This window comes from Pinus tabuliformis, chromosome 6 (assembly GCF_031772625.1).
Source record: "Pinus tabuliformis cultivar Carrire ecotype Pingquan chromosome 6, CPIR1, whole genome shotgun sequence".
Classification (NCBI taxonomy): domain Eukaryota; kingdom Viridiplantae; phylum Streptophyta; class Pinopsida; order Pinales; family Pinaceae; genus Pinus; species Pinus tabuliformis.
Window position 1 is genome coordinate 293,732,775 of NC_142292.1, and position 72,089 is coordinate 293,804,863.

At 34.7% G+C, this 72,089-nt stretch overlaps 1 protein-coding gene across 1 annotated transcript; it reads left to right on the forward strand.

Moving 5' to 3' along the window:
- The first annotated feature begins 35,186 nt into the window (after nucleotides 1-35,186).
- Nucleotides 35,187-36,437, forward strand: LOC149258486 (uncharacterized). The gene has a single exon (XM_089419446.1). It carries the CDS (start codon nucleotides 35,187-35,189, stop codon nucleotides 36,435-36,437), a length of 1,251 nt encoding a protein of 416 aa, XP_089275572.1.
- The last annotated feature ends 35,652 nt before the right edge of the window (nucleotides 36,438-72,089 follow it).

A 72,089-nucleotide genomic window follows, 5' to 3' on the forward strand; every position in this document is an offset into this window, starting at 1 on the left:
GTAAAGGAGGTTGCCCCTTCGAAGAGGATAAATTCTAAGGTGTTGATCTATATTTTCTATCTTTTTGTGAGCTGGTTTCATAACATTTGGTATTAGAGCTTTGGATTCTAGGGTTTCGCTGCTCCAAATAGGTCATCATGGCATTTTTGCTATAACCTTTTTTTCTGCGATGTTGTAGAAGCTAAGAAAAACCCCATTTGAGACGATATCGCACTAAACCTTAGGTCCAAATTTCAAAGCTTTTCGTGCTATATTTGCGGAGATATGATCTGAGGAAGTTGGTCTTTTTGCAGACTCCTGAATTACATTCCAAACAGGTGACCTGGGGAAAATCGTCATAACTTTCTCTCTGAGCATCAGATTCAAATTTCATAAGAAGGTACAAAAAGAGGACGGATAGTAGTTTCTTGTATATATTTTTCAGAGCCAAAGGTCGAAATAGTGACTTGTGGCACATCGTTCAAGTTTGCTTTACTGAAATAGTCTATAATCAAGACACTGTGGGAGATTTGGCATAACTCTTCCCCGGAGAATCCAATTTGGATCAGACTAGTGGCATTGGAAAGAGGACACAGAGGGCTACTGCAAGTCACAATTTCAGAACTGGATGATCCGAAATTACAGAGATACATCAGATTCAATATCTAGCTCCTACAAAGTGAAAAAAGGTGTGTAGTTTTTTTAAATTTTTGCATAAGCTTGCTTTGGAAAATTAGTTTGAAGGAATTCAGAGGGCATAGTAAAGAATTATTATCGGTAATTGATGCCCCGAGAAAAGAAAATGCAAACACCTAGTAAGCAACTTGAATGCTCTAGCATGACTCATGAAGAAGAGGAAGAAATGCAACATGATATATCAAAATTACGAGACCAAGTGCAACAAGTGTCACTTGCACAAAAAGTAACAGAATCTAAGATGGATGGTTTAAAGAAAGATGTAGAAGCTAAGATGGATGGTTTAAAGAAAGGCGTAGAAGTTAAGATGGATTGTTTAAAGAAAGGCGTAGAAGCTAAGATGAATGACGTGGAAGCTAAGATGGACGATTTGAAGACAGGCATGGAAGATTTGAAGATAGATTTGAAGACAAATTTGACAAAGTTTCTACAAGAAATGCTTACTAATGGTGAAAGGGTAGTAAAGGAAACTCATGATGAGAACAAAAGAAATGTTAATCATTATTTCATAGACTCTAATGTTGGACCGAAGACCCACCATATTCCAAAAATTGATATGAGGAAGTTTGATGGCAAGGATCCCGCGACATGGATATTACAATGGAGAAATTTTTTGATCTCAATAATGTGCAAAACACACAAAAGGTACGTATTGCAACTTTATATTTGGAACCAAATCATTTTGTATGGTATCAATGGCTTTGCTCTCGTAAATAAATTATCACTTGGGTAATTTTTATGGAAGAATTGACAACACATTATGAGGATACAAAAAGCAACACTTTTTTTAGCCAATTGATAAGTCTCAAACAAAAGGGTTCAATAATGGATCACATTGAGGAGTTCCAAAAATTGAACATAAGGGTAAAAAATATTCCAGAGGAGCATAGTATTGATGTGTTCATGGGGACTTTAAAGGATAATATCCAACATGATGTTCGCCTTTGGGAACCTGATTCATTAGAGAAGGCATTCAGGTTAGCAAGAAAAATGGAAAGAAAAATTATGGCAACCAGGAAGCATACCACTCACAACTATAAAGATGGAAGTGTTGTTGCCCCTAGTCTTCCACAACCTATAAGGTTGACACCACAACAATTGGAAAAAAAAAGAGCAAAAGGGCTTTGTTACGGTTGTGATAGCAAATACACTAAAGGTCATAAGTGTGCTGAGAAGAAATTATTCTACATAGATTATGAAGAGGAAGAATAAAAGGAGCAAGAAAGGTCAAAAGAAGAGGATATACTCCAGGAACAAAGCCTAGATAAAGAAGAAATGAATCTGACCATATCTTGAAATGCATTGGCTGGAATTACCACTCTTCAAACCATCAAGATAGAAGGACAAATCAAGAAGAAAAAGGTAATAGTGTTGATTGATTCAAGAAGTACCAACAATTTTATTCATTATAAGATAACAAGAGAATTGAATTGCTTCCTATATCTAGCACCAAAGTGTCAAATGATGGTTGCAAATGGAGGAACGATAAATTGCTCTGGAAAGTGCCATAATATCAAGCTATCCATGGGAGAATATGTATTGACTATCCCAATGCTTTCCATTCCAATGGGAGGTGTTGATGTTGTACTAGGAGTCCAATGGCAACAATCCTTCGGTACAATAGATTTTAATTTTCAAGAACTTTTCATGAATTTTTTGGCAGAACGAAAGGAATTTGAATTAAGGGGTATTGCAGGGAAACCGGGAAAGATAATCAACTCTAACGGTATGAAAGAGCTTCTAAAAAAGGAACAAAGAGGTGTAATTGCACAATTATGTTCGCTAGATGTTTCCACATCGGAATCATCTATTTCTCCAGATCTCCAAAAATTCTTGGACAATCATTCCAAGGTATTTGAGACTCCCAAAGTTCTCCCACCTATTCGTGATCATGATCATGCTATTCATCTGATTCCAGGAAGTGTTCCTCCAAACATCTGGCCATACAGATATCCCTATGCCCAAAAGAGTGAAATTGAACGTATGGTTGCAAAAATGATAGAGGCTAGTATAATTCAACCTAGTCAAAGTTCTTTCTCTGCTTAAGTAGTATTGGTGCACAAGAAGGATGGATCATGGCGCATGTTTCCGGATTATAGGGAGCTCAACAAGCTCACTATTAAAGATAAGTTTCCCATTCGGGTCATTGATGAATTACTGGATGAATTGCATGGATCAATTTACTTCACCAAGTTGGATCTTCATTCAAGATATCATTAAATCATAATGAAGACTGAAGACATTTCGAAAAAAACATTTAGAACTCATGAGGGTCATTATGAATTTTTGGTCATGCCTTTTGGCCTTACCAATGCACCTTCTACATTTCAAGGTTTGATGAGTTCCATTTTCAAACCCTTCCTTAGAAAATTTGTGTTAGTATTTTTTGATGATATGCTAATCTACAGCAAGTCTTGGAAGGATCATGTTGAACATGTCGACAGGGTGCTACAACTACTGGAGGAGAAACAATGATATCCAAAAAGATCCAAATGTTTCTTTAGAGTACAAGAGGTATAATATCTGGGTCATATTGTTTCTCATGAAGGAGTTAAGGTAGACCCTAGCAAAATTAAAGCCATTAAGGAATGGAAAATCCCCACGTCCATAAAGCATCTGTGAGGATTTCTCAGGTTGACAAGGTATTATCGCAAATTTGTTAAGCATTATGGGAGAATAGTAGCACCTCTAACAACATTATTAAAGAAAGATGCATTTTCATGGACTCTAGAAGCAACAAAGGCCTTCAAACATCTTAAAGAGGCAATGTGCCATGCATCGGTCTTAGCTACACCGGACTTCACAAAAACCTTTATTGTGGAATGTGATGCTTCAGGAAATGGAATTGGTTCTGTTTTAATGCAAGATGAAAGACCCATTGCTTTTGAAAGTTGTCCAATCAAGGGAAAGTTTTTACACAAAGCTACTTATGAGAAGGAAATGTTGGCAATACTACATGCACTTAAGAAATGGCGACCCTACCTAATGGGAAGACACTTCAAGGTAAAAACAGATCATGATAGCCTTAAATACTTTTTAGAAAAAATATTATCCTCTAAAGAGCAACAAAAGTGGGTCATATTGTTTCTCATGAAGGAGTTAAGGTAGACCATAGCAAAATTAAAGCCATTAAGGAATGGAAAATCCCCACATCCATAAAGCATCTGCGAGGATTTCTCAGGTTGACAAGGTATTATCGCAAGTTTTTTAAGCATTATGGGAGAATAGCAGCACCTCTAACAACATTATTAAAGAAAGATGCATTTTCATGGACTCTAGAAGCAACAAAGACCTTCAAACATCTTAAAGAGGCAATGTGCCAAGCACCGGTCTTAGCTACACTGGACTTCACAAAAACCTTTATTGTGGAATGTGATGCTTCAAGAAATGGAATTGGTGCTGTTTTAATGCAAGATGAAAGACGCATTGCTTTTGAAAGTCATCCAATCAAGGGAAAGTTTTTACACAAAGCTATTTATGAGAAGGAAATGTTGGCAATACTACATGCACTTAAGAAATGGCGACCCAAACTAATGGGAAGACACTTCAAGGTAAAAATGGATCATGATAGCCTTAAATACTTTTTATAAAAAATATTATCCTCTAAAGAGCAACAAAAGTGGGTCAGAAATATGTTGGGTTATGACTTTGAAATCATCTACAAAAAAGGGAAGCAAAATGTGGTGGCAGATGCATTCTCAAGAAAGGATGAGGATGTGTAAGAAATGTTGTGTGCCATTTCTATTATCCAACCAGATTGGATAAATGAAGCAAGGGAGGAATGGAAGAATGATGAAGAAGTGTGGGCACTTATTCAAAAGTTACAACAAGATTCCAGTACATCTGATACATTTAGCTGGCAAAATGATTCATTATGGTACAAAGATTGCTCATACCTTTGTAAGAATTCCCAACTCAAACAAAAGATTCTTATGGAATTGCACACTTCTCCCTTAGGAGGGCACTCAGGATATTTAAAAACTTACCACAGGGTTAAGAAGGAATTTTTTTGGGATGGCCTTAAATTAGATATTCAAAAGTTCGTGGCGGAATGTTTGGTTTGCCAACAAAATAAAGTTGAAACAGTTAAGACCCCGAGTCTGTTACAACTTTTATCCATTCCAAGTCAAGATTGGGAGGAGGTTTCAATGGATTTTATCACAGGTTTACCCAAGTCTGAGGGAAAGAGTGTCATCATGGTGGTAGTTGATAGGCTTACCAAGTATGCACACTTTTGTGCATTATCACATCCATTTAAATCTAGTACAGTTTCTACTGCATTTATGGAAACAATTCAAAAGCTACATGGAAACCCAAAGATTATTGTAAGTGATAGAGATCCCATTTTCACTGGAAATTTTTGGACAGAATTGTTTTCTTGTCTTAGTACTCAGTTAGCTCATAGCTCATCTTATCATCCACAATCTGATGGGAAAACTGAGATAGTAAAAAAAATGTTTGGAAGGATACCTTTGTTGCTTTGTATCTGATAAACATACACAATGGGTCAAATTGTTGCCTTTGGTTGAATGGTGGTATAACACTTCCTTCCATACAACAACAAAAATGACCCCATTTATGGCACTTTATGGATATCAGCCACCATCCATCACATCATATTTAAGAGAAAATTCTAAGGTTCAAGCAGTGGAACATCACATCAAACATCGACAACAAGTCCTCCAACTCTTAAAGGATAACCTCGTGTTGGCACATAATAGAATGAAACAACAGGCAGATCAACATCACAGTGAAAGAAGTTTTGATGTAGGTGATTGGGTATTCCTACGGCTACAACCATATAAACAAATGTCCCTCAAGCAAGCTAAGAAGGATAATAAATTATCACCAAAGTATTATGGTACATATAAGGTGTTGTAAAATATTGGTACTATGGCATACAAATTGGAGCTTCCTGCAGCTTCTCGAGTGCACCCAATTTTCGATGTTTCATGTTTAAAGAAGGTTATAGGCGACAAGATCCCAGTTCAAACAATATCGCCAGAACTTGACGAGGAAGGAAAAATTATATTGAAACCGGAAGCAGTCACAGAAACAAGAACTCAACAACTACGAAATCGATCAATTTAAGAGTATCTCATCAAGTGGAAGAACTTATCCGCCGAATATTCCACATGGAGGATGAGAATTTTATACAGAAGCATCTAGAACTACTCAAGCGTTGAGGACAACACTTTTTTGAAGGAGATGGGCATGTTAGGTCCCTATAATACTGGTGATTACCCCATTACTATTGTAGTTGGATCCCTTATTAATATTGTTGTGCCCCTATTGTCCCCATATTGTTATTACTATGCCCCATAGAATCCCTCTATTGTTATTTTTGTGGCTTTATATTATTATTGTTAGGTCGGCTAGGTTATATTTTGACTCCTTAGACTCCTATATATAGAAAGGAGGTTTTGTCATGTGAATCATCCAAGAATTGTTCATTTATGTAATGTAAAGGAGGTTGCCCCCTCGAAGAGGCTGAATTCTAAGGCGTTGATCTATCTTTTCTATCTTTTTGTGAGTTGGTTTCATAACAGACATCATTTGGTTACTATTCAATGATGTAATTCGTTAACAGATGCAAACATATGCAAACACACATAGAATTATTGTTGTAAAATGAACCTCTTGACTAAAAAATATAATAATATGCCTTAAAAATATTATATTTTAATTTTTAATATTTTTAATTTTTATAATATAAGAAAATGGATATATAATTTATAATTTTTTCAAAACTATATTTTGAAAATAACTCACAAAAAAAAACTCAACAAATAGTACTCGCACAACTACATTTAATTAGTCTTTAGTGCAACTTTTTGGAGTTTTCGGCCAAAAATTTGTAGTGAAATCTTTGGTGAAATCTTGATTTGTGTTATTTACACTAGTTTTTTTTACTATATATATGAATTCAACACGCTGAAAAACCCTTAGGGCACTTCTATTGTGTAGGGGTTACCCATCAAACTTGTGATTTCAATGAATTCCTGCCAGATTTTAGAGAAATTAGAAGAAAAATCCATCAGAAAAGCATCCAAAAAATCGCACTAAAGACAACTTTTTTAATTAATTAAATGTGGTTGATATATGATGATAAGCGTATATCATATTAAAAATTAATATTTATACTATTAAACAATAAAAATTAATATTAATATCATTAAAAATAATAATATAAATAATAATTATAAAAATTATAAAAATGTTCAATATTAATATAATAATTATAATGATGATGATGATTAACGTACACTAAGACCAATGTGGTCTATGGGACCTCAAGAAAAGAAAAATAATCTAATTGTGGTTCTTTAAAATCTTGTTTTTGTGATAAAAAAGAAGAGAAAGAAATGCTCCAATATCGCTATAGTTAGGATGGCTTAATAAGTCAATAAGATTAGAAGTGTGGTAGATGTTATAATTAGTAATATTATAAATATTTATATTCACTGAGTATTAATATAAATATTAAAATAATAATAATTATTATAATTATAAATACTTCTTAATATTATAATTGGTTATTATTATTTTTATAGTAAAAATTAATGTCACATTAAACAATATTATAGTACAAATGATTATATTATTAATAATAAATTCTTTCATATTAATAGAAATTAAAGATATTATGTTAGGATATTCCGGCACATAGGAAATAGTTAAGTATAACTTGGTCTAGTGTGGAGTTAGGTAAAGTGTGCTTCTTTATTATGTACTTTTGTAACTTACAATCTGATGGTCACGATATGTTCTAGACATGAAGTGATCCGAAGGTTCATTCTCTCCTCGATATTACTGACACTTGATACATTGATTAACACCTGATTGGTCCATGATCTCTATTTAAAGAGCATGGAGGGTAATTTGTAGGGTGACTTTTCATGAGAGAATCTTATGTAAATTTCATTTCTTTTATTAATAAATTGTGTGAAGTAGTTGCGTTGGCTCAGGCTGTGGATTGTTTCCCTCCTTAAGGGTTTTAACCACATCAAGGATACTAGTGTATTGATCTGTGATCTATTTGTGAGCGGTGTCCTTTGGTGTCATATCTGATGAAATTACACTGTAAATTCTTACATGGTATCAGAGCTCTTTGAGGGCCGTATTCGTTGGTGATCCAAATCTGAAGCCAATACAACTGCATCTGATTGTTGTTTCCTAGATTTACTTTTTTTGACTGCTTTTGGGCCAAGAGGACTGCTCTATTATGTTAGGAGCACATGTTCCAATGAGGAAACCCTTTCGTTTCACGCGAAAAGGTTTCCAGTAGCCCTAGCTACGTCATGTTTAAGAATTGGAGGTATAAAGTCTTTATTTGCAGTTTTAGTTATTCATCTCTGTGTTTATTTCGGTTTATTTAGCTCTTTATTTTTTATTACCGGATCTATAAAGTTCATTTCTATGTATGCTCTTTTCTCCACGACTCTGTGTGATCTGGGCAAATCAGAAACAAAAAGGAAGAATTTTTCTCATGCATATGCTCTTTTCCACCGTGCCTTAGTGTGATCTCGGAAAATCAAAAATCAAAAACATTGAGAAAAATAAGTAGTTTACGGCAAAAGCTAACTTCAAACCATAAGGTTTGGTTTCTTTTGCATGTCCTCTTTTCCAAAAATCACTAACCTTTTAAACTAGCTCACTTGGTTCAAAGTTACTTTATGAGAATAGAGGTCTTGGGTCCAAGTCTTTATTTTCATTGAGTTACTTTTTCAAAAATCACATGTAACTTATGTTTTAAAGTTACTTTATGTAAAAGGGTTCTCACCCATTATAAAAAGTGAGTCACTAATAATTATAAAGTCTCTTTATCTTTTATTTAAGTTACAATTTAGTCAGTAGCTCATAAAGTACCATTGTAAAAGTGACTTTCACTTATTTATAAAATTGGGTCACATAAAATATTTTTTTAAAGTAAGCTAATTAGATTAAGTTTGGAGGGGGGGGGGATTTTTTTTAAATATAACATTATCATTCACTTCTACACGTTCACGCACTTCATTGGCATCTACAAGAACTTTTCTTCAAAAAGCCATAACTTCTTCATCCAAAAGCCATTTTCAGAGCTGTTTTTTTTAATCAACCTAATTATTTGATATCTTTCCGTTGGAACACTTAGTTTCAACATCTACATCTTTAGTTTCTGTTAAAATGGAAAGTCCATTCTAGGTTATTCTTGATAGCACCAACTACTTCCAATGGTGGTCCTACATTGTGGATTTACTTAGAAGTAAAGTTCTTTACAGAATAATCTCAGGCCAAGAAACTAAACCTAAAGATGAAGATAAGGTAGCCAAATGGGAAAATGGGCAAGATCAAGCACATGTGTTGATAGGGATTTCTACTTCTCTAGACCTTAGATTCCATATCACAGAACTTGATACCCCTAATGAAGCAATGAAACAACTCACTAAAGTTTTTGGAATTAAAAATGAAATTAGAGCCCATCAACTCGAAAATGAGTTTCTTACGTTGGACCCCAATATTTTTTCTTCCATTGAAGATTTTTTGTCCAAGTTCAAGACCCTTAGACTTCTCTTGGAAGGTGTTAAGGTAAAGAAAGAATATGGTAGCCTTATCTATTCCATACTTACTAAGTTGGGACTAGCCTACTCTGTGCTTGTTTCCGCCTTCCATTCTACTAGAAAAGCATTTATTTCTCAAGGAAAAGACTACAAGTCCCCCTCTTTTGATGCCTTTTGTGATTCTTTAATAAGAGAACAAGAAAAGATCTTACGTCTTGGTCTTCTTAATCTTGGAAAATCTTCTAAGAAAGCCTTAGTCACCCAACAACAACCAAATTCAAAGAATCCTAAGGAGAATTATCCTAAAAGGAATGGTCCTAAACCAAACATGGGTCCTAAGAAATTTTAGTCTCAAAATGAAAAATCAATTCAACATAATGATAAGGCAAACAAAAACAAAGGGAAGAAGACTGATAGACATTGCAACTTTTGTAATCGATATGACCACTTAGAATCTAAATGATTTAAGAAGATGGAAGCCTTGGAAGCAACAATTAAGAAGCATAACATCCGTTTGGAGCACCCTTCAACTTCAACTTCATATTCAGGAATAACACTTTCTGCATGTGGTTATCAAGCATATCGGTCCTTTTACACACTAAATGTATCTTCTTCTTCTCATTATCATGAGTGGCTCATTGATTCTAGAGCTTCTTATCACATGGCAAACAACAAAGCCATGTTTTCTTCTTTAAATGATTATAGCACCAAAAATATATATGTTGGTGATGATAGATCTCTTAGTGTTGTAGGGATTGGAACTGTTCATCTAGAGAATGGTCAATTTAATGATGTATTATGTGTTCCAACCTTATCCTGCAACCTTCTATCTATAAATTAGATAAATCATTCAAGTGAAGTTTAAATCATTGAATTTTCACCTCACGATGTTGTAATTAAGGACCTAAGAGGTCCTAGACAAATTTTAGCTACTGGCATTGTTGATGGTTTTACAAGGTTGTATAAGTATAACAAATTTGGGTCATCAACTCTTCCCTTGCTATTTGTTGCTCATAATGATGAAGTGAGCAAGCTTTGGCATGAGCGATTTGGTCACTTAAACTATCTCTCCCTTCAAAATCTATGTAAAGAAAATATGGTGACAAGTCTTCCTATGTTATCTTGCAGAGATGGTGTTTTTTCCAGATGTGTACTCAGAAAACATCATTGGGATAGTTTTGAAAAATGTGCCTCTTGGCATGCCTCAGCCCCTTTAAAGCTTGTGCATAGTGATTTATGTGGTCCACTTCTAGTTGTTTCATTCTCTGGCTACAAGTATTTCTTAACTCTCATTAATGATTTCTCCAGTCAAACTTGGGTATACTTCTTAAAACTCAAGAGTGAAGTATTTAACATGTTCTGGGCCTTTAAGGTCTTTATTGAGAAACAATCTGGACATCAAATTCTTAAGCTAAGATCTGATAATGGTGGAGAATATGTTAACAACAAATTCATCAAAATTTTCACTGAGCATGGTATTCAAATGCAACATACTGTTCCATATACTCCACAACAAAGTGGTGTAAGCGAAAGGAAGAATCACACCTTAAAGGAAATGGCTAATTGTATGCTTCAATCTAAAGGATGTAGTCTTAATTTTGGGAGAAGCAATTAACTGTGCAAATTACATAGTAAATCATACCCTTACTAAGGTTTTAAATAATATCACTCCATAAGAAGCATGGTGCTCAATTAAACTAGATGTAAGTCACATTCGTGTTTTTAGAAGTGAAGCATGGGCCCATATTCCAGATGTGAAACATAAAGCTTTAGAACCTAAGAGTGAAAAATGTATTTTTGTTGGATATTTTGAAGATGTCAAAGGATATAGACTCATTCCAGTTAAGTCCAAAAATGTTATCATTAGAAGAGATGTAAAGTTTTCTCAAAATATATCGGCCTACGAGCCTAGTTCGGCGGATGTGCCACCTCTCTATCCCTTCTACTTCTGGAAATATTTCTTCTTTAGATGATGACAACAAGGATGACAATCCTCCTCCACCTTCTCAAGATCCTGCTTCAGCTGCTTAGCTTCCAAAATGGGTTCATGCTACTGGGGATGCAGCAGGTTCTCTTGCAGGTGATCCTATAGATCAACGACATACAAGTTCTCAGTTTGATATAGCCTCTTCTTTACTGGTTCAAGCTTCAGCAAATTATGATGCTGACACCTTTGCAGAAGCTTCAGGCCATCCAGATTTAGATGCAGCTATGAATGAAGAATGTCATTCATTATTGGTAAATGATACATGGGATCTTGTTCCTCTTCCAAAGGGACGAAAACTTGTTAGATGCAAATGGGTTTATAGAACCAAGTATGGACCAGATGGGAAAGTTGATAAACATAAATCTTGTCTTGTTGCTAAGGGTTTTTCACAAGTTGAAGGCATTGACTATACTAAAACCTTCTCCCCTATTGCCAAAATGAATTCTATCCACCTTGTTCTTTCCCTTGCTACCTCTTTCAAATGGGAAGTCCATCAGATGGATGTTAAATCTGCCTTTTTGCATGGGGACTTGCATGAAGAAATCTATATCTAACAACCTCCTGGCTTTATACAAACAGACTCCAACCTTGTATGTCAACTTAAGAAATCCCTTTATGGTCTCAACCAAGCCCCTCGGGCTTGGTATGCCAAAATGGATAGCTTACTTTTAGATACTGGCTTTTCTAGGTGTCATTCTGACAATACTATCTACACCAAGAAAGTGGGTAAGTATCTTATCATTCTTGTTCTTTTTGTTGATGATCTTGTCCTTACTAGTAGTGATCCCACCTTATAAACCATGTGAAGTACAGCCTTAAAAAGAAGTTTGAAATGACAGACTTAGGACACTTGCATTATTTTCTTGGTCTTCAAGTCTTGCAAACCAAGGAAGGTATTTCCCTTTCCTAGTCCAGGTATGCTTGTGATATTCTACGCCATTTTCAAATGCAAGACTGTAAGTCAACCCCTTCTCCCTTTCAGCATGGAGTCAAAATTTCCCTCACTTGTACTTCCCCTGAAGTTGATTCTACCTTATACCGTCATCTTGTAGGAAAACTTTTGTATCTGACCCATACTTGTCGTGACCTTTCCTTTGTTGTTCGCCTTATTGCTCGGTTTATGTAAAACCCACATGAAATTCATTGGAAATTAGCTAAAAGAATACTTCATTATATTCGAGGTACAGTTCAGTTTGGGATTCATTATAGTGGAGAAGCATCTCCTCTATTGGTTGGTTTCACTTATTTCGATTGGGCTGGTGACCCTGATGATCGGAAGTCTACTGCAAGTTATGTCTTCACTCTTGGTTCTGGACCTATTACATGGGCTTACAAGAAACAAAGTGCTATTTCTCTTTCTTCAGTAGAAGCAGAGTATCTTGGCACTGTAGAAGCTAGTAAGGAAGCCCTATGGCTTCGTCAGATCCTGTTAGAGTTTGGCTTTCAGCAGTAGCATCTGACTACACTTTGGTGTGATAATCAAAGTGCCATTCAACTTGCAAAGATCCAGTCCAACATCAATGCAACAAACACATTGAAATACACATGCACTTCATCATAAAGCTCATTCATGACCATGTTCTTGAAGTGTAATATTGTTCAACCGATGATCAAGTTGCAGACATCTTTACAAAGGCTCTCACAGAGGCGAAGCTTGCCAAACTTTGATTAGGGTTGGAGTTCAGGAAGTTGTCACTAAGGGGGGATAGGCTCTAATGCCTCCTTCCTTCTCCTATTGTGTCATATTTATACATCCTTCAATCCTATCCCAAGTTGTTCTTAAGGGGGGATATTAGGATATTCCGACACATAGAAAATAGTTAAATATAACTTGGTCTAGTGTAGAGTTTGGTAAAGTGTGTTTCTTTACTATGTTCTTTTGTATCTTACAATCTGACGGTCATGATATGTTCTAGACATGAAGTGATCTGACAGTTCATTCTTCCCTCGGTATTATCGACACTTGATATGTGGCTTAACAACCGATTGGTCCATGATCTCTATTTAAATAGCATGGAAGGTCATTTTTAGGGTGACCGTTCATGAGAGAAGCTTTTGTAAATTTTCTTTCTTTTATTAATAAATTGCGTGAAGTGGCCGCGTTGGCTTAGGCCATGGATTGTTTCCCTCTTTGAGGGTTTTAACCACATCAAGAATACTAGTAGATTGATCTGTGATCTGTTTGTGAGAGGTGTCCTTTGGTGTTCTATCTGAGGAACTCACCCTATGAATTCCTACATATTAAAAATAATATTAATAGTAATCAATAATTACGCTTGATTTTAGACTATAAAAAATATTAATTAATTTATATAATAAACAATATAAATGAAAAATATATTTATATTAATACTAAATAGTCTATTCATATAATTACAATTATATAATTATATTAGTAAACGTGAAGGCATATAATTATGATTATTAAAATTAATAATAATTATTATTATTATTATTAGTTAATTAATATTATTATTAATAATATTATTGTAAATTAAATTTAATAACATTATTAATTAATAAATATTAATAATAAAAAACTAATTTTTACTATTATATATTTTTATTATTATATACTAATATATTTTTTTATTAATATAAATATTGTTAAATATCAATGTTGTTCATAAAAAATAATAATAATTAACCAATTATTATTGAGACAATATTTGTGACAATGTGACATTGGACCATGGTTGTCACAATGTGAAGTTGGACCAAGAGACAATCTTTAGGATTATTTCTAAAACCCCAAGGTATTATTAACCCAAGATAATAATATTAAACCCAAGGGAATAATATTAAACCCAATGGATTAATATTATAAACGCAAAATATATAAACCCTAAAATAAATATTATAAACCCAAGGGAATAATATTAAACCCAAGGGATAAATATTATAAACCCAGGTATATAAGCCCTAAGATAAATATAATAAACCCTAAAATAAACATGGTTTACCATGGTTGACCATGACTAATTTTTATATTGACATAATCTTTGTCACAATTCATTGTTGGACTATGGTTGATCATGATTTATTCTCATATTGAGATAACACTTGTCACCATGTGACATTAGACAATCGTTGGCCATGGTTGATTTTCATATTGAGACAATCTTTGCACAATGCGACACTAGACCATGGTTGACCATGGTTGTCACAATGTGACATTGGATCAAGAGACAATCTTTGGGATTCATTCTAAAAACCCCAAAGTATTATAAACCCAAGGGAATAAAATTAAACCCAAGATATTAATATTATAAACCCAAGGTATATAAACCCTAAGATAAGTATTATAAACCCAAGGAAATAATATTGAACCCAAGGGATAAATATTATAAACCCAAGTTATATAATACCTACGATAAATATTATAAACCATAAAATAAACATCATTGACCATAACTGATATTTGTATTGACACAATCTTTATCACAATGTGTGTTGAGCCTTAGTTTTGGTCTTATTTTTGCTCAAAGAAACTTACTTATCCATCTATTTTCCATCCATTTTCCCTTCATTTATCCCATTTTGATGTATATTTGATATCCATTCAGGTATTTAATTTTAATTTTTCAATTTCTAAAGTTTTTATGAAAATTTGGTTTTTAGTGCAAAATTGGCAGATTCAGAAATTCTCGTAATAGCTCTATGGTTGATATGGTTGCAGGATACTTGGGCACGAATGGAATGCATGGATGGACAGCTTGGGAACTAGGACTAAGCCAACAATGCTTAGTTCGAACTGAACAAGCTTTATTAGGCCCATTTGGTGCTAGTCAACCATGACTAGTCATGCAGGAATCCCATAGAAATAGTGCTGTTTTGAGATTTCATAGGAATGGTCATCTTTCTTGGGATGGGGATAATGAATTCGACTTGGATAGATGGATGAGAGTAGACGGGTTTGTTTGAGTGAATATAGATCAGTTTGTTCATGAGACTTCTTATTTAAAGCCAAAACTTTGATGGCTTATGTATTGATTTTGTGATATACTTTTATGCTGTGACATCTTTGGATTGAGAAGTTAATTTCAAGACTTGTGTTATTATTATTTTCCTGTGCAATGCTATGTATGTGTGACTGATCTAAGCTTCTGATATCACCTCTCAAAGTGTGCAAGGCAAGGGTGGAGGGCCCCCACTCCAAGCTAAGTACACTTCCTTGTTAAATTAGTTTTATTTCCTTGTAATTTGGTTGATTGTAGCACTAGTTTTTCAAAGCTTTATTTCAGTTTGCTTTATGGTTTATGCATAGTGATTGATTTAATTTTTTAATAGCTTGTTCATCACTTTATTGAGTTGGAAAAACAGGTGTTTAAGTTGGGCATCCCTTCTGCTAAAATGATGAATCAAAACTAGTTTCTTTTGTTTACATGCAAGCAGTTTTATTTCCATTTAGATTTAGATATTGAGATGAATGAATTATGATGGAATATCTTATGTGTCTCTTAAGTTAAGAGCTTCTTTCATTTATAATTTATCCATCTTGAGCTTTTGGTTTCAATCTCTGATTCATTAAGTTATAATTGAGGTGAAGGTGAACTTCTTGAGGTCATGAACCCTTTCAATATTTCTCTCTTTTTAAGCTGATTGAATTAGAGTTATAGATATATTATTTTTAGCTTTTGAATAACTTATCTTTCAAGGTTTGGTTATATCTGATCTTCACATATAGTGAACTTGCCTCAAAGCATAAACAACCCGAATTGATAAGAAATAATTGTGTTAATTTAGGACCATAAATTAGTTCAACATTTTGGCGCTATTGCCGAGGAGGCAGATATCGGCATAGTCAATAGAAAGATAAAATTCAAAAAACCACAAAAACATTAGTTACATTCCATTTTTAAGTTATGTTTCTTTATGCCTAGATATAGAGATCCTCAAGGTAGATTTATCAAAAACCCCCCACAAGTAGAAATAGGATCATCACACACTCCAGTTACTGGTAATCCAATAATTGAGGAGTTGGTAGAAAAACAAAGAACTGGCCAAAGATTAACTTTAATTGAAAGGCAAACTTTGTTAGCTTGGGAAGCAAAACAAAAACAATTCTCCACTTCCGTAAAACAATAAGAAAAAGGAAAACAACCTGTCTTTCCATCCATAAATCCTCCTATCTTTTAACAACTTGAAATTCCACTTGAAATTGAAATAAATCAAACAATGTCAGAAGAGGGACATGGATCTGTTCATCTTAATCCTGAACAACAAAGAGCTGAATATGAAAGACAACAAAGAGAATGGAGAAGAAAGAGAGAGGAAGAGGCAAAACAAGAAAATGATAGGAAGCTAGAAAACGACCGGAAAAGACAAGAAGATGGAATTGATCAAGAAACTACTTTTGGTTTTCCAATAGTAAATGCAAGTGCAATATTAGGAGAAGAAGTAAAAATGAAAAATATTCCACCTTCTGCATTGCCAAACTTTTATGGAATGTCTATAGCAGATCCTGATGCATTTATGTTTGAATTTGATATCCTATGTAGAACATACGGATATACTGATGACATTCATAAACTTCGTCTTTTCCCTGCAACATTAAAAGCAGAAGCTTTAAAATGGTTTATGGGTTTAGGAGAACAAACAATAGCCTCTTGGGATGATATGCGAACTGTCTTCCTTAATAAATATCAAGCTTATTGTAGATCTAGAGATTCAAAGGAAGATGTTTTTAGAATGACACAACAAGAAGATGAAAGCTTAGAAGAATATTTGGAAAGATTTGCATATAATCTTCAGAAATATAAACAACATTCTCTAAATCAAGAAACTATTCCCACAATCTTCCTCAAAGGTGTAAGGGATGAATACCGTGAAATTTTGAATGTGATGGGTAAAGGAGATATTTCAAACCTTCCATTCGATGAAATTGTCAAGTTATGTCAGAAATATTCTAGAGGAAGATCAAAAATGGGAAGAAGGGAAGTGAGTTTCAAAGCAGCAAAGTCAGCTGCAGGAGGGATAACAAGAGCTGAAATAGGAAGTCTATTGGAAAATTTCAAAACAGATCTTTTGAGTACATTAGGAACACAAGTGGATGTGCTAAAGGCAAACAAGAAGAAAGAAGAACAAGAACAAGCTTTAGCAATATTTTGTTCAAAATGTAAAAAGAAACATCCTTTGAGAGACTGTCCTTTGGATAGTATTCAGGTTTGTGGTCTTTGTACAGGCAATCATTCCATAGAGAATTGTGTAACATTGAAATAATTACAAATGAACTCAATGGAAGAAGTGCCAGGGACAGAAGGTTTCTATTATGTTGCACCACGAAGACCATGGCAACCTAGGATGCCTCAACCAAATCAGCCACAATTCCCTCAACAAAATTATGCTTATCCACCTTATAATCCTTGGACCCCTCCAATGCCATGGCAAGCTTGGCCTCCACAACAATATTCACAACAACCTGCACAAGGTTGGAGAGGATATGGTTATGGCAACCAGCAGCCTCAACAGTATCAACAACAATACCAGCAACAATACCAACAACCATTTGCATATCCACAATATCCGCAATCCATACCCTTTCAACAACAACATTCTGTATATCCGCCATCCATCCCATTTCCACAACAGAATCCACCATCGTTGTTGACCCAACCACAACAATTACAGTTACCTACAAATCAACCCAGACCAACTCAACTACCAGCCCAACCGATGGCCAATCCAAATAATAAGATGGACAAATCTGCATACACTGTGGAGGAAGCAGCGTGCTTTCCTACATATTTGATCCTTGCTCTTGATGATGTCCATCTAAGGTCTGGAAAAGTGCTTAAAAATGATTCTCCTCGAATTATAGAAGAACCAACTGAACAAGGAGAATCATCTGAAACATCACAAACTGAGATACAAAATCAGAAAGGAACAAATGTTACAACACAAACACCACCTTATCCTGAAAGATTAGTGGAACAACAAAACAAAATAATCCTTCCTGAATTTGATATCTTAGATGAGTTAAAAAATGCTTATGTAAAAATTCCTTTATTGAAGGCAATTAAGGAAATACCAATATATGCTAAAACAATAAAGGAATTGTGCATTCGGAAATCAGAGAAAAAGAAAAAGGATCCTACAACAATCCAAGTCATTGGTAAATTAGCAAGACTCATGTCTACACAAACCATAGTAGAAAAATATATTGATCCTGGTATCCCAATGGTTACCATATCAATAAATAATTTCTCAGTACCAAATACATTAATAGACTTGGGAGCAGCTATAAACGTAATGACAATGGTGACAATGAAAAATTTGCAATTAAACAACATTAGATCAACTTCTACAATCTTGGAACTAGCAGATAGATCTAAAGTTGTTCCTGAAGGAATATTAGAAGATATCATAGTATCCTTGGATTCATGGGAGTATCCTGTTGACTTCCTGATCTTGCAACCAAAGACAAACTTGGGAGGACATCCTTTAATCTTAGGTAGACCATGGTTAGCTACTGCTGATGCCTTCATAGGATGCAGATCTGGAAGCATGATTATTTCACATGGAGATGAAAGGAAACATATCACTCTTTATTCACCTGCACAATCCACTTCTTTAGAATCAATACTTGAAACTCAAGAAAAGCAACAAACAAAATCAATTTTAAGTATAAATCAATTCTTTGATTTTAGAGAAGAAGAAGGGAATGAGGACTTAATGGATCTTTTCATTTCAGAACCAAGTATTCCAGAGCAGCTTAGGAAAGCTCAATATGAAGCTGCAAATGAACTTCTGAATCAATGTTTTTAGGAAACTTGTACTGTTCAAAATTTGCAGAATTCTTTTATAGACATCTTTCCTGTAAACACAGTCTCCAAGCCAACAATCAAAACAATTGAGGTTCATCCTGGAAAATATCTAAACATTGGAAATGAATTGCAACCAGCACAAGAGCAAGAAGTAATTGCACTATTACAGAAATATTCAAAATATTTTGCCTGGGATTATACTGATATGCAAGGAATTCATCCAAGCACATGTCTCCACCACATCTATACAGATGATCAACTTAAACCTGTAAGACAACCTCAAAGACGAATGAATCCTATGATGAAGGAAATAGTGAAAGAAGAAATGCAAAAATTGTTAGAAGTTGGATTCATTTATCCTATTTCAGATAGTCAATGGGTTTCTCCACTAGTTATTGTGCCAAAGAAAAATGGAAAGTGGAGGGTATGTGTGGACTACAGGGAATTAAACAAAGCTACACTCAAAGATCATTTTCCTCTACCTTTCATTGACCAAGTATTAGACTCATTAGCTGGAAAGAAATTTTTCTCCTTCTTAGATGGGTTTAGTGGATACAACCAGATCAGAATAGCAGAAGAAGACCAAGACAAGACAACATTTACTTGCCCATGGGGAACCTATGCATATAATGTTTTGCCATTTGGTCTATGCAATGCACCTGCAACTTTCCAACGAGCAGTACTTGCAATATTTGTTGATCTAATTCATGAATGTGTAGAGGTCTATATGGATGACTTCACTGTTTACGGAAACACATACAATGATTGTTTAAACAACCTTGAGAAAGTCTTGAAATGATGCATTGAAACAAATTTGTCATTAAGCAATGAGAAATGCTATATGATGTTGACAGAAGGAATAGTTCTGGGACACCACATTTCTGCTTCAGGAATAAAGGTGGATCCAGCCAAGATCCAAGTCTTAGTAAACTTAATGCCTCCTACAACACAGAAAGAGGTTAGAAGTTTCTTAAGCTATGCAGGCTATTATAGACGATTTATTGAAAACTTTAGTAAAATAGCCCAACCTCTGTTCAAATTATTAGCAAAAGACACTGAATTTCACTGGACAAATGATTGTCAAAATGCATTTCAAATTCTGAAAGAGAAATTGTCAGTTGCCCCCATTCTTCGTGGACCAAACTGGTCTTTACCATTCCATATCTCAACTGATGCATCTGATACAGCGATAGGTGCCTCTCTTGGACAGAAAGAGAACTTGTTTACTTATGCAATATACTTCATCAGCAAAAATCTAACACCTGCAGAAATGAACTACACAGTCACAGAAAGAGAAATGTTAGTTGTTATACATGCAGTAAATAAATTCCGGCACTATATAACAGGATATAAAGTTTTCATCCATACTGATCATTCAGATATCAAATACTTGATGAACAAACCAATCACCAATGGAAGAATAACAAGATGGTTACTGTTACTACAAGAATTTAATATCACAATACAAGACCGGCCAGGAAAAGAAAATCAAGTGGCTGACTTTCTGTCCCGCATACACTCACCCTCTGATCCAAATCCAGTTGTAGATAACTTTCCTGATGAACATCTGTTTGCCATCACAGTCAAAACACCATGGTTTGCAGATATTGCAAACTATTTGTCATCTGGAAGGTTTCCAGCTCAATTCACTAAAAAGAAAAAACACAAAATTGTTAGAGCAAGCTCTAGATATACATGGGTCAATGGTGATTTATTTTATACTGGTTCAGACTTAATAATTAGAAAATGTGTACGAGAAGATGAAATATTAGACATTTTAAGAGCATGTCATGATGAACCCTGTGGTGGCCATTTTGCAGATAAACAAACAGCATATAAAGTGCTGCAACTAGGCTATTACTGGCCATCCATCTTCAGAGACTCTAAGAAGTATGTCAAGCAATGTGATAGCTGCCAGAGAACAGGACGACCAATAACATCAGATGAAATGCCACTAAAGCCACAGGTTCTCATAGAACCATTTGAGCAGTGGGCACTTGACTTTGTTGGACCTATCAATCCACCATCAAATGGGAAGCGGTACATCTTAGTATGTACAGACTATGTAACCAAATGGGCAGAAGCAAAAGCAGTTAATAGAGCAACAGAAGATACAGTGGTCACCTTTATTTTTGAAGAAATCTTTGTCAGATATGGAGTACCTAGACAAATTGTAACAGATCAAGGCACACAGTTTACATCAAAGCTGGTACGAGATCTAACGGAGAAATACAAGATCAAGCATAGGAAATCTACACCATATCATCCACAAGCAAATGGTCAAGTCGAATCAACAAATAAAGTCCTGGAAAATATTATGACAAAAACAGTACAGATGAATAGAAAAGACTGGTCTGAAAAATTAAAAGACGCACTCTGGGCCTATAGGATCACTTGGAAAACAACAACTGGTTTTAGTCCATACTAGTTAGTATATGGGAAGGAGGCTCTACTACCTATAGAGTTTCAGATACATACATACAGACTAGCAACTGAACTAGGACTCGACTTGACAGAAGCACAACAGCAGTGGATCATGGAACTGAATCAGTTAGATGAGCATCGTCAGCAAGCTATGGAACATACTACATTAGTGCAACAACAAAGAATGAAGTGGCACGACAGATACATCAAAACAAAGACATTTCACAAGGGAGACTGGGCAGTGCTTTTCAACTCCAAATTCAAAGACTTCAAAGAAAAGTTCACAACACACTGGCTAGGCCCATATGAAATTCATGAAATCTTTGACAATGGAGCAGTAAGGATCAAGACAATCGACCAGGATTCCACCTCATTTATAGTGAATGGACATAGGCTCAAATTTTATAAGAGGCCTATCAGTAAAGAAGCATTTATGAAACAACTGATCGAAGACACAGAACTGGAACTCATGGCGCAGGATTCGCCATCTTCCAGTCTACTAGTTGAATAAAATTAAAAAAAAAAAACAAAAAAGAGAGAGAAAAATATAAAAAAAAAAAACATCAAAATAAATAAATTGTTTGCAAGTGAAAACCAGGCAACTGACACATTGCAAGCACAAATTCATAGGGGAAAACCAGGGCAACTTGGACTCTATGAATTCTTTCTACTTGTTCTACAGTTCTCTGATATCTTTACTGCAGGTACACTCCACGAACCAATGACTTGAGGACAAGTCATCTCTTCAACAAGGGGGGAGACTTGCATTTTCTCTTTAAGTGGACAGCTGAAGTTGCAACCATCAGCTCTTTAGCTGGAAACAAGACCTGTATTGTTCATTGTCGGGGGACCTGAAAGACCTGCCAATGTCAAACAACATGTGCATCTTTTGTAAGCAGAAAAAGGGACCTGAAACAATGAATCATTACAGAGGGACCTGAAAGACCTGAACCTGAAGAACAAGGAGCAGCAATAAAGTTTACATTTGAATCCATCTACAACATCTGATCAATTCATCCTACTTGTACAACCATCATCCAGGGGAGTATATGTGGTCATTTTGTGCTTTAAAAATTCAAAATTTTCTTAGAAATTTTTAGTTTTTGTTAAGTTGAAATTAGTACCTGGGGATATTCATTATTATTTACATCCTATATTCCTATAACCCTTATACATTATAACTCTACTCCCTTTCATTTCCATACATATTCCCTCTTTTCACTAACCCTACTACCCCTAAGTATTTTTCTTTGCAAGCTTAAAAAGGTCAAACTAGGACAACTTTCAACCTGCACATACAAGTTCATGCAACTCAGAGCATTAGTAATGGTAATAATTTTAAACATGACCCCAATGGTCATTTTAAAATTATAAAACTATGTTATATAAAGTCAAAAAAATGTGCTATATGGAAATCAAAGAATATATATACCATAATATATATGGAAATATCAAACAATATATATACCATCAGTTGACAAAAGGAGTGAATAGTACCAAACGCGCAAATGGTATATGGTAAAAGGTATATATGTGTTGTTAAACGTGCATATGGTATAAGGTATGGCATATAACATAGTCACAAGCAAAGGTTCATGCATCAACGTTAATGAAATATGGTGGATGGTTGTGAGTGAACAAACAATAGAACGTTACGGTGGGCATCGAAACATCATTGCATAACCTATCATTACACAGCAAGCAGTGAACACATGGTAATGGAAGCATACGGTGGTGGGTATGATGATAAACCATTGCAATGAATCAAATAAGTAATCCCATACGACAACCGGCCAGCACTTAACACGGTGGCATGGCGATTTGTTTACCCATTGGTTGATACACCAAGCAGGGATCATGCGTACCAAGCCACGACTTGGCATCCTCATGACACAGTCGGGCGACTGGTCAATAGGACGGCTATGTAAGCCATGACTTTTCAAACACCAATGAACATACATTTCGGTACAGCCTGAAACGGTCATGAACACTGACCCAGCTCATGAGCAGTTCAAACAATAACCTTGTGTCGTGTTAAACCATGATCCTCATCGCTACATAAGCTCAGAAAAAGGGTGTTTGAAGCTGCCGCCCAGTGAAAAGAGAAGCGAATTGAGTCGGGAGAATTTAAAGAGGCAAATTGTTCCGGGATTGATGTTTGAAATAACGGATTTTCAGGGATTCATTAAGGTAAGGTGTTGGTTGTTTTAAAGCTCGGCACAGTGAATCGAAGTTAGACTCTCAGTCATTTATGATAACAATTGTTTTTCTTGCCACTAGTCAAATTGAAACGGTTAAACCAAGATTTGGAGCGCCGATATCCCTCCAGGTGCTCGGTGATCTAAGGTAAGCCGAAATCATAGCCCCAACTCGGTGATTTGCTGCATAAATATTGGTATGAATCCTTAGTGGATCAGGTTTCACTTAAATGCGAAGGGTTTGCATGGTCAACACGTAGATTTTGGCAATGTATGTGGAGTTGTATGCTGTGTCGTGTCAATAATGTAGCCCATGAACTAAGGAAACACACAGTGCAGTGTTATTATATGTTGAATGGCGGTGAATGTTAATAAGAAGCGCTGTAGAATGTGCACTGCATTTGTATTGTCATATAGTTGTGCGCCGATTTAAAAACAAACAGTCAAAACAACATGCATCCCTTGCTGCGCACTGATTTACATCAAAACAGGGGATTGATATGCTTTAAAGATTGAATGCCTGACGCCATTTTTGATGAAGGGGTTTTATGTTGAAATCATTTGAATATGTTGTGTTTGTTTTTGTTTTGGGCCGAGAGTTTTTATGAGACAGCCGAGAGCGGTTTTTTGTAAACTTTTGATGGGCCGAGGATTGTATTTTTCCAGGGTATTTGTAATTTGTTTATGAGGCCGCGAGCATGATGCGTTGTGTTTATTTATTTTTAGAGGCTGAGCGTATGTGAATAGCCCTCTAGTTTCCATGCTAAGGTTAAGTCGCCTTCGTGCTCATAGCTCTGTTGCACCTGAGTATAGTTGGTATAAGATTGAGGCCGTGTGCATAATTTTGGCACATTACACAGTCAAATTCTTTTAAAAAAAAAACGATATATTGGGTTAGGCCGAGAGCATTTTTGAACATTTGTTGGTGAGGCCGAGAGCCAAATGTATGTGCATTACACAGTTTTCTTGGTTAAAACATAAACAGTCATCAATTATTTGAATTTTGGCAAAATAAATAAGGACCAGGAGCATGTATAAACATTGTTTGTATGTGTATTTTTGTTTTCAAGAACAGAGGGCAGCATATTAACAGGGTATACAGGCATTTGTTGCATTGAACAGGGATTAAAACAGTGTTGTTGCAGAGGGCAGAGTAAAACAGAGGTGAATTGAGTTGATTGAAAAGAGGAAGGTAAGGTTCTTTGCCTTCAAAAATTTCATTTCGAAATCAAACAAATAATTGCATCTTTCTTTCAAAATGAAATTAGTAACAGCAGGGGAATTTATTCATTGGTTTACAGAAGCAATGTCAATCAGAGTAGAGCCAAAATTCCAGATAGAGAGTTGGGGGAAGGAAACAATAGAAAAACTTTACCAAGCAGGGATGATAAGTTTCCTACAAAAATTTGATGGCCACTCTGAACAAATAACCAGAGAGTTTATAAACAATTTCAATCAAGACCAGACACGGGTGGGAGATGTCATTATTCCTGTAACCCAGGAATATCTTTCCCAAGCCTTAGATCTGCCCATGATAGGTGAGAAGTATTACAAAGGCTTGCACTTTAAAGAGAAAGCTTGGACTTTCTTTCTTGAGAAGAACCGGAAGGGGACATTTTACAGAACAAAAGGGATACCCAGAGAATGGTTTAATGAACCATGGGGTGAGTTGGTTTTGGTTATCCAAAATTTTTTGACCTGTGATAGGGGGTATAGCATGGCTCACTTGTATCATGTCAGACTTCTGCAGCATATAAAAGGGGAGGATAGAATTAACTTGCCTTATTTCCTATATAGGAGCCTTTTGAGAATGATTGAAACAGTCAAACATGAAAACAGGCCTAAAGCAGGACAGATATACCACCAAGGATTAATCAAAATCCTAGTTGAGTACCATGTGAGATCACATGGCATAGTGTGGCGAGAATTCATGTCTAGAAATCAATTCATTGAACAGGTTCATGAGGTACAGGATAAAACAGAGCAGGAAAACAAAGGATTGATGAACTCACCCTTATATCTTAAAACAAGAGCCAAGCAACAGAACAGCATGGCCATGCAAGAAAATGAAACATCTGTTATGTCTATTCCTAGGCAATTTAGGAATAAGAGTCCCATTGACTTAGAGAAGGAAGTAGAAACATATTCCCCAAGACAGCAAGAAGAAAATGATTTTGCACAAGAGGCATTTGGGAAGGATTCTTCCTATGATGGTGCAGCAACAGCATCACTTATGAAAACAACACAAGATTTTGAAAGAGAACTTAATTTAGGAAGAATCAGGGATCTAACTGACCAATTGGAAATTAGAAAAATCTTAGAGAAGCAATTAAAAGAAGAAAACAAGGCAAATAAGAAAGATAATACTAAATTGGTCAAGGCAAATGAGAAACTGAATGAAGAATTGGGGAGGCTGAAAAGGAAAAATGATCTACTTTCTAAGCAAGCATTTAAATGGCTAAAGGAAAAGAACATGTGGCAGGCAAAATATGAAAAACAAAAGGTCAAAGCAGCTTTGTTTAGGGAGAGACATGATACAGGTTTGGATTGTTTGGCAAGGGCAGCACAACAGGAAGCATCTACAGGTACAACATCTACTACAGAAAGGCGAAGGTCAAAGAGGAACAAGCAAGCATGGGGACATGCTTGATGATAAGCAAGGGAGAGATGTTGAGCCTTAGTTTTGGTCTTATTTTTGCTCAAAGAAACTTACTTATCCATCTATTTTCCATCCATTTTCCCTTCATTTATCCCATTTTGATGTATATTTGATATCCATTCAAGTATTTAATTTTAATTTTTCAATTTCTAAAGTTTTTATGAAAATTTGGTTTTTAGTGCAAAATTGGCAGATTCAGAAATTCCCGTAATAGCTCTATGGTTGATATGGTTGCAGGACACTTGGGCATGAATGGAATGCATGGATGGACAGCTTGGGAACTAGGACTAAGCCAGCAATTCGTAGTTCGAACTGAACAAGCTTTATTAGGTCCATTTGGTGCTAGTCAACCATGACTAGTCATGCAGGAATCCCATAGAAATAGGGTTGTTTTGAGATTTTATAGGAATGGTCATCTTTCTTGGATGGGGATAATGAATTCGACTTGGAGAGGTGGATGAGAGTAGATGGGTTTGTTTGAGTGAATATAGATCAGTTGTTCATGAGACTTCTTATTTAAAGCCAAAACTTTGATGGCTTATGTATTGATTTTGTGATATACTTTTATGTTGTGACATCTTTGGATTGAGAAGTTAATTTGAAGACTTGTTTTATTATTATTTTGCTGTGCAATGCTATGGATGTGTGACTGATCTAAGCTTCTGATATCACCTCTCAAAGTGTGCAAGGCAAGGGTGGAGGGCCCCCACTCCAAGCTAAGTACACTTCCTTGTTAAACTAGTTTTATTTCCTTGTAATTTGGTTGATTGTAGCACTAGTTTTTCAAAGCTTTATTTCAGTTTGCTTTATGGTTTATGCATAGTGATTGATTTCATTTGTTAATATCTTGTTCATCACTTTATTGAGTTGGAAAAACAGGTGTTCAAGTTGGGCATCCCTTCTGCTAAAATGATGAATCAAAACTAGTTTCTTTTGTTTACATGCAAGCAGTTTTACTTCCATTTAGATTTAGATATTGAGATGAATGAATTATTATGGAATATCTTATGTGTCTCTTAAGTTAAGAGCTTCTTTCATTTATAATTTATCCATCTTGAGCTTTTGGTTTCAATCTCTGATTCATTAAGTGATAATTGAGGTGAAGGTGGACTTCTTGAGGTCAAGAACCCTTTCAATATTTCTCTCTTTTTTAAGTTGATTGAATTAGAGTTATAGATATATTATTTTTATCTTTTGAATAACTTATCTTTCAAGGTTTGGTTATATCTGATCTTCACATATAGTGAACTTGCCTCAAAGCATAAACAACCCGGATTGATAAGAAATAATTGTGTTAATTTAGGACCATAAATTAGCTCAACAATGTGATGTTGGACTATGGTTGACCATGATTTATTTTCATATTGAGATAACCTTTGGCACAATGCGGCATTGAACAATCGTTGGCCATGGTTGATTTTCATATTGAGACAATCTTTGTCACGATGTCACCATGGTTGACTGTGATTCAACATAGTTGACCATGGGTGGTTTAAATATTGAGACAATATTTGACACAATGTGACGTTGGAACATGGTTGACCATGGCTGATTTTCATATTATAAACCCAAGGGAATAATATTAAACTTAAGGGATTGATATTATAGAACCAAACTACATAAACCCTAAGATAAATATTATAAACCCAAGGGATTGATGCTAAAAACCTAAGGGAGTATAAACCCAAGGAATAAATATTATAAACCGTAAAATAAACATGGTTGACTATGGTCGACAACAATTCATTTTCATATTGACGTAATCTTTGTCACAATGCGATGTTGGACTATTGTTGACCATGATTTATTTTCATATTGAGACAACCTTTGTCCCAATGCGACATTGGACATTGGTTAACCATGGTTTATTTTCATATTGACACAATATTTGTCACAATGCAATGTTGTACCATGGTTGACCATGGATGACCATGGTTTTCATAATGCAACACTGAACCGAGAGACAATATTTGTCTCAATGTGACCATGGCTATTGACCATGGTTGACCATGGTTGATTTTCATATTGAGACAATCTAATTCACAATGCGACATCATACCATAGTTGACCACAGTTGATTTCCATATTGAGATATAAACCCTAAAATAAAAATGTTTGACTATGGTTGACCATGACTGATTTTCATATTAACACATCCTTTTTCACAATGTGATGTTTGACTATGATTGACGATGATTTATTTTCATATTTAGATAACATTTAGCACAATGCGACGTTGGACAATGGTTGGCAAATGTTGACCATGTTTGATATTCATATAGAGTCAATCTTTCTCATAATGCGACGTTCAACCATAGTTGACCATGGATGACCATGGTTGTCACAATGTGAAACCGCACCAAGAGACAATCTTTGGGATTAATTCTAAAACCCCAAGGGAATAATATTAAACCTAAGGAATTGATATTATAAACCCAAGGTATATAAGCCCTAAGATAAATCTTATAAACCCAAGGGATAAATATTATAAACCCAAGGTATATAAGCGCTAAGATAAATATTATAAACCCTAAAATAAACATGGTTGATCATGGCTGACCATAATTGATTTTCATATTGACATAATCTTTGTCACAATGCGATGTTGGACTATGGTTAACCATGACTTATTTTCATATTGAGATAAAATTTGGCACAATGTGAAATTGGACAATGGTTCGCCATGGTTGACCATGGTTGATTGTCATACTTAGTTAATTTTTGTCATAATGTGACATGGGACCATGGATGACCATGGTTTTCACACTGTGGCATTAGACCAAGAGACAATCTTTGGGATTAATTATAAAACGCAAGGTATTATAAACCCAAAGAACTAATATTAAACCCAAGGGATTAATATTATAAACCTAACGTATATAACCCCTAAGATAAATATTATAAACCCAAGGGAATAATATTAAACCCAAGGGATAAATATTATAAACCAAAGGTATATAAACCCTAAGATAAATATTATAAACCATAAAATAAACATGGTTGACCACCACTAATTTTCATATTAACACAATCTTTTTTCATAATGCGATGTTGGACTATGGTTGACCATGATTTATTTTCATATTGAGATAACATTTGGCACAATGCAATATTGGAGAATGGTTAGCTATGGTTGGCCATGGCTGATTTTCATATTCAGAAAATATTTGTCACAATACGACATTCGATCATGGTTGACCATGGTTTCACAATGTGACGTTGGACCGAGAAACAATCTTTTTCACAATGTAACCATGGTTATTCACCATGGTTGACCATGATTCATCATGTTTGACCATGGTTGGTTTACATATTGAGACAATCTTTGACATAATGTGACATTAGAACATGGTTGACCATGGTTGATTTTCATATTATAAACCCAATGGATTAATTCTAAAACCCCATGGTATTATAAACCAAAGGGAATAATATTAAACCCAATGGATTGATATTATAAAACCAAGGTATATAAACCCTAAGATAAATATTATAAACCCAAAGGAATAATAAACTCAAGGGATACTAGAAACCCAAGGGATTATAAACCCAACAAAATAACATTAAACCCAAGGGATAAATATTATAAACCCAAGGTATACAAACCCTCAGATAAATATTATAAACCCTAAAATAAACATGGTTGATTATGGTAAACCACAATTGATTTTCATATTGACACAATCTTTGTCACAATTCAACATTGGACTATGGTTGACCATGATTGATTTTCATATTGACACAACCTTTGTCATGATGCGACGTTGGACAATGGTTGACTATGTTTGATATTAATTTTGAGACAATCTTTGTCACAATGTAACGTTGGACCATGGTTGACCATGGATGACCATGGTTGTCACAATGTGATGTTGGACCAAGGGAAAATATTTGTCACAATGTGACCATGGCTATTGACCATGGTTGATTTTCGTATTGAGACAATCTCTGTCAAAATGCGGCATTTGAATATGGTTGACCATGCTTGATTTTCATATCTATACAATTTAAGTCAAAATGTGACATTATACCATAGTTGACCATGGTTGATTTTCATATTGAGACAGTCTTTGTCACAATGCGACGTCGTACCATGGTTGGCCATGGATGACCATGGTTGTTAAAATGTGACATTGACAACTAAACAATCCTTGTAAACCCTAAGATAAATATTCTAAACCCTAAAACAAACATGGTTGATTTTCATATTGACACAATCTTTCTCATGATGTGATATTGGACCATGGTTTACCATGATTGATTTTCATATTGAGACAACCTTTGTCACAATGTGACATTGGAGAAATGTTGGCCATGGTTGAGCATGAGAGTAATAAGAAAACCCCAAGGGATTATAAACTTATGGGAATAATACTAAACCCAAGGGATTTATATTAAACCCTAGGATTAATATTATAAACCCTAGGATTAATATTATAAACCCTATGAATAATATTATACCCTACGAATATGAACCCCTAGATTAATGAACCCAAGCGATTGATATTATAAACCCAAGGGAATAAAGTTAAACCCAATGGATCAATATTATAAACCTAAGATATACAAACCCTAAGCTAAATATTGTAAACCCTAAATTAAACTTGGCTGACCATGGCTGACGATGGTTGACTTTCATATTGACACATCTTTGTCACAATGGGACATTGGACCATGGTTGACCATGAATGATTTTCATATTGAGACAATATTTTTCATAATGTGACATTGGACCATGATTTATTTTCATATTGAGACAATCTTTGTCACAGTGCGACGTTGGACCATTGTTGACCATGGATGACCATAGTTGTCACAATGTGACGTTGGATAAGGAGACAATCTTTGTCACAATGTGACCATGATTATTGAGAATGGTTGAGCATAGTTGACCATGATTAATGATGGTTGATTTACATATTGAGACAATCTTTGTCAGAATGCAACATTGGACAATGGTTGACCATGATTTATTTTTATATTGAGACAATCTTTGTCACAATGTGATGTTCAACCATTGTGATTATTGACCATGATTGATTCAAATATTGAAACAATGTGACAAAGGATTGTCGCACTAAGATAATCTTTGTTGCAATGCGACATTGGACAATTGTTGACCCTGGTTGTCACAACACGATGTTGGACCAAGAGATAGTTTTTTCCAGAATGTGTTCATGATTATTAACAATGGTTACCCATGATTGACCATGGTTGATTTATATATTGAGACAATATTTGTCACAATTCGACGTTGGACCATGGTTGACCAGGTTGACCATGCTTGATTACCATGCTTGAGGCAATTTTTTTCATAATTTGACTTTGGACCATAGTGGTTATTGACCATGATTGATTTTCATATTAAAAAACATTTGTCACAATGTGACAAGTGATTATCGCATTGAGACAATCTTTGTCACGATACGACGTTGGACCATGTTTGACCATGGTTGTCACAATGTGACGTTGGACCAAGAGGAAATCTTTGCCACAATGTTAACATGATTATTGATCATGGTTGATCATAATTGATCATGATTGACCATGGTTGATTTAGATATTGAGACAATCTTTGTCACAATTGACGTTGGACCATGGTTGACCATGGATGACCATGGTTGTGACAATGTGACGTTGGAACAAGAGACAATCTTTGCCACAATTTTACCATGATTATTGGTCATGATTGATCATAATTTACCATGATTGCCCATGGTTGATCATAATTTACCATGATTGCCCATGGTTGATCATAATTTACCATGATTGCCCATGGTTGATCATAATTTACCATGATTGCCCATGGTTGACCATTATTGATTTAGATATTAAGACAAACTTTGTCACAATGCGATGTAGGACCATGGTTGACAAAGGTTAACCATGATTGACCATTATTAACCATGGTCGACCATGTTTGACCAATGTTGACCACGATTAACCATGATTAACCTTGGTTGACCATGATTATAAGTCCAATGGATTTATATAAAACTCTAGAATTAATATTATAAACCATGTAAATAATATTATACCCTCGGATTATGAACCCTTTGATTAGTAAACCAAAGAGATTGGTATTATAAACCCAAGGTATATAAAACCTAAGATAAATATTAAATACTAAAAAAAACATGGTTGACCAAGGTTGACCATGGTTGATTTTCATATTGAGACAATCCTTGTCAAAATGCGACATTGGACCATGGTTGACCATGATTGATTTTCATATCGAAACAATCTGTGTCACAATGCGATTAATAAACCCAAGTAATATTTATTATAAACCCAATGGATTTTAAACCCAAAGGATTTATATTAAACCCTAGGAATATGAACCCTTAAATTAATAAACCCAAGGGATTGATATTTTAAACCCAAGGCACTAATAAACCCAAGGGATTAATGTTAAAAACTAAGGGAATAATATAAAATACAAGGTATTAATATTGTAAACCCAACATGTTTAAACCCTAAGAGAAATATTATAAACACTAAATAATATTGACCATAATTGACCATGTTTGACCATGGTTGGCCATGATTGATTTTCATATTGAGACAATCTTTGCCACAATGCAACATTGGATCATGGTTGGCCATGATTCAACATGGTTGACCATGGTTGGCCATGATTGAATATGGATGACCATGATTGATTTCCATATTGAAATAATCCTTGCCACAATGTGATGTTGGACTAGATTGACTGTGATTAACCATTATTGATTTTCATAGTCAGGCAATCTTGATAAGCATCCGTGTTAGTTTATTTTCATATTGAGACAATATTTGCCACAATGCGACATAGACCATGGTTGACCATGTTTGACGATGATTGACTATGATTGACCATGACTGATTTTCATATTGAGACAATATTTGCCACAATGCGACATTGTCCATTATTAATTTTAAAATTGAAAAATACTTGTTACAGTATGACTATAATTAACCATAATTGATTTTCATGTTGACCATGATTAATTTATAATAATTACTCTAATTTATTATAATAATAATATTTTATTATATAATTATTATTATAAATATATATTTAGGGGCGATGATGGCTCTGACGGCGTTCGGCAAGACAAACCGCGAAGGGCTAGGATAGCCGCAGACCGCAGCTGCAGGACCACAGGCTGGAGCAGTTTTCGGGAGATAGGGTTTCGAGCGGTCGACAGATCGACGCCATCGACGGGAGGCTACAGTCGCTGTCCGGCATGGAGAGTCAACGGGAAACGGACCTCGTGGATTATTCCGAGGATCCGTTGGAAGGTCAGTTCATTTTTCTTAACCCTAATTCTGCTCCCCCGGGTTTCGCTCCACCGCCTTCCGAAGTCCCAGGTGCTTACTTGCCGGTGGTTTCCTTGCCGGATCCCTCATCATCGTCTATCGGCCTGGAGGCACCGCCTCTCTCACCCGGCACAGCATTTCTCCTTGCCTCCCAATCGCCTGATTCATTAGCTTTGGACCAGATCCCATCCCCGCCGCCTGATCCCCAGTCTGTTCAAGAGGCCCCGAGGGCAAATGTGACTAAGCCGCTCCCGGATAATGGGGCAAAACCCTCAGGAGCCTTCGGTACTCCGGTCATCAACCTAAAACCCTCTGGGCCCCCATCGTCCGGGGACACAAACCCGCTTGCTGAACATCCCTCGGCTCCCCGCACCAAGAAGCAGAAATCGAAGTGTGTTAGGGCAACTTCGAAAGACATCACTGTCTTCTACGACAACTCTCCGGGATTTGAGGAAACGATGGTCATGGCGCGCACAGTGTTGGTAGGGCATGTGCGGGGGCGTTCATACACGGTGGACAGACTGACGCGCTGGGTGAAAGAAATCTGGGGAGTCCTTCTCACACAGGTGCCGGAGGTACAGGTTCTCCCACGAGGGTGGTTCTCCCTCCATTTTGCAAATGAAGAGCACACGAACGCAGTACTCGAAAGATTCTGGCATATAGAAACAGCACCTGTGCTACTAAAGAGATGGAGCCCGTTATTCGATCCCGAGCACGAGCAAATAGCAGCAGGGCCTTTATGGGTACGATTACCGGGGCTTCCTTTACAATACTGGAGCGAAGAATCCTTCATCAAGATCGGCAATGCATTAGGAACATACTTGGATCATGATCGATCCTACATCGACTCTCGGAAGAAAACTGTGGCCCGAATTCTGGTGCATCTGGATACCAGAGAAGGATTGGAGGAAAGTATTACTCTTCAATGGGGAAGGCTCAGGCGTACACAGATTCTGGATTACGAAGGAGTACCCTTTCGATGCAACCGGTGCCATCAAGTGGGTCATCTCTACAAGGATTGCCCATTGATCAAGCGCCCGGACAGCTCACCGAAAATCTCCCCCATTGCACCCAGAAGGACCTCTCCATTCATTTCACAACCGTCGCAAGGATTCACTGTATCCCAAGGAGCACAGGAGTGCCCAGAGATGATCAGAAAGGACGCGCCATCGCCTCCGATGACTCGGGCTCGGGCAGCTGCAGCAGCCGCACAAGCCTCGGGTACAAATTCTATCTCTCCCTCTATCTCAATTGCACAATCATCTGAATTTGTTTCCTCATTATCATGCTCCATGGCACACTGCATCATTCCCACGCCCCCCTTGATTCCTTCCATGGCTCCCCCCTCCTTGCCTCACTCTTTGTCTCCGCCTTCGTCGCCCCCCGCTGAGACCACTGTAAGAAAAATCCCCCCCACCCATATTCTCTCCGCCCCCGGACCTCTCAACCGGATCCTACCGAACCACAGATTGGGCTGGGCATTGTTCCTTTGAGTGCGGGCTCCTCCACCACCAGGGGGAGGAAATCTGATCTAAACAAGGCTATCAGACGAGCGGGAGCTGAAGTCGCATCAGGCCGACAATCCACCATTGATGGGGTCCTTAGAGCAACAAACCCCCCGAAGAGGGGTCCTCCATGAAGTGCCTCTCGTTTAACTGCAGGGGTTTGGCTAGTCCCCCCAAAAAACTAGCCCTCAAACGACTTTTTGAGGTCGAATCCCCGGATGTCATTCTCCTTCAAGAAACCCTAGGTCCTGCTGAGGCCATCTCCCACTCCCTGAGTATTATTTCGCCCAGATGGAAATACATTGCTATGGATGCCAATGGTAGATCGGGTGGACTGGCGATTGGATACAATCCAAAATCCATCAGACTGGACTCTTCCTGGGGGGGACTTGGATTTATGGGGGCGGACATCTTCTCTTTGGACCTGGGTCTCTCCCTCCGCATCATCAATACATACGGTCCAAGCCATCAGAGGGAAAGCTTTTGGAGAAAGCTTCTCAGCAGGAGTCTGATGTCACTAGATCGCATCATTCTAGGGGGTGATCTGAATTTCTCCTTAGGGTTTCGTGAGTCATGGGGATCCCAGGCGCAAGTGGACTCCATCTCAGCCTTTATGAGAAGCATTCTGGAGCAGCATGATCTTATTGACATTCCCATGCAGAACCCCCTCCCAACATGGAGAAACAGGAGGGTTGGGACAGCGGCCCTGGCTCGCAGACTTGACCGATTTTTGATGAAAGGCCCGCTGATCCACCAATTACACTACTACAAACAGTGGGTGGGATCCGGGGGCATTTCTGACCACTCTCCAATCTTAATGGAGATCAAGGGTCCCCTCCCAAAGCCAAAAGCTCCTTTTAAGTTCAATCATCTATGGCTTCTGGACCCAAGCTTCTCCAAAATAGTCTCGGACTTCTGGCATTCTCATCCCATTGACAGAGAATCATCGATGGCAAGGGGTTTTGTCAAAAATCTGACTGAGCTCAAACACATCGTGATTGAGTGGGCTAAGGCAAAAAAGGCAAGGGAGGAGGAGCAGCTCATTATGGTGGAAGAAGATCTAAAATCCCTCCTGGATGAGAGAAGCCTGGGGTTTACCTCCGAGGAAAACAAGCTTCGACTTGTGGAACTGGAGAAGCAAAAGCAAAATATTCTCAAGCTCAGAGAGGAATCGCTTAGGTTGAGGAGCAGGGCTCTGTGGCTAAAAGCGGGAGATGAAAACTCAAGATTCTTTCATAACTTCGCAAAAGGAAGGAAGGTGGCAAACACCATTTGGAACCTCCCAACCCCGGAAGGAGGAGTGGCGGACACCTTTAACAAACTCTCTCAGCTTGGTACAGCACAATTCAGAGGGATCTTCAGCTGGCACCAATCTAGCTGAAATTATCAATGTAGCCACTCACTTTCCCAGGTTTGTAAACAATGAAGACACTGACGCTCTTACTGATCCTATCTCCATGGAAGAACTAGAAAGTACTATCAAGTGGTTTCAGAAGGAAAAGAGCCCGGGACCTAACGGATGGACCATAGAGTTCTACATTGCATTCTTTGATATCTTAGGAGGAGATATCCTGAAGGTGGTCGAGGAGAGTAGAACCTCGGGTCAGATCTATCATGCTATAAACTCCACCTTCATTGCTCTCATCCCCAAATCTGACTCCCCTTCATCTTTTGACGACTTCAGACCCATCTCCCTGTGCAATGTCCTTTACAAAATCATATCAAAAATCATCGCCAACCGGATCAGGCCCATTCTGTCCAAACATATTGCTCCCCAGCAATTTGCATTCTTGGAAGACAGGCAAATCCACGAAGCCATTGGATCTGCCCAGGAAGCCATTCACTCCATATGGACCAAGCGCCTTAAAAGCATTCTCCTTAAGATCGACCTATCTAAGGCTTTTGACCGGGTTAGCTGGCTCTATATCAAGATGATTCTCATCCATCTGGGCTTTCCTCACTCCCTCATCAATTGGATCATGGCATGCATTACATCCCCCACCTACAGCATCCTGATTAATGGAGCAGCCTCTCATTTCTTCCACTCTGAGAGAGGGCTTCGACAAGGCTGCCCTCTATCACCTCTCCTTTTCCTCCTGGTTATGGAAGCTTTAAGCCGCCTGATTATCTCTGCTAAAAGGGAAGGCACTATCAGGGGCCTTAAAATATCAGAGGAATGCTTTCTTACTCATCTGTTGTTCGTTGATGATGTCCTCATCCTCCTCGATGGCAGCATACAAGACACCTCGACATTCAATAGGATCCTAAAGCTTTTTGCTCATGCCACAGGGATGGAGATCAACCGGGCAAAGTCTACTATTACATTGGTGGGCACCTCTGTCAATGAATCCTACTCTGCTAGCCAAGCTTTCCCCTTCTCCACTCAGCCCCTGGACAGAGGGTTAAAATACCTTGGTTTCTGGTTAAAACCCACCTCCCAGAAGATTGCGGACTGGGTCTGGCTGATCACCAAAGTGGAAAAAAGGATAACATGCTGGTGCTACAGATATCTATCCAGAGCAGGTAGACTAACACTGATCAAATCTGTTCTGGAAGCCACGCCAGTCTTTTGGATGGCTCTCGCATGGATACCTCGGAACATCCTTTCAAAACTCCAGCATCTCTGCTCCAGATACTTATGGGCAGGCAACAAAGATAAGCGCACATTTGCTTGGATCGGATGGAACAAGATTGCCCTGCCCAAGAAATGGGGTGGCTGGGGACTAAAGGATCTCCCCTACTTTGCCAGGGCTCTGGCAGCCAAAATGGGCTGGGCTCTGCTAACCTCTCATAGCTTATGGACAAACATAACCTATCATAAGTACATTTGGCCCCTTAACATTATGGATTGGGCTAGGCTTCCAGAGTGGAACAAAACTGGCATATCTTCTATATGGAAAGCCCTTCTACACTCTCTACCGCTGATCAGGAACAACTTAGTTTGGAGAATTAGAAATGGAAGCAGAGCCCGTATTGGATTAGACCCCTGGAGTGGCAGTGGGGGGAGACACCTACTTCCACAAGCTCTGGTGGAATTTCTTTCAGCCCATGGCATCAGGGTTATTGCACAGATAGCGGATCAAGAACAATCTGACATCTTCCATCAGGCTTGGAAGACTGCCATACACCTCAACCTCCCGCAGAGATGGCACACTGCTTGGCGCGAATACTGTGCGGCCCTGATGGAATCCCATATTCGAATCATAGAGGGATCGGACGAGCTTATTTGGCACCAGGCGGACAGCGGGATATATACACCTAAGGAGGGATACATCCAACTAATCAAGCAGAGGAAACCTGAAGTATTAGATAGATGGTGGCAGAACATTTGGAAGCTATCTGCCTCCCCTCGATCGAAACTCTTCACATGGTGTGTACTCAGGAACAGAGTACCCACGGGAGATCACCTCATGCGAAGAGCCCAATTCGGACCGACGAGATGTGTTCTTTGCAAAGCTGAAAGTGAATCCACTGAACACCTATTCCTGCGTTGTAATACAGTACAGCTCGTTTGGAACAATATAAAACCGCTTGTTCATTACACAGGGGAATGGAGCGGTACTGATCTTATCAATGCATGGGTTGAATGGGACAAAAACCACAAAGGCACGAAGGCCGCAAACCTGCCCATCATTGTAAATTGGTCCATATGGAAAGCAAGGAACCAAATGATATTTGAAGAGAAGGCCATTCACTGGCCTCTTATTGAAGCAGGCATTATCTATGCTTTCAACGAGCTGCCGGAACCGCCTCCTCCAAAAACCCGCAGGCCAAATCCTCCTCCCATCATCGATCAGGGTACACCTTGGGCATACTTCGACGGAGCAGCCAATGTTCAAAGCAGCGGGGGTGGTTTCATCCTGCATCTATCTGAAAATCACTCCTTCCACATTAAAGCCGGATTGGGTGCTGGAACGAATAACTATGCTGAACTCATAACTCTGCGACACCTGCTTCACTTTGCCTTAAGCCATCGCTGCACTAGCATAAATATATTTGGGGATTCACAGATCATCATAAATTGGTTCAATAATATCTCTACATGTCACATGCACACACTCAATGTCATACTTGATGAAGTACTACAGCTTAAAGAGGCATTTAACCACATCACTGTTTCACATATCTACAGGGAACATAACCAGGATGCTGACAAACTTTCCAAGGCGGCCGCGCTGATGGAAAGAGGACACTGGGAGATATCCGAGATTTTGGATCAACAGGAACAAAAGTTTTATCATCGCCCATATATAGACCCGCAATATCCTACTGTGGGTCTACACGCGACTTAACTTATAACAGCAGCATGACAGCAGCAGTATATAGGACTGTTTTTTGTATAAATCATTTTGTAACTGAAGGATGCCATAAGGCATCTAACTCTATTGACTACACAGCAAAATTACAGCGGTAGAAACAGCAGCATATACATGCAATTTTTGTAAAATGTACAGAGATATCTGTGAACAATGGCATATGCGAAATGCATCTACATATGTAATCTTTCATATTAATGAAATGTTACGGATTTTCCCAGTGGAAAAAAATATTATAAATATATATTTATTAATATTAATATAATGAATCACATAAGCATAACATTTGAAATGTGTTATTATTAATAATAATATATGATACTATTAATATCATTTTTAAATTTAATTTTAATAATAAATATAAATATAAATATTTTATTTTATAATTTTAGTAAAAAATATAAATATAAATATATTTTATTTAAAAATCTATTTGAAGCCAATTTATGTTTTATTTAAAATTTGAATATAAGTGTTTATTTAATTTAATATTAGCTCACAACACTTAGTGCCCTATTGAATTTATGTTTTATTTAAAATTTGAATATACATATTTATTTAATTCAATATTATCTCACAATCTTGAAACACTTGTGCTATATTGAATAATTCCATATTGGGTTATAACTAAATAACAAAAGTTAAAATAATTAAAAAAAATAAATCTGATATTTAATAATTAAAAATATACTATTTCAAAATATTTAATAATATATATTTTTATATGTATGATTAAAAAATAAAAAATATTTTTTATTAATATATTATATATATTGATATTAAAGTCAAAACTCAAAATATTTATAATAATACTAAATGAATTTCATATTTATAATAATATCAAATCAAATAAAATAATTTAAAGAAAAATTTGTTAAAAAAAAAGTCAAGTAACTAGAATCTTACCATATATTAATAGTATTATATTCATTAATATCAATACCCAATTAGTAATAATTGGTTATAATGTCTTCCGTGTGCTTCACCATGATCATTTTAAAATATTCTAATTATACAATATTGTATAATATTTCAAAATTTTGTAACTTAGATAATTATTATATTAAAACAATTTTAAAAAGTGCATGATTAAAATATAATATTATTTTATAATATGCTAGAAATAAATAAATTCAAATCCATAAAAAAATAACTAAATTATTAATGAAATACAAATTAAATCGCCACAATTATATAGCTTTTTGTATCTGCAAATTGTTATGAAACAATAATATAATTCGGCAACGTTGAACTCGTTTTATCCAGAATGTAACTAGGGCTTTCGTGGCTCGTCCATCATAAAAGGATTTTTATTGTTGAAAATTACGTAAAATACTCTGTGAAGGTTCTACAGCGCATTTGAGGGTATATCGTTGTTGTTGTTGCGTGCATGTGCAGAAGAGTATATATATATATATATATATATATTCAAATTCAATGGCGGTACATTCATATATATATATATATCAAATTCAATAGCGGTACATTCACGCAATTCGATATAAAGACACTCATTGGCGAACAATAAAATATCTCCATATTTAAAAATGTGAATAAATTTATGAAAATTAAAATTAAAAAATGATCTGTAACGTAACTTTTACGATTTTCAAATCGATAAATGGATGTGATTTTCCTGTGACTATAAACAGTGTGTTTATCATATGAGTTTTAGAGACACAGCTCAAATATTTGGGATATTCTGGAAAAATTTTAAGGAATAAAATTTTTATTATTATAATTTTCTAGAATTAAAATAATTTATATATTTTTCAATAATATTAATTAATACAATTAAAATAAAAAATATTTTTGATAAATATTTTGGTTAAAATAAAATGTTATAAATTTGTTTAGAACTAATTAGTGTGATTTATTTTTATTTTCAGAACAAGATATTTTGAAAATAAATATTATTTTTAGAATTGAGGCTTGGTCCATATCAAGTATATAATAAGGGTTTTTGCATAAATCATATTATCAATTAATTCTAAATTTTCAAAATATAATATTTTTAAAAATTTAATTGAAATAAAAAATAACAAACTTCCTACACTCTTATCTTAATTGTTAATTTAATATATATATATAATCTAGATTTATATACACACAAGCTTATCAAATTTTCCTTACCCCGTCCTTCGAATACGTTTTGAAGTGGAAATAACATTAGAGAACGTCAAATTTCAGGTATAATATTTTTTTTTTTTATACCAAATGGTGAATCGGTAACTCTCTAGCCTAATCTAGGAGAGACCCATGATCAAACCTGAACGCTGCCACTATAACACCAAGAGCATAACCAATCACCTGCAAATCAGTTATACTAAGTTCCTATGATTTTGGCAAGAGCAGACTCAACTGGAAAGGGGAATCCGCCCCTCTAGCCGCCACCACAGCAGGCTGCTAAATGTACTCAATGAGATTTGAACTTCGATCTGCCCGAGCATAGCCCAAGTGACTTACCATCAAACCACACTGTACAAATTTCAAGTATAATATTACTATTACCCTTTAAAGACAACGAGGGACCACCCTCCCATATTTCAATAAAGTCGCCTTCACAACCATCGCACGAAATGTCTCGGTGCACGGACGGGGTCCGTTGGTACTCCGATCCGAACTAGGAGAGGCAAGATCTCTCTCCCTTTGTCCGGAACTGAATCAGGCCCCATCCGAATCCACTCACCGAACCATGTATGACTGGCTATGTGGGGTAGAGTGATTATGTGGAGTTACAGGTCTGGCTGCTATGGTTAGGTTGGTTGGAAGGGGGGCGCCCGGATTCGAACCGGGGAGAACGCTAGAAAGCGCTTTTACCATCTAATATCAACCCCCTTTTGTTATCGCAGTTCGGCCTCACTGAAGCGGGAAGCTTCCTTTCAGTGCAGGGTGTTTTCATCATCCATATAGACAATTTTGTGAGATTTTTCAAACATAAAATTAATAATTATAATTAATTATAGATAATAATTAAATCATTTTAAATTTATTTTAATTTTCAATTTATTAAAAAAATCAAATTTCTTGAAGTGTAAACTTCTTTTAAAGTGAAAAGAGTTTTAATTTTTCTAGAAGCTCCATAGATTTGTTAAAGTGAAAAGAGATTTAATTGTTCTAAGATTTTTTAAAGTGAAAAGAGATTTAATCTTTCTAGCGCTTGGGAGATCCAGAATTAAAATGAATCTAGACTGACTTTATACAACAACCATTCATTAAAAAAAACATTTTAAGGTATTTTTTTACAACAATCATTCATTAAAAAAGTCATTTACATTTTCCGTTTTGTTTACCTCTAAATTCTTTACACATAAGTGATTTCCCTGTTAATTTAAAACTTTTGATTGGAAAAGAATTAAGGCAATGATTGTAGGTTGTTTTGATATCATTACACTAATTATCATTACATTGCATTAATTATCAATGCAAAATTTGTTGTTAATATAGCTGTAACAATATATCTAATAAAAGTGTGATTAGAAGTTTTATATTTTGATAAATTGTCAAATTTTAGTTTGAAAAAAAGAAATAGTAGAAAACAAAAATCTCCACAACAAAAAATTACTTAACATTAATAAAAAATTCAAATTATTAAAATAGTTACAGAGAAGCTCAAAGTAACAAAGTTCAAAATACTAGAAAAGTTATAACTCAGCAAAGAAGCCTATAATGTAATTAGGACACATATTATTTTTTTCCATTAACATCATTATTATCTTTTTTATTTTTATTTTATGAAAATAATGTTTTTCATCTTTCAAATTTATTGTTTTTAAAAATATATATAATTATTAAAAAAAGTTTGGTTAAACTATTGGGAGATCAATGAGAATGTTTCATTGCAAAACATTAATAACATTAAAAATACTGTTACTTCTAAGTTCAAAGAAAAAATGTGGTGTGAGAAAGATTTAGCAACTAAAAGAAAATTAAGATATTATAAGGAGGTCATCAACCCCACCCTAGAAGATCAAAAGTATCTCTCCGTTTTAACTAGCTCAAAGAGGAAAATTAATATAGCCAAGATTAGAATGAACTTTCATGAACTCCATAGTGAAATGGGTGGTTGGGCAGTTCCTAAAACACCATGGATGGAAAGGTTCTGCCATCTCTGTGAGAATACGAACATCCATGATGAAAATCACTCTTGTTAGAGTGCCCCGCATACAACCACATTAGATCTCAGTTTCAAAATCTCTATTGCAATACTGACCTTCCTAGCCTTTTAAGATGTCAAAATTATAGTGAGCTAGTAAAGCTTCTCCCAAACTTTTTGAGTATAGAAATAAAATCTTAAATCAAACTAAATAGTTCGTTTCTTTAGGTCCAATAAACCAATGAAATGGACGTCACCATTATCATCATAAAAAATTAAATATTATTATGAATAAATTAACTAAAAAATATTATCTTTTTACTCATATTTGATCTTATCAATAATATATTAAATTATTAATTTAAAATTTATTTTAAATATCATCGTCGCCTGAGGAGCATAAACGCTTTCAAGCGCTTAAAACAAAGGTTACACGCGAAAACTGCCAAAAATATGATACACATGAATTGAAAATTATATCATTATTGTAAAAGTGGCTTGTCCTCGGCCCCACATATATATATATACACATCATCAGTACCTAATGTGCTTCAGTCTTGCCACCTCCACCACCCACGGATACGGATAGTTTAGTATGGTGAAATATATGTCGTGTCTTAATCTTTCTGGTGCAAAGTCCGTTCTACGTTTTAGGATAGAAGTTGCTATAGTGGGTGTTAAATTTGTTAAAAAATTTAGAATGTAATTTGACAATGATGCTTTAATATTTTAACCTCCAGGGGCAAGATTATTGTTGTAGGATCCAAAGGAACTCAAAGTTACTTGATGCTTAATAAGTGAAATTTTTTTGATAATAAATATTTTGAATAAACAAAACAACACAGGATTAAGTAATTTGACCTTGTATGCTATTTCTTATGGGGACTTAAAATGACTTCCTTATACTTAATAAGTGAAAATTTCTTGATAATAAATGGTTTTAATAAACAAAACAACACACGATTAAGTAAAGTAATTTGACCTTGTATGTAATTTTTTTATGGGGACTTAAAATCGTATTTCTAGTGGAAATTTAAAATTATAGAAGACCTTTTCATTAAGTGGTTGAATATTTGTGTTTCTATATGACCAATTTAAAATTAGCGAAGACTTTTACATTAAGTGGTTGAATGTTTGTGTTTGTAAACGACAAATTTAAAATTAGTGAAGACTTTTTCATTAAGTGGTTGAATGTTTGTGTTTGTAAAATTATTGCTTCTGATAAATATATGTTGATATTTATGTAAATAATTTGGTTTTGGTTTTGAAGATGTTTTATTAAAAAAAAAAAATCCAACGATGAATTTTTTTAATGGTAGATTTATTATTTAGTTGGGTCTAATTTTAAGGGTTTCAAATTGGAAAGGTGAAATGTACTTAGCAATGAGAATTTGGCCTAAGAGTTTTAAATTGAAAATGTGAAAATTATTTAGCAATGAGAACTTGATCAATTTAGCTATCTCACTCGAAGCACATCGGTTTATCTAGTCTGTCCCAAGGGTCTCGAGGGGATTTGACCCTGTGACCTCCGAATTGGACAGATATTTAGCAAGGGGAACTTGATCAATTGAGCGGTACTTAGCAACAGGAACTCAACCAATTGAGATATCCCGAACTCGACCAATTGCATTGTCCCACTCAAAGCACATCTCTATCCCAAGGTCCTCAAGGAGATTTGACCCCGTAACCTTTGAATTGAAAATGTACTTAGCAATGGGAATTTGACCAATTCAGCCATAGTTAGCAACGAGAACTCTACCAATTGAGCTATCCCACTCAAAGCACATCGGTTTATGTAGTCTATCCCAAATTCGACCATGTGACCTCCAAATTGGAAAAGTGCTTGAATGATACTTAGCAACATGAACTCTATATTGGAAAGATACTTAGCAACGCAATTGTATATCTCTCATTGGATCATGAATACGTCTTTGCATTTGAATTCATTCAAATACGACGATGTAAATGGGTCCATGCTCCCTATCTCAAAATCAGACTCAATATACTTGACACCACATCTGTAATGGTCTGATCCACTGATATTACTAAAATTGTCAGCCACGTGTCTGCCACCCACGATTACAATTATTGCAAATGAAATAAGCTCCAAATGAATCCGCTGAAAACTGAAGTACGGTCATTCTGATCATCGAAACTGGTACTGCACTCTGATTGAACGAAGAGTACCATCATGACGAAGCTTATCATCTTTCAAATAATGTAGGTATAGAAATATATGAGGCGATCTTTTAGTGGGGACTTTGAATTGCTTACTGGTGGAAATAACGTGGAATTGCTGTTTTAGTGGGGACTTTGAATTGTTTACTGGTGGAAATAACGTGGAATTGCTGCTTCACATTGCAATTATCTCATGCTACCTGGTACGTACGACCAACTGTTCCAAACAATGGAGATGCTCAAATCACGTTTGTGCAGATCACCTTGAATTGATAGATCATGGTGGGGGGCATGGCCCTGTTAACAACAGCGATCGCGTGCCAACCGATTATTATACCAATCTTGGAGTTTCAAGATATTTACTTTAAATTTACAAGTTTAGTTATATTTATTTTATTTTTTTTTATTTTTTAATAAAATCATCTGAAATGTAGAATCCAAAATATCAACCGCTGACATCTCAATTATGTTCTCAATACATTATTTTATATTATTTATCCGTATATATTTATTTTAATCATGTATCTGATAAAAACGAAGAGATCAAATTTTTTAATGTGTAAACATTGTTTAAAGTGAAAATTTTGATTAAAAAAATTGCACAGAAGTTTTGATCCTCCAAATTTAATAAATCTGCAATTAAGATTGATAGTTGTAATTTTTCATTGTTTAAATTACATTGAATTTAATAAATCTGCAATTAAGATCCATAGTTGTATTTTTTATTGTTTAAATTACATTATTCAATGTATAAAATAGATCTAATTGATTCAATGTCTTTTAAATTTATTTGGGAATTAGATTATGCCACTATACAACTTAAACTTGAAATTTGAACACATCTTTGCTTGATCTCAAACAAATTTAACCAAAAAATATACTTAAAAAAGCAAATAATTTTTTTTTAAATGTTTTAGCCATAAAATGTATGATGAAACTTGCATCCATTTCATGATTCCCTTAACCAAATTAATTAATCACATACATGACCTTATGAACATCACATCACACAAGGAATTAATATTATCAAATTGACACAATAATCAATTATATCATTGAACATCGATATACCCTCGAAACCTCGTAGGATGAAAACCAGCAAACATTTAATTTTATTATTTAATAATCATGAGGATGTTAACCCCTCATTCAATGGCTTATAAAGGATTCCATCCCTTAACCTTTGTCATAAAATATTACAAGAGAATATTATTCAAATACAACATATCTAGCTAAAAGCTATTACAATTATCATGATATCATTTATCCACAAATCTTCAATCATCATATCCTTGTGGCCTGATTGTGCCTTTAGTGGACCATCATGCAGCGATCATGCAGCTCGCACTTATCTGTAAGACCATTAATTATTTACCTACCATCATGTTAATCACAATCTTTCATGCCATTGTTGTCATCAACATACATTGATATCATGATTACACAAGGTATTAATCAACAAATTCATAAATCTATACTACTGATGCTTCACCATTTATTCATATACATTCATGAAATGTAAGAGAAATATCGCGACATGAAATGTAAGAGAAATATCCCGACATGGTTCATTTAACAACACTGTATATGCACTAGTTATAAGCATGTAACCATCAAAACATGTCAATAAAATAAATACCACATTAACTAATATTTACTTTACACAAACACACATTCTTGCAAGAGAAATCACTACAATTTTCCATACATTCCTTTAAAGGAAACTAACACATTAATTATGATCTTAGTGCATGCAAATTACATAAATTTTATCAAAAAAACTAGCCTTCAACTATTTCTTTTGGTACATGCAAATGCATAAAGAGAGATAACACAACGATTTTTTTGGGCTCAAAAAATATAATAAACATTAAAAATATTATATTTTAATTTTAATAATATAAAAAAGTGGATATATTTTTTTTTTACTTTTAGTTTATAATTTTTAAAAAAAATATTTTAAATCATTTAACTCATTTGAAACACCACAAAACCACTTTACAAATAACAAACCAATCAAATAAAAAATCTCGACAAATAATAGTACAATAAAACATCTTTGTAATTAAAAATGTGAATAAATTCATGAAAATTAAAGTAAAAAGCCATCTCGTAACTTTTACGATTTTCAAATTGATAAATGGATGTGATTTTCAGATATTTTACAGTACCATAATTTATCATGGGACTATACATTTGTTTATCACAAATTTATATAATTAAGTGTGAAAGGGTTTTAGACACACGGGTCAAGTATTTGGGATATTCTGGAAAAATTTTAAGGAATAAAATTTTGTTATTATAAATTTCTAGAATTAAAATGATCTATATATTTTTAAATAATATTAAATAATATAATTAAAATAAATATTATTATTTAAAATTTAAAATTTTCCAAATATATAATTTTTATAAATTTATTTAAAAAAAGGTCAAACCCTTCGTACTCTAATCTGCCAAATTACTAATCTAATATATAATATATATATATATATAGATTAAAAATACATATAATCTAGATTTTCGGATATAACACACAATCTTATAAAAGATTTTCAAAAATTAAATGTACATGTAAAAGTTAAACAAAGCAAACCAAGATTAAGTAATTTGACCTTGTATGTAAATTTTTTATGGGGACTTAAAATCGTATCTTGCCGTGGAAATTTAAAATTATAGAAGACGTTTTGATTAAGTGGTTGAATGTTTGTCTTTCTAAAAGACAAATTTAAAATTAGTGAAGACTTTTTCATTAAGTGGTTGAATGTTTGTGTTTGTAAAATTATTGCTTTTGATAAATATATGTTGATATTTATGTAAATAACTTGGTTTTGGTTTTGAAGATGTTTTATTAAAAAAAAAAATTTAATGACGAATTTTTTTAATGATAGATTTACTATTTAGTCAAGTGGTTTCAAATTGGAAACGTGAAAGGTATTTAGTAATGAGAATTTGACGGATTTCAAATTGGAAAGGTGAAAAGTACTTAGCAATGAAAACTTGACCAATTCAGCTATCTCACTCTGCCCCAAGGGTCTCAAGGGGATTTGACCCAGAGACCTTTGAATTCCTCAAGGAGATTTGACCCTGTGACATCTGAATTAGAAAGGTACTTAGCAACAGGGACTTAACCAATTTAGCCCTACTTAAAACAGGAACTCGACCAATTGAGCTATCCCACTCAAAGCACATCGGTTTATCTGGTCTATCCCAAGGGCCTCGAGGAGATTTGGCCCTGTGACCTCCGAATTGGAAAGATGCTTGAGAGGTACTTAGCAAAGTGACCTTTGTATTGGAAAGATACTTAGCAATGGGAACTTGACCAATTGAGCGGTACTTAGCACCAATTGAGTGGTACTTAGCAATAGGAAGTCAACCAACTATCCCATCTGGTGGGACCTAATCCCAAGGGCCTCTAGGAGATTTGACCCCGTGACCTCCCAATTAGAATGGTATTGGAAAGGTACTCAGCAAAGAAACTTCGATGTCTTTTTCAGCTTATGAATTAGAATTCTATGATTATTAAGGTTTGGTTTTAATGTTAAGAGCAGTATTATCACGTGGTCTGGTAAATGGTATCTTTGCAATGTGTAAAATGATATTATCTTTCATCTATTTGAAATTTGAATATAATTTTTTTACACTGAATTATATTATATTTGAAATTTAGAAAATATTTAACTTACATTTTTATTTGATCAGTACACTCCGTTCTATCTTCAAGCTTAATCTTAATATTGAAAAGAAACTTAATCATAATATTTGAAAAAAATACAAAGAGGTGGTTAGTTGTAATACTGATATCTTCGGGGTTAATCTTAATATTTGCAAAAAGGTGATTAATTGTAATATTGATTTTATTGATCGTCGTGAATGAAAACTAAAATTATTTTCTGCTAATCTTATACATTTTTATATCTGAAACCGTAAACTATCATCTTGGTAATAGAAGTTGACCATGGTCACAAGTTGGCACGACAACGAAATTTTATATCTCTCATTGGATCATGCATACGTCTTTGCAATTGAATCCATTCAAATACGACGATGTAAACGGGTCCATGCTCCCTATCTCCAAATCAGACTCAATATACTTGACACCACATCTGTAATGGTCTGATCCTCTGATATGCCACCCACGATTACAATTATTGCAAATGAAATAAGCTCCAAATGAATCCGCTGAAAACTGAAGTACGGTCGTTCTGATCATCGAAACTGTTACTGCACTCTGATTGAAAGGAGAGTACCCTCATGACGAAGACTGTCATCTTTCGAATAATGTTATGTAAGAAATATATGTAGCCATCTTTTAGTGGGGACTTTGAATGGTTTACTGGTGGAAATAACGTGGAATTGCTGCTTCACATTGCAATTATCTCGCGCTACCTGCTACGTACGGCCAACTGTTCCAAACAATGGAGACGCTCAAATCACTTTTTTGCAGATCACCTTGAATTGATAGACCATGGTGGGGGGCATGGCCCTGTTAACAACAGGGATCGCGTACCAACCAATTATTATACCAGCCTTGGAGTTGTTCAATTTTTTTAATAAAATCATCTGAAATGTGGAATCCAAAATACCAATCACTGACATCTTAATTATGTTCTCAATACATTATTTTACATTATTTATCAGTATATATCTATTTTAATTATGGATTTAATAAAAACGAAGAGGAGCAAATTTTTTAATGTGTAAATTTTGTTTAAAGTGAAAATTTTGATTAAAAAAATTGCACAGGAGTTTTGATCCTCTAAATCTAATAAATCTGCAATTAAGATTGATAGTTGTAATTTTTCATTGTTTAAATTACATTATTCAATGTATAAAATAGATTTAATCGATTCAATGTCCTTCAAATTTACTTAGGAATTAGATTATGTCACTACACAACCTGCAATTTGAACACATCTTAACTTGATCTCAAACAAATTTAACCAAAAAATATACTAAAAAAACTAAATAATTTTTTAAAAAATATTTTAGCCATAAAAAAATTATTTTTTCAATTATTTTTTTTATTATAACCAACTTTATTATTATTATTATTATTAATAAGTTTTTTTATTATAACCAACATTATTATTATTATTATTATTTCATATATATAAATAATAAGTTTTTTTAGGCTCAGAAAATAATAATAAGCATTAAAAATATTATATTTTAATTTTAATAATATAAGAAAGTGGATATATATTTTTTCACTTTGAGTTTATAATTTTTTCAAAACTATTTAAATCATTTAACCCATTTGAAACACCACAAAACCCACTGGACTTTACAGATAACAAACCAATCAAATAAAAAATCTCGACAAATAATAGTACAATAAAACATCTTTGCACTTAAAAATGTGACTAAATTCATGAAGATTAAAATTAAAAAGCGATCTCGTAACTTTTACTATTTTCAAATTGATAAATGGATGTGATTTTCAAATATTTTACAGTGCCTTAATTTAACATGTGACTATACATTTGTTTATCACGTGATCATAAATCTATGTAATTAAGTGTGGGAGGGTTTTAGACACACGGGTCAAGTATTTGGGATATTCTGGAAAAAATTTATTCCTTAAAATTTTGTTATTATAAATTTCTAGAATTAAAATGATCTATATATTTTTAAATAATATAATTAAAATAAATATTATTATTTAAAATTTAAAATTTTCAAAATATATAATTTTTATAAATTTATTTAAAAAATGTCAAACCCTTCCTACTCTAATCTGCCAAATTACTAATCTAATAATATATATAGAGAGAGATAGATTAAAAATACATATAATCTAGATTTTCGGATAACACACATGTTATCAAATATTTTCAAAAATTAAATTTACATGTAAAAGTTAAAACTGTGATGGAATACGTGCCTATTTCAGTTTGGGGGTTTGGGGGTGTTTTCAGCATCGATACCGACAATTTCAGTTTGGGGGTGTTTTCAACGTCGATACAGACAATCATGTGGGATCCCGCTGTGTAATATCCTTACCGGAAAGACTCTTTTATTAAAATGAAAATATTACAAATTTAACATAGGTTTGAATTATTTCTATAAAAATAGTTAATTAAAAGATTTTGGTTATTAGTTAGAGAAAAGATTTTGATTTTTAATATCTATTTCACTTATCATGTTATATTAATATATTTTGTTTAATACTTTACTTAACAAATTTAATAACCCAAAGTTATTAGTTGTGTAATTAAAAAATAATTTAAATAATTTTATTGGAGATGTTTTTGGTGTTATTTTTAACTTTCTGGTTTTGGAATCTGGTCGAAAAACTTGTGGTGAAATCTTCATTTGTGTTATGTAAACTAGTTTTTTCACTGTATATATGGATTCAATAACCTCAAAAACCTCTAAGGCACTTAGATTGTGCAGGGGTTATCTATCAAACTTGTGATTTCAATAAATTCATACCAAATTTTAGAAAAATTAGACCAAAAACATCCACCTGAAAAACTCCAAAAAAAACTCGATTATTATCCTATTCAAAGACTTTTTCTATTATTTATAAAAATAAGTTCTCTTCTTTTTCGTGTTGGGAGATGGTAATTCGACCTGTTCTCAGCAAAAATAGAGTATGGTTATGTTATGGCAAGAGGCACAGGCTTGCCTCCGTGCCTAAAACCCTTTTCCCTTCCAATAGGAAACTGCCTGCATTGCATTTTATTGACCGGTAGCTGCTCATTTTTACAATACAAGTGCAGATTCATTTGTTTAATGATAGAGTCATAGAAGATTCATTTGTTTAATGATAGAACCATAGTATTAGTATATGCGTGCTTATTGATAGAGCCATAGGCTTGGTATTTATTTTTGGTTGAATCGCCTATTATAATAATAATATCGGTCTTCGAGCTGGTAAAGAAAAAACTGCATTATATATTATTGACTTTTGGATGTCGTGGTAAGAGGTATATATTATTGATTTTTGGATGTCGTGGTAAGAGGAGAATTACAGTGGGTGAGCTGAATGGCCCGAAAACATTTCAATTACAGTGGGAAGTTTCATAGAGGGATGTTGCAAGTCTGCGGATCTCGTGCACTTTCAAGGATAACGAGTGAGAGGTTAGTCATAATTTTAAAGGTATGTTTTTGTATATTATAGTTTTTGAATAATTGGATATTTCATATATAAAAGATAAAAGATAAGTAAACATGTTCTTTTTTAATATTTTTTATAAAATATAAAGAAATTATTTAAAGGGTATTTCATATAAAAGACCAGTAATCATTTTTTTCAAGAATAAAATATAAAGAAATTATATTATTTTTTTAAGAAAATTTCTTGGTAAATGATAAATAGATTATATTTTCTTTTTTGAAAAAAGATTGTATGCGGAAAACAAAATATGTGGTTGATTATGTTATTTTGGTTAAAAGAAATAGATAATTCTTAGTCATGGTCAAAAAAGCACAATGGTTTTTTTCTTAGTCATGGTAAAAAATTTCCATGGTATTGGTAAAGATTAATTATCTAATAAATCTATAGAAAATATTTCCATGAATTCTCATGAGTAAGAGATCATGCATTCTCACGTGTAAGCGATTTATGGTAATTTCTTAAAAAAAAATATTTAGTTATGAAAAAAGATAATAACCTATGCATAGATCAAATGCATATAGATAATATAAGTGATATGAATCTTCTTTAGAAAGAATATGTTTTTCTTGTGCTTGAAAAATAAGTTAATTATGTTAATTTCCTTTCGAGGAATTTGCAAAAGTTACATGTTTTGGGTGGGTAAAAAGATAAATTATTTGTGTGTTGTATATGGGAGAGTTTGATTTAATTGCAAGGCTTAGTGCATAAAATGTTAGATTTGTTACCTAATTTTTATGCTTAAAAGAAGGGTTAACTATGATACTTTCTTGAAAACAAATGCATGAGAACTTTGTACAAAGAAGAGTTAATTAGGGTACTTTCTTGAAAATAAATCCATGAAAACTTTGTACAAATAATATTGATAAACTATGTTGGGCTCTTGATAATAAGTATGTGTTATTTGCTCAAATAAGCTATCATTTTATTTGAAAAGGACGCATGCAAAAGCATAGAATCAATACTTAATTGCATCCCTTTTTTGAAAAGGGAAAGTATTCACATATATAACATAAATAACTAGAACCTCTTAGAGGAGGGATATGTGTTGCATACATTAGAAAGGAATATTATGATAAGCTCCTGCATACAAAAAAAATAGTCATGTTATAGATATATGTCTTTTGCATGAATAGAAGAAGTATTCAACTATATTTCTTTAGAAAAAATATGTGATTATTTTTATGCTATCATAACTATTACATCAGTTTCTTTTGGGATAAGATCATGTATAGGCATGCATGATTTGTACTATATTTCATTTAGAAAAAATATACATTTGTATGTGGGAAACGATAGCATGTTGTGTTAGCTTATGCTAGAAAACATTATTTGGGAAAGAAGATGAATTTACATGCACAAAAACTATAGTACTGTGTTGGTTGTGTTGGCATATATATATGGGTAATGATGGCATGCTTTACTGCATTACTTTTATGGGTAAGAAAACATGATTTTCTATGCCTTATTGTACTATATTTCCTAGAAAAGGAAACATGTGTTTACATGCTTTATTGTGTTAATCATTCCTTTGGAAAGTGTATGCATTCACATAGCAACAACATTCGTTGTGTTAGCTCTCTTTATGGATTTGCATTCACCAAAAGAAATAGTTGAAGGGATAGTTCTCTTAATAAAATTTATGTAATCCGCATGCACAAAGATCGTAACTGATGTGTTATTTCCTTTAAAGGAATGTATGGAAAATTGTAGTGATTTCTTTTGCAAGAATGTGTGTTTGTGTAAAGTAAATATTAGTTAATGTGGTATTTATTTTATTGACATGCTTTGATGGTTACATGTTTATAACTAGTGCATATACAGTGTTGTTAAAGGAAGCATGTCACGATATTTTTCATACATTTCATGAATGTATATGAATAGATGGTGAAGCATCACTAGTATAGATTTATGAATTTGTTGATTAATACTTTATGTAATCATGGTATCAATGTATGTTGATGACAACAATGGCAAGAAAGATTATTCTTAACATGGTGGCAAGTAAATAATTAATGGTCCATGCAGATAAGTGCGAGCTGCATGATGGTCCACTAAAGGAACAATAAGGCCACAAAGATATGAGGATTGAGGATTTGTGGGTAAATGATATCATAATGATTGTAATAGATTTTAGCTAGATATGTTGTATTTTAATGATATTCTTTTGTAATATTTTATTACAATGGTTAAGGGATGGAATCCATTATAACACATTGAGTGAGGGGCGAACATCCTCATGAGTGTTTAATAATAAAATTAAACGTTTGTTGGTTTTCACCCTACGAGGTTTCCAAGATATATCGATGTTCAATGATGTGATTGATTATTGTGTGAGTTTGATAATGTTGATTCCTTGCACGATGTGATGTTCATAGTGTCACGTATGCGATTAATTAATTTGGTTAAGGGAATCATGATATGGATGCAAGGTTCATCATACAGTTTATGTTAATATATTACAATAGTGGTCGTTAATAGTTATGTAACTTACTATTCCTCTATTGAAAGTTACTCTATGTAATGATGAAAATTTTATCTAATTGTTAATGATGAATCAGGATTAGTAATTTGGATAGTTACCTATGAGTAAATTGTGAAAAAAAATTCTAACTCCATGTATTTTTAATGCAAGGTTACTGGGGTATGTTACAAGTGGTATCAAAGATGAAGGTTGTAGCACTCGTGCCTTTGGGAATTTTTAAGAAGAAAAATAAATCGAGGTATGCTACTAGTGGGCATAAACTTAAGGATGAGTCTAACAATCTACATATTGATATATGAAGTAGAATACTTTTGACATGAGATGTGTGATTCATATTTATAACTGCATTAAAGAGTAGTAAGCAATAAAGTCTGCTTGAAAACTATGTTCATGATATTTGAATCCCGGTGAAGATAAAAGACAATAAAACCTATGTCACACTTATAAACAATCTTAAATACTCACTAAGAAAAGTAAGAAACATCTACTAAGATTTGAAAATATGAAAATATTAATGATATATGACTAAAATTACAATGCACTATTGATAAAGAATAAACGCATGAATGTAAAATATGGGGAATGTCCTTGAATAGGATGATAGATTGTTTTAAAAGGACATTGGGAGAACCCCTTTAGATATTAGAAATAAAAAAAGGAGTCAAGTAGCGAGACTTGATTGTAATAACTAATTGTTGATCAAGTCTTGTCATGGATGCATTAAGATGGTTGGTAGTAGTGATTGGTTAGTGTTGCATGACTAACTAATACAACTTATATGCATGAATTGGATTTGATTTTGCAAGTTGTAAACAAGTGATTATGATAGTTACTTCATGTACTGGTTTGATGATGACAATACACTGTGGGAAATTAGAAATGTTTGGATTGTTACCCTAAGTGTTATTGACATTTACACTTTAATAAATAGTTGCATATACTTTTATGCATGAAACTAAATTGTTTGGGAAAGTGAATACTTGTTAATTAATGCATATTTATGAGTAACATTGTTGATGGGATTAAGCAGTGGTATCTTAATGGAAAGAAGAAAAAATGTGAAGGTAAAACATTGCAATGTGAACTGCAATTGTAAATGAGAAAGTCTTATTCTATTATATGCATGATTGCATTACTTGGAAAATCAAAATGTATACCACCTATATTTCCGTTATGTTTCTTGTCAATCTAGATATTATGGACTCATGATGTATGAATGAATTATGTACATAAATGTTTCTTTTGTTTTAATAATAATGTGTATATGGTTCATTATGTAAATTATTATGGGAAAGAGTGCTAAAAGATAAATTTTAACATTCTAGATAGTTGTGGACAATTGTGAAAGGTCAAAACGCCTTAGGTTGATGGAAATTTCGTGTCCAGAGGGGTTGATGGAATTTCTTTCTCAAATTTCCTCTCCCTCATGATAAATTATCTCACTAAGGGAAAAGACTTGGCAAATATGGTGAAGAGGGGAAAAATTTCTGAGGCAAGTTTGTTTCTGTGGAGCCTGTTGGAGGAGGCTCGAAATTCCTCATAGATGGGACACTATCAGAGGAATAGGTACAATGCTACTAAGAGGAATCCTGTATTGGACCCTTTGTGGTCATTTGAATTCTTGAGCTGGATGGCCAATGGAATTCCAGAATGGATTTGGTATGGTTTGTGTTAGAGACTCATCTGTATGTGAAAATGACTCGATCTAGTTGTGGAAACCAATTTCCATTGGTTGGGAGGAGCATTATTTAGCATATTATGGTTCTCATAACTAAAAAAATTAACGAATCCATTATGTGTTATGTTAAAAATGAATTCTCTATATAATTGTGTAAATAATTTATGTACACCTTGATAGGAAAAGATCCTAGAGCTCAGAAATGAATTACTATAAGTATAAGCTCTTTTATGGTATTATTAATATTTTTAATGTCTTAGCAGGGGATAGGACAGTATGAACTTGGTGAATTTATTAATCATTTCGATGATTAGATATCTAGGTGCTTTCTGAGTATTTTTAGAAGTATTGTATGGACGTCTCTAGCGAGAGCCAAGACATTGTGCATGTGGTACTGTGATTATAATTTTTATTATTAGAGTATTGGTTCTCTCTAAGTACTTGTAGAAGTATTGTGATTGATGGTTCTCTCTAACTACTTGTAGAAGTATTGTGATTGAAGTATCACCTCGCATTACATAATTGATTGATAGTTAAAAGTGTTTCATTTGATTGAAAATGTTGTGACTAATATGATTATGTTGGATTTCTTATTGATATATTACAAGGTGCTTATCATTGAGTGTGGATGGGTTGCCAAAACATTCTTCAAAAACTTGCATAAAAGTGATCATGACTTCCAAGACTAATTGGTAAGTAATGGTAAGTTGGTATAGAGATTTTATTTTTCTTCTATGACTTTCAAAAGTGCTCAAGTGAGTTAAAGTAGAAATTATTAATAATACTATAATATCTCATTCCACGGATGGTTGTTATCAAGAACCATTGTGTAACTAACAAGTAATTTTTACCCTATTCAATCAAACAAAAGAGAGACCCTTTTTTTAAGAAGATATGTTTTCTTCTTTTTCATGTTGGGGAATGGTAATTAGACTTGTTCTCAGAAAAGGTAAAGTGTGGTTATGTTATGAAGAGAGGCCACAAGCTTGCATCCGTCCTTAAAACCCTTTTTCCTTCCAATAGGAAACTACCTACATTGCATCTTATTGACCTGTAGTGGCTCATTTTTACAATATAAGTGCAGATCCATTTGTTTAATGATAGAGTCATAGTATTAGTATATTTTTGCTTATTGATAGAGCCATAGGCTTAGTATTTATTTCTAGGTGAACTGCGGATTATAATATATGTCTTCACGTTGGTAAAGAAAAAAACTGCATTATATATTATTGGTTTTTGGATTTCATGGTAAGGGGAGAATTACAGTTAGTGAGTTGAATGGCTCGAAAACATTTCAATTATAGCAGAAAGCTTCGTAGAGGGATGTTGCAAGCCTGCGGATCTCATGCACTTCCAAGGACAACCAGTGAGAGGTTAGTCATAATTTCAAAGGTATGTTCATGTATATTATTGTCTTTGAATTATTTAAAGGGTATTTCATATAAAAGACAAGTAACCATGCCTTTCAAGAATATTTCTTTATAAAATATAAAGAAATCATATTACTTCTTGAACGAAAATTTCTTAGTAAAATATAAAGAGATCATATTACTTTCTTGAAAAAAGATTGTATGGTGAAAATAAAATATGTTGTTGATCATGTCCTTTTTCTTAAAATAAATAGATAAATTCTTAGTCATAGTCAAAAAAGCACAATGGTTTTGTGCTTAGTCATGGTAACAAATTTCCAAGGTGTTGGTAAAGATTAGTTATTTAATAAATCCATGGAAAATATTTCCATGGATTCTCATGATTCAAAGATCTTGGATTCTCATGTGTAAGAAATTTATGGTAATTTCTTAAAAAAAAAAAAATTAGGTATGAGAAAATATAATAACATATGCATGGATCAAATGCACAAAGATAATATAAGTGATAGGAATCTTCTTTGGAAAGAATATGTTTTTCTTGTGCTTGAAAAATAAGTCAATTGTGTTAATTTCGTTTGCAAGAGTTTGCAAAAGTTACATGTTTTGGGTGGGTAAAAGGATAAATTATTTGTGTGTTGTATATTGGAGAGTTTTATTTAATTGCATGGCTTAGTGCATAAAAGGTTAGCTTTGTTATTATTTAAAAAAATGGCTTTCCTAGTTTTTATGCTTAAAAGAAGGGTTATCTATGATACTTTTTTGAAAACAAATGCATGAGAACTTTGAACAAAGAAGGGTTAATTATGGTACATTCTTAAAAATAAATGCATGAGAACTTTGTACAAAGAAGATAGAGAAACTATGTTAGGCTCTTGATAATAAGTATGTGCTATGTGCACAAATAAACAATCATTTTATTTGAAAAGGACACATGAAAAAGCATAGAAGCAATTGTTAATTGCATCGCTTTTTTGAAAGGGGAAAGTATTTTCATATATAACATATATAGTTAGAACCTCTTAGACAAGGGATATGTGTTGCATACATTAAAAAATGATTATTATGATAAGCTCCTACATACACAAAGAATAGTCATGTTATAGAGATACGTCATTTGCATGAATAGAAGAACTATTCAGCTATATTTCTTTAGAAAATATATGTGATTATTTTTATGCTCTCATAGCTATTATGTTAGCTTCTTTTGGTATAAGATCATGTATAAGAATGCATGATTTGTACTAGCTTTCATTTAGAAAAAATATACATTTGTATGTGGGAAATGATAACATGTTGTGTTAGCTTACATTGGAAAAGATTCTTTGGGAAAGAAGATGAATTTACATGCACAAAAACCATGGTACTATGTTGGTTGCCTTGGAATATATATATCAGTAATGTTGGTATGCTTTTGTAAATTATTTTTATGGGTATGGAAACATGTTTTTCCATGCCTTATTGTGTTATATTTCCTCGAAAAGGAAACATGTGTTTACATGCTTTATTGTGTTAAGCATTCCTTTGGAAAGTGTATGAATTCACATAGAAACAGCATTAGTTGTGTTAGCTCTCTTTACACATTTGCATGCACCAAAATAAATAGCTGAAGGGTTAGTCCTCTTGATAAAAATTATGTAATTCACATGCCCAAAGATCATAAATAATGTATTAGTTTCCTTTAAAGGAATGTCTGGACAATTGTAGTGATTTACCTTGCAAGAATGTGTGCTTGTGTAAAGGAAATATTAGTTAATGTGGTATTTATTTTATTGACCTGATTTGATGGTTACATGCTTATAACTAGTGCATATATAGTGTTGTTAAAGGAAGCATGTCGCAATATTTTGCTTATAATAAAATAAAATAAAATAACAAAATAAAATTAATTATTTAACATTCATAGTTTTTTAGCTTCAAGTTTTGACAACCGATGGTTTTGTCTGTGGTAGTTTTTATGGTAAATCCTATTTAAATTTTCGAGCAAATCCATTATGAAATGTAGAAGTAGTGTAATTAATTTCCGATATCAATCCAGTCAAGTACAACACAACTACTTGACGCACAAGACAATTTTGTTTTCTAAATGATTCATTTATTTTGATTTGAATTGATATTAATGAATTTTATTTAGTGTATACAGGTTGTTCTTGTCTTTGACACTACCAAGTATGAAGCTACCAAGTTGTCAAATACGAAAGTTGTAGTGAAATGAGAGGAGAGGTCTGAAGAGAAGCACTATATATTGTACTTGTGAGTTATTTTTATTTTTATTTATTTCTAAACTCACCTTTATTCACAAAATTTTAGTTCTCTAAAGGATTCATTTATTTTGATTTGAATTACTATTAATAAATTTTATTTAATGTATACAGGTTGTTCTTTTCTATGAAGCTATCAAGTATGAAGCTACCAAGTTGTTCAATACGAAATTTGTAGCCAAAAGAGAGGAAAGGTATGAGGAAGAGCACTATAAATTGTATTTGTGAGTTAATTTGAATTTATTTATTTCTAAAGTCACCTTTATTCATAAAATTTTAATGGTTCTGTAAGACTAAAAGCATGCTTTAAAAGAATAGTAATTTAGATTTAATTTGAATTTATTTATTTTTAAAATTACTTTTATTCATAAGAAATTAATGGTTGTGTAACACTCAAAGTATAATTTAAAATAATAATAAATAATATAATAAGATAAAGATAATTATTCAATAATAAGACCTTAATCATAATTTTGTTTTATTATTATTATTTAATTAATCAAAATAATTAGCCTCTATAGTCTCATACCCCAAAAAATATTTTACCCATAATTTGAATTTATTTATTTCTAAATTCATTTTTATTCATAAAATTTTAATGTTTGCTTAACAATGAAATTATTCTTTAAAATCATAGTAAATGGTTTTTAATTTGAATTTGTTTAATTATAAGTCACATTTATTCATAAAAAATTAATGGTTGCACAAGGCTCAAAGGATACTTTCAAATCATAGTCAATAATATAATAACGTAAATGTGATTACTAAATCATAATAAATCATAATCATAGTGAGAATTAAATCATAATTTTTATTTATTTATTATTATTATTTAATTAATTAAATAATTAGTCTCGTAAGTCGAATTCTATTTTTCTCCTCCTAATACAGGTAAGAGAAATTTATTTCCTTAAGCAGAAGAAAAAGGGAAGTGAACTCACAATTTGCGAAATTTAATACATAGTAAAAAAATAGCTTTCTATTATAAAAAATAACTTATTTGATATTTTTAAAGTATTATAAAACATAGACATATATTTTGTGGTCAAAGCATAATTAAAAAAATTAGCAAGACAAAACACACAACTGATACTATCAAAAAATTGTTTTTATACTCACAACGAAAAACAAAAAATACCTAATAAATGATATTTAAATGATGAGTAAAAATAAAAATCAACCATCATGTAAATAACAATTTTAGAAGGAAATTGGTCATAAAAAATTATGAATAGAAGTTCCCCTCAAATTTATACTCTGATTCCAACTAATTGAACTACACAACACTTATATAAGAAGTTATATACTTCTTATTGAGTTTAGAAGTTATATACTTCTTCTTCAATTTAGATATTGAAGTTGTAAATACCAATTACCACTTCAAATTGCTAAATATCATTATAGATAGCCATATGTACGCTGAATATTGCTGCATAATGCAACAAAATAAGTCTAGACAGAAAAAGCCATGATGTCCAGAAAATATGGCTTTTTATTGTCATGTGGATCTAATCCAATGCTATTTTCTAGTGCAGTTGCTACCATCCCTTTTTTTGTAAAACACACGTAAGAGATTAAGTATGTGTCAAAATCATTGAAGAAATGGCATATAACAGTTTAATGGAATGCAATTGACTGGTGGATGTGGGCTCAATAGCGTATCAGGCATGAGACTATGACCTCCTCCCTCATGTTAAAATAACTAATTACTCATGCATGAAGAGTTGGCTAAAATTAGTTGAGTCAAAATAAGTCAAGTCGAGTTAAGTCAGCTTGAATCAACTAATTTTAGCCAACTCTTAGTCAAATTTAGTGTGTGGTTGCATGTCAAGTTATTTTAGGTGAGTTGCCAGTCAAAAAAGGTTTAAATACCCTTCACCAGGTTCATTGTAATAATCAAGTTTTGTGTGATCAATAGAAGCGCTGAAACTCATGTGTTTTGTTTCCTCTGCCTTTCCAACAAATTGGTATCGAAGTCGAGGAAGGATCACAAGATCCATGGTACTTGCAGAGCCAGTGTGATGAGGGTCAATGGAAGAAGGATGACAATTTTTCTTTTAAAAATTGCATTGCAAAATCGTCACATTGTTGAGGAGTGACACGTGGGCAAGAGAATATGAAATCCACACTTTGTTAGTACATAAACTGTCCAAATATGTGCACAGTTTATTAGTGTCAGGGGTGCACAAATCTCGTGAGAAGATAAACGTTAAAAAAATCCTTGAGCAAATAAACATTAGAAAAAACATGTTAATTCATTGGTCTAAAAAAATTGTTTTTGGTCAAAATTATAAACCACATGCAAAAAGTTAAGGTTTTTATTAAAAGGGTATCTTCACATTTGAGGTCAAGGTTTAATAAAGATTTATTTTATATATAAATATTTTTTATAATAAAGTATTTTTATGAGGGGTTTGTAAAACCTTTTTTTTTTGTTTTTCTTATATAAGAAAAGAATAAATGTGGCTTATTAAAAAATGGGGTCTTTATTATTTGAAGAGTATTTTTGGAAGAAATATGGCTTTCTCAAATTTCAAGCCTTAGTTTCCACCGTTTACAGGGAAGGATTATGATGTGTGGGACATTAACATTCAGACCACATTGAAGGCTCATGATTTTTGGGATAATGTTGATTTCGGGTTTTTGGAACTGAAAGATGAAGCATAAGAACAAACTCTCACTAATGCAGAGAGGGAATTACGAAAAAAGAGAAAAAGAATAATGCACAAGCATTGCATCTTATCTAACAGGGAGCAGACCGAGTAGTGTTCCAGAAGATTATGATCACATCTTCAGCAAAGACAACATGGGATACCTTGGCAACAAGCTATAAAGGTATGTTCAAAGTCAATATTGTTAAGTTGCAGAATACTAGGAAAATTTTTGAAATTTTGTAGATGAAAAAGATAGAGGACAATGATTTAATCATGAATCAGGTCATGACTGTCGTAAATCAGTGAAACTTTTATGGTGAAGATATTAAAGATCAAACAGTGGTTGAGAAGGTCCTCATATGTTTTTCTACCAAATTTGACACTGTAGTAATAACCATAGAATAAGCCAAGGAATTGGAATCATTGACGAATGATGAGTTGATGGTTTCACTTCTATCACATGAGGCAAGGATGGACAAAAATAAAGATTTCACTTTAGAAACCGCTTTCAATAGTTAGGTTTCTATTTCAAGAGATAAAGGTTGAGGAAAAAGTATATTGAGAGTTAGAGGATGAAGCAAAAGACATGGTGGTTAGAGAGATGACTGAGAAGAGCATGAACATGAATTGGAAGCAACAACATAAGCTTCAACAATAATCAAAGAGTTGACAAATCAAAGGTGAGATGTTATTATTGCAATAAATTTGGTCACTATGCCCGCAATTGCAGGAAGATGATAGATGATCAAGGAAACCAAAGAGCTAATGTCACTACATGGTGTACTATAGTACTAAATCCATCTTCCTATCTTGTCATACCATGCATGAACCTTCTGATGCTTTTTTTTATTAGGTAATGGTTGCAGTAACCACATGATAGGCAACAAGAATTTGGTTGCAAATTTGGATCAATTTGCGAAGACAGAGGTAAAGTTGGGGACTGACAAGAATGTGGATGTAGATGGCAAAGGAGTGGTAAACATTCTGACCAAGCAGGGGGAGCCGAGGGCTATCTCAAAGTTATATTATGTCCCTAGTCTCAAAGATAATTTAATAAGTGTTGTTCAATTGACGCAGAAGGGATACAGAGTTATCTTTTAAGGACAAGAGTGTGTTATATATGACAAGCCCCCAAGAAAGAAATTGATAACAAAGGTGTCAATGGCGAGGAACAAACTCTTTCCTCTAATTATGAATTACAGTGATCATGTCAATTCATTTGTAGTTGCATGTGCTAATGATTATTGGTTATGGCACTTTTGTTTTGGACACTTGCACTTTTCTAGTTTAAGATTGTTACAACGGAATTAGATGGTTAGAGGATTACCTCCCATTGAAAAACCTACTATTACTTGTGAGTGTTGCATCTTGGGAAAGAAACACCATGAAATTTTTCCAAAGGGAGTGGCATACAGAGCAAAGTAGCCTCTTGAGCTAGTGCATACACACCTGTGTGGACCTATGAGGACACAATCAATTGCTGGAAGTTGTTACTTGCTCACTTTCATTGATGAATATATCAGAAAGACTTGGGTTTACTTCCTGAAGTAGAAGTCTGAAACTTTTGCAAAGTTCAAAGAATTCAAAAAATTAATAGAGAACCAAAGTGATCAACAAATCAAGGTATTGAGGTTAGATCATTGTGGAGAATATGATTCAAAGGAATTCCATGATTACTACAAAAAACATGGAATCAAAAGACATTATACAACTAGATACACATTTATTCAAGTGGCTCCAAGAATGCTCAAAATTCAGAGGTGGCTCAAAAAAGTTCAAAAATAAACATTCTTGGATTTCACCCAAAGTACGACCAAATCGTAGTGCTCACCATCGTGATTCCAAGGGTGTGAACGACACTTAAATCTAAGTTTGTATGTAGAAGTTATGCCCATCTCAATTTTGTGTCAAACAGTGAAAATTTTGATAGTAGGTGGACCCACATGGCATCCCAATCAACATTGGTGGGACCCATCACTGACATGGCAGACCTATGGAATCTTGACTAGATGCTAACAGGGTGATCGTACACATGGAAACTAAGTAGATATTGATGTGGCATGCAAGTGGACCAATGGGGTTCTACCACGTGGTCCAATCAAATGGTGTCACATGGCACCCCAAGACCAGTCAAAGTTGTTTCAAAGACTGAATTAAAGTTTTTTGGGTGATGTTTTAAGTATACATATTGTTATAGCCTACTATATATATATATATATATATCACAACCAAGGTTTGTTTGTAAACCAAAATAGGAGAGTCTACAAGGTTTGACCATGGGACCTCCCACAACATTCAACCACTTAACTTAGTTGCACCAACCAAGTGGGCTAACAAATTCTTTGTTAATTGTACCCATAAAAATGTTATATAAGCCTTTGTTATATACATGAGAGGAGGTCGTGAGCGGGAAATGAGACCCACTCAAAACCTTGTGCATTTGATGGAACCGGGATAGGTGTAAAGCCCTGTTGGTGCAATTTTCAAGGTAGAGAATATTACGAGGGAATATTCCCTAGAATATTCCATAAGATATTCCATGCAAAATCTTGGAGGAATATAAAAGATTCCCTGGAGGGAAATTTTTCACAGTGACGAAATCATGTAAACTTTATACTCAAACGAACCATAATTTCTCTAGGGGAATGACGATGTGATCAGTTTCCTCATTTGAGCAACAAAATTTTAGGGAGTTAGCAGTGAGGAATCTTGGTAAAATCTTGAGGAATATAAAAGATTCTCTTGGAGGCTAATTTTTGACACAGGCAAAATGATGCCGACTTTATAGTAATTTTTCACATAATTTTGTAGGGAATGTAGTGGTGTGCTCAGAATTTTCATCTGAGCAACGGATTTTTCCACCATCTTCAGGAAGGAATCTTTAGCAGAATCTTCGAGATTCCCAAGGGTCCGTAATTTGATGATGTTAGGAAGGGGCCAAGGTTATAGTTGTTTGACATGATTTCGCGCCACAAATTAAATGGTGTAGCCCATTTCATTAGTAGAGCTATGCATTTTCAGGCAATCCCCAAAAGTGGAGGTAAATGATCTAGTGATGCTATGTCTTTCTTCTGATTTTATGAGATGATGTTTTTGTTGTTCAGATCCTTGTTACCATTATGTTGAAAGATACTAGTATGCCACGTCATATGAGAATTTTTTAGCTTTTCATGCTCAAGGAGGGCCCATTTGAGTGAGAGTTCCTATAGAGAGAACATCTCGTGGAGAGACATGCCACTCTAGTTGAGGGAATTTATCCTTGTAATGACAAATAATATACAATGTATATCATCAACATCTTGCAACATTTAATGAAGCAGCCTCCCCAATCTTGACACTGGGCTCGAAGACGTAACCTACACTGGGTGAACTTTGTTATCAATGTATTTGTGTTCTTTGATTTGATGGTTGTCGTTATGTTATATCTTCTTTACAATATGCACATGTGGTTGTTTCGTACTCTTTCACATGCAATTATGCTAACATCACAAAAGTAGAAGATCTTGTTTAATTCTGGTAGCTGAAGGGATCTGAATTAAATTTGCTATCAGAGCAGTCTTCTCGTTGATGTGAGTTGTGAGTGTGAATGATTGAACGTGAAACAAGAAAGGAAATGGAGAACAAAAAATATCTCTACAAAGACCTCCTCGGGATGGAACGCATGGTGGAAATAATATATGCAGATTATGAGGAGAATATGACAAGAGAGGAATGGGAGAAAGAAAGAGCAAAGGAAGATTCTTTGTCTACCCCTTCCAGTGGACATTCATCTTGTTCATCATCTTCTCATCATTCGAATGAGGAGACCCACTAGATCCTTCAAGAAGAGAATGTTGAATTAAGGAGGATTCTATGAGAAGAAAAAGAGGAGAAGCAGATATTTCAACTTCAGTTATGAGCCATGGAAGAGGCCTTGGAAAAATTGAAGTGTAACGAAGGCTTAGTGAAGCCATCATCACCTCCTCCAGAAACGACAATTGAGGTAAACAATGTTGATCATTCTTTAGTTTCATTTTCACATGATGTTATTTTTGTTGAGAGTATGGAGGTACCCATTTCAGGAACTGGCATGAGACTCCTTACCAAGATGGGGTATAAAGGAGGAGGACATGTTATTAATTGCCAAGGAATGACTCAACTGTTAGAGGTTATATAAAGACCTTGATTTGCAGGATTGCGATACACTAAAGGAGAGTGTTGAAAGGTATTAGAAGCTTCCAAGGAATTGTCGAATTCATCAGAGAAACAGGATGATTGGGACACATCACAATTCTCCCATGACAATGCACATTACAGAGTGTTATAGACATTTTTGTGCCCTACAACTCCAAGCATGAAATGTCCATAAACCAAGGGCTCCTAAGTCCCTAAAAGTGTTGTTCTAACCCCTAAAGGAACAAGGTCAACAGATTACATCTTCTCCCAGAAGTTATCCACCAGAAACTGCTCAGAATAAGTCAAAACAGGATCATTTCAGCTGCTCCACTGGCTAGGTGCGTTGCATTGCACCTAAATACACTGTGAGGGTGCGTTGCATTTCAAAAGTCCCTTCTGTGGGGTGCGATGGGTGAGAAATGACAAATGGCAGTGTCATTTCGCGAGGTGGAGAGACAATGGAAGCTTCCAGAATCTTCTCCTGTGACACTTGCCTCACTGAATTCGACCGAGGATGAGTAGGAGGCCTTCAGTCTCCAAGTGGAAGCAAGAACTGACAGAGAGAAGACACTGATCAAATCACAAGCTGACTCATCCTCCTTACACATATCTATATATGGATCCCTCATCTCAGAGATCCAGAGGCTGGAATTTTGCATATTGTAAGGAATTGCTGTTGGTTTTTTGAGACAAACATCAGAGTATTGGGCGATCTATGCTTTGTTTGAGGTGAAGAGGGGCTTATTTGCTGGGAGGTTGATGCTGGGTCAGGAACCGCCAGTTGTAACTCCTCCTGGATCTTTTCTTGTTTATCAATAAAAACTATTTGAGTTTTTCCTCCATGCTTTTGTATCATTGATGCATGTTACATTTGTATGGTTAACTTAAATCTGATCCTAAGTTGTTTATGAATATAGATCCATGTCTTTGTATAGTGTTCTTCTTCTGTGATCTTACAGGTACTTTGTGAAGCTGGGCAAGTAAGGGAGCAGGTAGCTGGAGACTGTCAAAGAAGAGAGGGATTGGATCAAAGGATTAGCGCAAGACACAAGTTGGTTCTTTCTATTCCTCTCTATCTATAGTTCATAAAGGAAATACAAAAGTAGTTTTTCTCTGTTTGTTTCTAAGGCAGCTGTCACACCTTAGTGGGATAGAGTAGTTCTAAATAGACACTTTTCCCTGTAACAAAATGGCGACTCCGCTGGGGAACTAATTAGTTTGTTTGTGTATCATTCTTTGTTGTTTGTTTCATAAACTTATAAGTAGCATTCGAACTGCATTTGCCATAACAAATGCAAAGTAGACATCTGCTGCTTCAATCCATTCACTAGATCTGTTTATGATTTAAACAACTGATTCACGAACTATCTGATTGCCCTTGTGATAGATCTTAGATCTTCCTTAGATCCACCCCTGATTGTTGAATTACTGATTGCTTTTACTCGGCCAAAAACCAAAGACTGAACTGCAAACTGTGACCTAGAACCCGGACAGATTCTCGTTTCTGGCCCAGCACAGGTACTGTTAAGAGATCCTGAATTTCAGCACACTTCCCGAAAGGGAAACCTGCGCTGCATTTCAGATTCTCTGTGTTGCAGGTGCGTTGATCAGACTAGCCCTGTGCAGTGGTGGTTCTTGTGCTTCATTCTTTCCAGTTCTATCTCTGAATTTTGCTGCCTGTGATCAGTATATGTCTGTTTGAAACCCCTTTTCCTTGCTGTTATTCCGCCTCCTTTGTACAAAAGAACTGTAGATGTTTTTTGTGTGTTTGTTGAGTCGTTTACAGTTTTCCGTTGCAAAAGTAGAATAGTCGTATTGTTGTCCTTTGATTTGAATCTGTCGCAAGTGTCGATTTCGATCATAGGAGAAAGTTTGATTGTTGTAGATGGTCGATTATATTATTACTATTGCCTTTGGTCTGAATTTGTGATTTTCTAGTGTCAAGAACAAGTGTTCATTTCAAAATCGTAAGGTGTCGTAATCATCTCTATTTTTGATTTCGAAAAAGAGCTTGTTTATATTTGTTGCTTGAAAAGAAATTTAGATTTATACATCAACTTTCTTTTTAGCATCAATACTAAGAAAGTCGAAAACAAATACATGCATGTGCATTTTCATATAGACAGTCTGTTTGGCTTGATTTAGGAAAGTGCATTTACAGTGTGCTCTTTGCTCTTTGTGAAAATATTGTGTCTTTCTTTTCCTCTAGTAGCTAGGATTTGCATTTGCACAAAAGAGATAAAAGTTTGTTTATCATCTTTAGATTGCATTTTAGGAATTACATCTACATCTCGTGGTGAACCCAAAAGGCAAACTTCATAAGCAAGATCAACTTAAAATAAATTCAATGAATCTAACAACGCTTTGGAACTTAACGCACAACATTTAGAGGTCTAGGCTAGAGACGTATTCCGACATCGTAAAACCTGGTAACTGTTGTCCTCATTGATGGTTGGGTGATTCCTCCACTTTGAGACGATAAGTGCCAGTACGGACTTGTGCTCCCACGTACCGTCGAGTATATTTTGGGAGACCACTATAGGCTTAAATCCTTTATCCTTAGGAAGTCGCGTCTGCCGCCCTATCGATCGCAATGCACTGAACATAGCATTCGGGAAGATTGACTGCCGTACCGTAAAAAGTATTCTGCAGTTTTGCGATTGGTTTGGTACTCCCTCTACCTAGATCTCCAGAGTAGTCCCTTTCGTTCCTTTTCAGACTCCTTAACGGAAAAGGTCCATCTGAGCACTTGTCACTTCAGGCTCATTAAAAATCGAAGGCGACTAGAGTCATCTTTTGTTTTTTCTCGACTCTTAAAAACTGAAAAAACAAGTTGTGTCAAAGCGTCTAAAATTTATTTTAAACGAAATATTCATTACCCTTTCCTACGTTGATCTTGGGTTGAGAAAATGGAGTCTACCAACCAAGGAATTCCCCTTGGAGGAAATCCTAGTCCCTTCTCCTCTTGGGGAGATGTTGGTGCGCCCCATATGGCCACATTGTCGCTTCCAGGACTGGCAATTGGTTTGCCTGTATGGCTCTTCTCAACCTCTGTCGTTCAGAACACCACTATTCCTGAACAATTGAATCAGCAATTAGACGAATCCAGAGTTACCCACCAACCTTCTACTTCCTCTAATTCTTCCTCTCCTCCTTCCTCTTCGCTTGTCAGGGCTGGTAAAGCCGAAAGTCAAGTTCCTAATGAGAAGAAGGAAAAGAAGAAGAAAGAGAAGAAGAAGAAGGAGCCAAAAGCGAATGAGGGAAAACGAGTGTCGTCTAACGAAAATCCACACATTGCACCGACCAGGCCTAAATCGCAATGTGTCATTTGCAAAGGAGACCACTTTCACAGAGATTGTCCTTGCATCCCTCGGATCTTAAGGGACTGGTCTCCTCGTTTGCACAACCCGGTGTCGTCAACCTCTGATGATCATGTTGAAAACACACCGTCGACTAGTGAAAGTGAAGCCCCAGGACAAAAAAGAAAATATAGAATTCCTTGTAAACTGTGTGAAGGCGATCATGCCATTCACCGTTGTCCCTTCTTAGACGAAGCTAAAAGAGTTTTGGATGATCGTCCGGTTTCACCGTTACGACTTCCTCCTGGATATAAAAAGCTCTTGCCGAGTCCGTCACTAGTCAAAAATCCAGCTGACCCGCTCAGGTGGTCGACCGAAGCATCTGTCATTGAAGATGAACCATCTAAATCCATACAAGACGAAAGTCAAAAGGTCGAGGCGGCAGTTGACCCGGTCTTGCCTTCAGAGGTTCCATCTTCAGATGATACAATCACTGAAGAGAACAAGGATGACACCATCCAAATTCTTTTCATAAGCACAGACTCCAACGAACATGGGGGCAATTTACCCGTTCCTTTACAGCAGGAGGGAAGTTCGTCAGAGTCGTACCTGGCCGTCTATTCGGTCCCACCTCCAAGCAACCTAGTTGTCTCCTTCGACTGGAATCAACTAGGCAGACCCCGTTTACCAGCTAGTGTACCATTCCGAATTATTGTTCGAATATATAGAATGGTTATGGCTGGTACCATCATAGATGAAGGGGCTTCTGTGAGTATCCTTTCCTCAACTGCTTGGAAAGCGCTTGGTTCGCCATCACTTTTGCCTAAGATGAGAAATCTGACAGGCTTTGATAAAGGAACCAGTCGACCGTTAGGGATCCTTCCCAATGTGCCCATAACATTGAGAGGGAAAACCGTTCACATGAACGTGATGGTAGTTCAAGGACCCCTGGATTACAATCTACTCCTTGGACGAGACTATATTTATTGCATGAGAGCCATTGTCTCATCACTCTTTAGAGTGATGTGTTTTCCGCACGAAGGAAGAGTGGTCAAGCTCGTGGACCAGCTTTCATTTCCCGGATCACGCATAGCAAATAGTCATATACCATCCCTAAATGGTCTTTTCACGCAAGAAATGTCTCAATCTCCAGTCCGTCCACCCGATGAGCGCGAGTAATTTGGGGGGACATGAATGAAACCTAGGGGGCATGCACCCTGGTCTGCTTCGGCAGAAAAACTTCGGGTATAGGGTAGGTTTCCGCGAGAGAATATGACCTCCGTACTCCCGTCCGTGATTGGAAGAGGGAGTTGGACTGGAACAAGATTCTCTTGTCAAAGTTATGTGAGTTGGCGGTCACGCTATACCATCCGCTCACCTTTGTTTATTTCGATAGACATCGCCGAAGAAGTGTTTTGTTT

Excerpts from the sequence above, each read along its gene's own strand:
- LOC149258486 (XM_089419446.1), top strand. The coding sequence starts at position 35,187 with ATGAAGTGCCTCTCGTTTAACTGCAGGGGTTTGGCTAGTCCCCCCAAA.